Source organism: Podarcis pityusensis (assembly GCF_964106645.2).
Source record: "Podarcis pityusensis genome assembly, chromosome: 13".
Lineage (NCBI taxonomy): Eukaryota > Metazoa > Chordata > Lepidosauria > Squamata > Lacertidae > Podarcis > Podarcis pityusensis.
In genome coordinates, this window is record NC_138038.1 from 30,108,696 (window position 1) to 30,180,784 (window position 72,089).

The window sequence follows — 72,089 nt, forward strand, 5'->3', positions numbered from 1 at the left end:
TGTTTTGTGGTGATATGAGTGCTCTTTGTGTGGTGTTATATCTGTCACATATCTGTCACATATATCACATATGAAGCCTATCACTTACTTTCCACTCAAGTGAGAAACTTGCAAGTTTGAACCTGATCCTTGATCCAGCCTGCTGCTTAGCCTGGACACAGATTGGGTAGTCTCTTGGTTGCCAAGCAAGCAGTGTACAGAAGCTGAAGAAGGGACTTACAAGTGGGATTGGGTGCATTGTAATTTAGCAACTCTCATGAATTCATGTGTGTCAGAGACAGGCAAGGGTCCAATTCGAGAGGAGGTTGCTAGTGTTAAAGTAGTGTCCCTACCTAACTGATCGGTTTTGGACAAACGAATTTTGAGTTGCACATTGCAGTCGCAAAAGCTTATATCCTGACCGTCAAGCCCATGTGAGGTGATGACGGTGGACCCTCGATGCACTCCCCAATCTGGAGTGCACCAAAGAAGGCCAAAGAAAAGGCTGCCTGGACAAGTTTTACTTCAAAGCTGGACCAGCATATACTGGGGAGAATACCCCATATCAGCCTTAGTGTTTCTATGGTAATTGGCTTTCTCTTGTCAGGGGTAGGCAGTGTGTGCAACGCCAGCCCACAATTAACTTCCTCAAATGAAAAGTGTTACAAGGGTTGGGCCACTGGCTCCACCTCCTATTTATGCATCACAAGCGGACCAATGGGAAGCCTGCCCATTTGTGGTCTGCTCAGCTGGCCCCACCTCCAACAAGGCTCTGATAGATTAAATCAGTTCCTATTCTATTCAGTCCTGAACTGTTTGTTTGGGCCTCACTGGGGGAGAAGGGATTGCAGGTGGAAAGAGAAAAAGGAATATTAATGTATTTCCAACCATCCTAAAACTTTCTACTCTTGCACAAAAAGACTTGTGGTTTGGGACTGATTGTACACTTGTTATAAAGTGTATGTTGGGTTTTGAAGAGTGGGAAAGGAGGAAACTATATTTGTACCTTTCATCGCTCCTGGAATCACCTTGCACAGTGCAGGGATTGCACTGACGGTGTCCAGCTGCCCTAATCTACCATCCAGTAAATAGAAAAATAAAGATATTACTAAAAACTTAACATGGGTTGGAAACTAATGTACTCCAGAGACTGATGGATTCCAGTCCCCATACACTATTGCATGTTGTATAGCTGGGAATTTTGCTGAGTATACATAAATCATTGCCATGTTTCTTTTTTCCAACTATGAGGTCCACCCAAATTTTGTAACGGATGATCATCATGACAATAATATTCCACTTATTTACACTTAGTAAGCAGAAAAGGGTTGAAGAGAGATATGCAATATCCCTTCACAATCACAACACTTGAGATTGGTTTTGTGGTCGCATTGTAATTTCCTCAACGTGTTTTAAATATGTATTTTTCCTTATGTTGAAGAAGCATTGTTTTAAATGCCATATGCTGAGAAATCAGCATAATTGCTAAGTACTGAGGCTGTCTGGAAGTGACCTAAGTGTTGGAAGAACACATTCCATGGCATGTGACATGGCGTTGCCACCAAACAGGGCTTCCAACCTGTGTGTGTGCTTAGATACACATTTCTTTTCTTTGGAGTTGACTGCAGGAACACACTGTTGCATGTGCGATTGTCACAAATAGTGTGAGGTGGCCTTGAACAAGTCAGGAAGGATGTAGACATAAAAAGGTGTTTTATGTGGTTCTGGGAGTTTTTATTCTTATTCTTTTATTCTTAATTTTACTTCCCCGCCCCCACTGGATCCTAAGAAACATTGCATTGAAACACAAAGTTGCAGATGGGGAGAGTACTGTTGTACTCAGTTTCTGTTTGAAGGCCCCCCCACCAAGGACATCTGGCTGGCCACTATGGGAGCAGGACGCTGGCTAGGTGGGTCTTTGGTCTTATCCAGCAGCACTCTTACTTTGTTTTTTGTTTTTTTTTTGTTGTTGTTGTTGTTAAGAAACACTTCAAGGCATCACTTTGGAACACAACTCCCCACACATGTACACTTAATGTAACACCATAAGAAGAGTCCACTAATGGCTAATCTTGTCCAGCAACTTGTTCTTACAGTGACCAACAAAATGCCTTTGGAAAGCCCAAAAGTGGGCCTGACTACAATAGCACTCTCCCCACAACAACTGGTATTCAGGGACATACTGCCTCCATCAGTGGGGGTAAAACAAAACCCTTGCTACTAGTAGCCATTTGTGCTTCCTGAATTTGTATAAACCTCCATTAAATCCACTTTCAGCTTTTGGGAACAATCCTCCCGAAAGCCTCTGACACAAGCCCCATTGGAACGGTACAAGTGCTTTACTACTACTGGATTGTATTATGGATATGTTCATCCAATAAGAAATTCAAATCAGCAGCAGCAGCAGCAGCCACCCCACTGACTGGGGCTGGATCACATCAAAGATGCATTTCAGTTTAAAGTGTTGTAAATTTAAAGAGGGAAAACAGAGAAAAATGGGACTCCACATTATAGGTAAAGATAAAGAACCCCTGGATGGTTAAGTCCAGTCAAAGGTGACTGTGGGGTTGCAGCGTTGATCTCACTTTAAGCTGAGGGAGCCGGCATTTGTCCACAGACAGCTTTCCGAGTCATGTGGCCAGCCTGACTAAACCACTTCTGGTGCAACGGAACACTGTGACAGAAACCAGAGTGAACTGAAATGCTGTTTACCTTCCCACCACAGCAGTACCTATTTATCTACTTGCACTGACATGCTTTCGAACTGCTAGATTGGCAGAAGCTGGGACAGAGCAACGGGAGCTGACTATGTCACAGGGATTTGAACTGCGGCCTTTCTAATGGGCAAGCCCAAGAGGCTTAGTGGTTTAGACCTTTATACAATGTTATATCACATATACAACACATATGAATCGCTTTTTCTTTACCAGTATAGCTGAGTCCTGAATTGCCCCCCCAACAAATTACAAAGCCACAGTAAAACATCACACATATAAAACTTCATCATATAGAGCTGCCTGTATATAATGGTTAAAGTATCAGGAAAGACAGATTTGGGTACCACATAAAAATGCTACCTTTAAAGATCTATTTGTTGTTCCGACACCATGCACTACTTGGTCCCAACAGTTCCTGTAAGTATCTTCTGTGACATTTATTAGCAATGGATTCATGATGGTATCAATGAAGTGGCATTAGACACCAAATGTACACACACACAGCCCTTCCAAAGGTGAGATTCAGTTGACTTTCCCCATGACTTTAAGCAAAGCACATTTAACATCCTTGTTCCTCAGGCTGTAAATGACAGGGTTCAGCATTGGGGAGAAAAGAATATAGAAAATGGAAGCTTTCTTCTCCTGCTCCACAGCATGTTCAGACTGAGGCTGCAAGTAAGTGAAGCTGATGGTGGTGTAGAACAATGTGACAACAGTGAGGTGGGTAGCACAAGTGGAGAAAGCTCGTTGCCATCCCCTTGCTGACTTTATGCTGAACACCACCCTGGCAATGTGGATGTAGGAGATCACTATAAAAGTGAAAGGCAACATGAGCACAATGACACTCAGGGCAAAGATGAGGACTTTTACTGTATAGGTGTCCATGCAAGCCAGCTGCAACACAGCAGGCTCCTCACAAAAGAAATGGTTGATTTCGTTGAGTCCACAGAAGGGAAAATTTATGGTGACAACTGTCAGTGCTGCAGCATTGAAGAAGCCTCCTAGCCAACAGGCTCCTGCCATCTGGATGCATACTTGCATCCTCATGATGGTTGGGTACCGCAGTGGTTGACATATGGCCACATAGCGATCATATGCCATGAGAGCCAGGATGAAGCACTCAGTCATCCCACAGAACAGCATCAGGATGAGCTGAGCCATGCATCTGTTGAAAGAGATATTATTGGTTCTGGAAGCCATATGGAACAGCATCTGGGGGAAGATGATTTGTGTGCCGAATATGTCTAAGAAAGAAAGGTTAGCAATGAAAAAGTACATGTCTGTATGAAGGCGGGAGTCAACCCAGATCAAGAAGATGATGAGGCTGTTGCCAAATAAAGTGATGAGATATATGACTAGGCACAGCGTCAATAGGATACGTTGTAATGTTGGATGACTGGTGAAGCAAAGAAGAATGAATTCATTCACGGAGGTCTCATTCTGAATCCACATATCACCCAAAATACTCCACCTGCAATGATAAGTGTATCTATAACTGGTGTCCTGATTGAAATGCTATATCACTAAGCAATCACTCGAACATGTTGATGCCACCTAGCTTTAATATGATGCTGTATTGTTCACTGCACATACAATTTTTCTCTTTTTCTGCTCTATTTGGAGTCAGCTTGTGTGTTCTAATCATCTCTGCTATTTCTAATTGTTAAAACTGTTTTTTAAAAACAAAACACACACACAGTGTTCCTTCATCTCACCATTAATGAAACCTCTGCTGTTGTTTAAAATTGTGCCACTTTCCTCTCTGGGTCCCTCCAATGCTACTTTACTCAAACCTTTGTCATTGTTTAAAACAGCTCCTTTTGCCCCTTTCATTATTCCTTCACCCTTGCTTTATTCAAACATCTACCGTTTTCTTTACCTCGCCTCCCTCAAGTCAGAGAGATAAAATATCTGGAGTCCTCAAATATTGTGTGGTAGCTTTCCACAATTTACTTCTGATCCGGTAACATTCAAAATTATAGTGTTCAGTGCAGAAATTTAGCGGATTGATAAATTTGTGTATACTAATGAAGACTCTAGTACCAAGTACCAAGGATTTACATAATAACTGTGTTACAGTGTCGTATCGTACTGTCACAGCATTTTCTGAGACAATAGCAATGGCAACAAAATGTAAAAATATATATATGGCAGTACAATTATTATGTGATTCCTTTTTTCTACATTAAATGCATAGAATCAGAATTTTATGTTGCTAATTATTAGAAGCAGTTGCTCTTAAATGAATAGGTATTTTTTACTGACTTACTGATTCATGAATTTTCACATTCACCCCTTCATGGAAAAAAAATTCACATCTGTTTGCAATCTTATTTTTTAAATTTACAAATGTTTAAAGGAAAAATATATTATTTAACATTTTAAACATGTTTGTTAAATGGTTACATCATTGGTACATTTCTAAGCAATCTCATCCCTTGTGCAGATGACTATGCAAGGCAGGCAAGTGCTATCAAACCATTCCAAAGAAAAGATCTGGCAAGTGGCTGAAGTTTAAAAAAATAACAGCTTGCCAAAAGCTACCCTCTGAATTCTTACCCCAACAGAGATTTGAAATGAGGAATGCATATTGCATACAGTATTTTACATTGCCTCTTACAGTACAATTCCACACACACTCGCCTAACAGTAATCCTCATTCAACTCAATAGGAATATATTCAGAATTGAATCCCAGGCATGGGTTTGCCCTATTAAAAACTGTTGCTTCAAGAAAATGCATCCACAATTATATTTGGCTCTTATATCGACTAAAAGTACCACTTTGATGCATGCACTGACCTAGTAATTCCACAAAGCATCACCTTTTTAGATTGCCTGCAAATATTCTATTGCGTTTGAGTTGATTCAGAACTCACTCATTTGTTGATTTACAAGCTATAAGCAATAGTTTTGTGTTTTTAAAACTACCTTGCAATACATGTATATTCATTGTATCTAAAGATGCCTCCAATAACCTTTTAAATCCACAAATTGAACTTCAAGATATAAATCAAATTATGAGGGATAATGTGCAAGCACATTTGCAGATTATATAATTTTGTTTCACTACATCTTTCTCACTGTATGCAACAGGTAGCTCTTAGGGAGATTCTGCATGCTGAGCTATGTCTCTTCCTTATATGCACCAGTTATCATGGTCAGAGATGGTGGAAATTACTGTATTTTTCCATCTATAAGATGCCCGCATATATAAGACGCCCCCTATTTTGGGGGACTCAGATTTAAGAAAATGGGGGGAGACACTATCCATGTATAAGATTCCCCCTAATTTTGGACATTATTTTTAAGGAAAAAAACCTAGTCTTGTACACAGAAAAATATGGTATGTTAAAAAGTATCTGAAGGACATTGTTGAGGATTGCTTCTGTAAAGTATAAAGCCTACAGCATTTAATATATTTACTTCCTCTGGAACACCCTTCCTTCGGATGTCAGGGAGATAAAGAACTACGTAACTTTTAGAAGACTTCTGAAGGCAGTCCTGTATTGAGAAGTTTTTAATGTTTGATGTTTTACTATGTTTCATATATGCTGTAAGTTGCCCAGAGTGGCTGGAAAAACACAGTCAGATGGGTGGGGTATAAATAATAAAAATTATTATTATTATTACTTAAAAGTCTTCTCTTCAGCCCTGCATAAGATACACACAAGAAATATGATTATTGCTAAGCATACTCCATGACACACAAAGTAATACCACACCTATTGCTTCACACATGTACATAGTTATGGAAAAGAAACTGATGCTTTAACCTCATAAAACTATTATTAATCATTTACTTGCTGGTTACATGAAATCCATTCCAGTTGCTATCAGTTTCAGGTGAGGCAAATCTTTTCCAAAATGGTACAGAATAATTGGCAATGATCGTATAAATTGCAATGATTGTACATAGTCTAGGGATCTCTTTTTCTTAAAAGTTAGAGGTCTGAGTCAGTGGGTGTGAGAGAAAGAGAACTGAAGCTGAAAATAGGATGGTTATGGATGCCTTCAAAGGCATCAAAATGCTCTTTATAGGGGTACAGTTGATTAAAATATACATCCATATTGGAACTTGCAAAAACTAGTCCTTTCCCTGAAGCATTTGAGACAACACAAACCCCTTCAGTTCTGAACTTGTTAACTTTTTCATTCCCTAAAGACAATGGCACAGAGACACAGTTAACTTGAGCTATTTCCTGGGTTTATTCTCAGAGTTTGCCAAAGAGAATCTGTCCCCAAGAGCCAGAAACTGGGAAAGAGAACAGCAGCAGGCTGGTTAAGGAAGGCCTGCATTGTGGGGGCAGGGGGTTGGCTGAGGAGGGTAAGGCTGCAGTCCTGGGCACACTTACTATGGAGAAGATTCTATTAAAACCAGTGTGTCTTACTTCTGAGTAAACTTGCATTGGATTGTGGTTTTCATTGTTCAGCACTTGATTATTATTTTAACTGAGTCCTCTTAAAATAAATCAAATAAAAAAAATCAAAGGCTGGAATCTTGATTTCAATTAACATAAATAAATTGATTACTACCTGCAGTTTCCTGTAACACCCCCTTGTCCAAAAGAGTACACACCAAAGTTGCAAGAGAGGTGCTATTTTGCAATATGGAAAGGGGTGTGTGTGGCCTTGATGCTGCCTTCTCCTGGCTGCTCTACTTCCAGGTAAGCAGCAGTGACACAGTTGTTTGGAGGTCATGCAAGTGTCACCATTTCTCTAGGGCAGTAGATGTGAGTGGACCCTACCTGATATTTGTTAGTTTTATTGTATCAGCATTTTCCCCAACAATTTTTTAAAAAACATCTTTATTGAAAGTTCAAAAAGTACATAATTATATGTGCATTAAACATAGTGAGACGTAAATAAAAGAGAGAGAAAAGAAACAGAACCTGTGTAGAAGGGAAAATAAAGGAGGGAGGGGGGAACCCAAAACTGTATACTTTACATGGTTGTTGCATGTCGAGGTCCCCAAGCCACCGCCAAATAAATCACAATTCACACCGAATTTTTGTTTAAGGTTTTTGGCATAATTTTGGCCACAACTTTATTAAAATGCATAAATGTGAGTGGTTGCTTAGGCATTGGTTATGACTATCAGTCCCCACCCAGGGACAGAACTGACTTCCGGATTCCAGCAAAAGCCAGTAAGGGAAAACAATATTGGGAAGAAAATGGAGCCGGGCACCAGACCCTCACCTCTCCCTACATGCTCCCAGGGGCTTACATGGCCCAAGCCCCACACCAGGGATTTGGATGAAAGCATGGCAAGCCCCTGGATTCCTTTAACGGAATTCCCTTGCAGCAGCAGCATTGGAGGGGCAGGCACAGCCAATCCCTACCCCTCCATCAACCAATTTTTAACCAATGCCTAACTGCAACCTTACAAGTTGTGACGATTTTCTATGCAGTAGGCAAACACCAAATGGCACCAGCCAATCAGCCAAATGGACAAAATTCCTACCAGGCCCCTCCCCCAACAGCAGACGACCCCATGACAGGCATAGCAAGGTCAAACACAATAGACCTAAATTAGGGAGGGTGGGCGGGTGATCCGGTGCACGCAGCGAAAGAGAAAGCTCAATGCTGCGTGCCCTGTGTATAAAACCTTTGGTCCATCCCACAAATTGGCAACATCAAAATTTCCCCAGTAACCCAAACAGCCCAGTCACTGCCAATGGTCATCTAAATTATCCCACCCAGCAACAGAGGGGTGGCCAGTTAGACCCCACTGTAACACGTGCTCTCCATGAAGGAGAACACGCTTTATTGTACTTCACCAGATCTTAACCTATTACAGTATTTATAAGAATGGTTCCAAATATTGAATTTGTCCATGGCAAATCTGTGTTTGTATGCAAGTTGTTCATATGCGGCAAGTTTATAAGCCTTCAATCCAATTGTAGAAGAGAGCCGCATCCCCGCCCCCCTGCCCCAATTCATCAGGATCAGTCTTTTTGCTGTGGTAAGAGCACGGGGAGTCCACTCGTATTGTCCTTTTGTAAGGTTTCATGTGCTGTGTATATAATTCAAGGGGATATTTTGCTCTGTAAATATAAGTTGTTCCATACAGTTCTGTTGATAGTTTCAGTTACCTTCTGCCAAAAATATTTCAATATAGGACAATGAAAAAAACATATGTTTAATTTAAAGGAGAAGGATTTCGGATCCCAGACTTAGAATTGTATCACAAAGCATATTTAGCATCAGGTACACAATTCTGGAGACCCATAACTGACCCACAACTGTCTAAATTGGGCTGCTTTGGAATATTCCTATGTAGCATACTCAAGATGTTATTGAAACAATAACATCAGTTCGAACAATATGGCACCATATGTCCCAAAAATATAAATTTAACATTTTTCCACACGACAAAAGGACTTTGTGAGGAAACCCATCTTTAAAAATCAGGAAAGAAATGGTCATTTGGAAGAGGTGGATGAATTTGGGTATATTAACGTTAGACCAGCTGATAAATGGAGAGAATGAATTTTATACATATTCCAATTTAAGAGACAAATACAGATTACCTACAAATGCTCAATGGCAGTTATCTCCAGATAAAACACTTGCTAACCACCGTCTACGAACCAGCAGCTTTTACAGCCTCAGAGACCCCAGAGATATTGAAGCAGTTGACTAATTCTTACATGCAACCTCCCGCCAAAAAAACCCCAAAACATCCAACAACATATATAAATCTTTGTTATAAGAAAACCAATTTGATATGCAGGTACTGAGGGAGGGTTGGAAGAAAGAATTAGAGATCTCAATTTTGACTACACAATGGGAAACTGTTTTAACTGCTCTAACAGGGGTGTCTCTGCACCTTAAACTGAGGCTCATACAACCACAAAAAATACTTAGAATATACTAGACTTAATTACGTTTGTTTTAAAAGGGGCTATCTAAGGTATCCAACTGTTAGAGATGCAATAGGGATAATGCTTCTCCCCAACAAATTTTAAATACACACTTTTCCTTATGCTGGAGGAGGATTTGTTTAAATGTCATGTGCTGATCAAATGATTTTTTAAAAAATACATCATTCTGGATATCATTGAAACAGCTGATACAAGATGTATCCCCTTAGGACAGCAGGGTAGCCTCTCTAAACATCTCACTCTATGTGTGAATCAGATAAAAGTGTGAGAAGCAAAGATGGGCATGGGCTACATTCATTGTAAGTAAGTAAGTAAACATTTGTATCATATAAAATATATAAATAAATATACAATTGATATATCTGTAGCAACCCCATTAAGCAAATGATGTTCTTTGTCTTTTGTGATGTCACTCTCTTCACAACAAAATTTCTTGTGGATCATTTCATGGTTTGGGCTCAAGGTCAGGTGCAAAGACAAAAGTGAGAGAGTGAAAGGTTCCATTTGTCCCCCAGAGTTGGGCTTTTTCAAATAAGAAAAGTGATGGGAAAATGCCCTGGGAAGTGTAAGATAACATTTGCCCGATGCAACACCATCTATCTGCCTTGTAAAGTAATCAGAATGAACTATCAGTAGATAACAGACATAATCCAATCTCTCCACAAACAAATCAGGATGAATGCTGAACAAAGAGGTTTTCTGATAGTGATGTTTGGGTTTAAATCAACACCTTGAGAAGCCCATTGCAGCTGTTTTTGCCTTGGCTATACTGGTTTCTTCTGCTGTGCATATAAAGTATGTGGAACAGACTAACTTCCTTGGATATGTAAGAGGTAGATACTGCCAAACTGTGCTTTCCAGATCTCTAATTCTTTATTCAATTCCTACTGCAATACCTGTATATCAAATAGTTTGCTAATAACAAAGATTTATATACGTTACTGGCTGTTTTGTTGTTGTTGTTGTTGTTGTTGTTTAAGAATGAATCAGTTGCTTCAATATCAATGGGGTCTCTGAGGCTGTAAAAACTGCTGGTCCTTACATGGTGATTAGCAAGTGTTTTATCTGGAGATACCACCATTGAGCATTTGTAGGTAATCTGTCTTTGTCTCTTAAAATGGAATATGTATAAAATTCACCCTCTTCGTTTATCAGCTGGTCTAACATTAATATACCCAAATTCATCCACCTCTTCCATACAACCATTTCTTTCCTGATTTTTAAAGACAGGAACCCCTTTCTAAAGGTGAGACTCAGCTTACTTTCCCCATCACTTTGAGCAAGGCTCCTTTAACATCCTTGTTCCTCAGGCTGTAAATGACAGAGTTCAGCATTGGGGAGAAAAAAGCATAGAAAACAGAAGCTGTCTTCTCCTGGTCTGCAGCTCGTTCAGACCGGGGCTGCAAGTAAGTGAAGCCGATGGTGGTGTAGAACATTGTGACAACAGTGAGATGGGTAGCACAAGTGGAGAAAGCTCGTTGCCGTCCCCTTGCTGACTTTATGCTGAATACCACCCTGGCAATGTGGATGTAGGAGATCACTATAAAAGTGAAAGGTAACATGAGCACAAGGACACTCAGGGTAAATATGAGGACTTTTACTATGTAGGTGTCCATGCAAACAGCTGCAACACAGCAGGCTCCTCACAAAAGAAATGGTTGATTTCGTTGAGTCCACAGAAGGGGAAACTTAGGGTGATAACTGTCAGTGCTGCAGCATTGAAGAAGCCTACTAGCCAACAGGCTCCTGCCATCGGGATACACACTTGCATCCTCATGATGGTTGGGTACCGCAGTGGTTGACATATGGCCACATAGCGATCATATGCCATGACAGCCAAGATGAAGCACTCAGCCATTCCACAGAACAGAGTCAGGAGGAGCTGAGCCATGCATCTGTTGAAAGAGATATTATTGGTTCTGGAAGCCATATGGAATAGCATCTGGGGGTAAGTGACTTGTGTGCCAAATATATCTAAGAAAGAAAGGTTAGCAATGAAAAAGTACATTCCTGTATGGAGGCGGGAGTCAACCCAGATCAAGAAGATGATGAGACTGTTGCCACATAAAGTGATGAGATATATGACTAGGCACAGTGTCAATAGGATACGTTGCAATGTTGGGTGACTGGTGAAGCCAAGAAGAATGAATTCCTTCACAGAAGTTGCATTCTGAATCCACATATCACCCAAAAGACTCCACCTGTAATGATAAGTGTATGTATAACTGGTGTACTGCTTGAAATGCCATATCACAAACAATCACTTGAACATGTTGATGCCACCTAGCTTCAATATGACATGGTATTGTTCACTGCCCATACAAGTTTGCCCTTTTTCTGCTCTGTTTGGAGTCAGCTTGTGTGTTCTACCCATCTCTGTTATTTCTCCTTGTCAAAACTGCTTTTTAAAAACATAACACACATTTTGTATTCTGTATTTCACACATTGTGTTACACTTCTGGTAATATCTATTGTCTTTAACATATATTGTTTAATGTAGTAATTTAGAACATACAGTTTATTAATATGCAAACACCCATATGTGCTTAATATCAAACAACTGAACTTAACCTTTTCTAACTACATAATCAACAGATTTGCCTTTAAAATTCTATTCATCTTAACAGTAAGAGTCATAGCTTTAAAATGAGTAAGTATTCTTTTTACTGACATTGATTCATGAGTTTTCACATCTCTCTCTCCCCCCTCCCCATGTTGTGGATAATTTCTTCATTTCTGTTGGCAATATTACTTTCTTAATGTCCAGATGTTTAGAGGAAAATTGGCATAACTTGCTTTTTAGAAATCTATCCTAGACCTTAGTAATCACAGCATCCTTTTCTAAGTATCTTATATTCTGTCCTGCATAAGATAGGCACAGAAAATGTGGTTCTTGCTAACCCCTTTCCAATACTCACAAAGTGAGAACCAACCTACTCCTTCACACATTACATAGGTATAGTAGGGAAACTGATGTTTATGCATTATAATGAGCCTCATATAACTGAAATTCTTAAGTCTAGTTTTAATCTGCTTTTATTTGTTTTTAATTTGTTTTATGGTTCTCTATTGTAGGCTATCTTGAAAATCTAGATTAATAAAATTATGTTTTTTGAAAAGTCCAATTCATGCATAAAGAGGCTAAAATCATGGAGTAAGCTGTCATGTTGAGCTTAGCTCACCTTGGGTCAGACAAGTTAATCAAGACGATATCTGAGCTGGTTGCTGCAACACAAACCTCATAGCTCTTACAGACCACTATTAAGTTCCAAAACCAATAATATAGGAACTTTCACCACTGTAACTAAGCCAAGTTTTACTGTCTGTGCAATTCTTTCTGAATGCTGTATGGAAAAGCACATGAATATCTCCTTTGGAGAGTTTATGAGTAAATCATTTTATCTTACGAAAGGTGCAGTCTTTTTACTGTGGGGAAGAGGGGAACCTTGGAAGGAATTTAGAATGATATATTTTACAGATTTTATAGCCTATATATCTGTGCTTTCCTTTGCTGCATGTTTTGTGATTTTTCATCTAGCTGGGATTCTGTCACCAAAGAGTACTTGCCCCAGGAATGCTCTTTTATGCCTATCTTTTTCCTTGCCAACAATAGTTCTAACATCATAAACCTATTAGTAATAATTTACCTGCTTTTTACATGAAACACATTCCAGCTGCAATCTGTTTCAGATGAGATAGATTGTTTAAAATGTAGAGCAGAATTGGAAGAAACAACTGTATATTCCCCAGGAATCTCTGGCTTTTAAAAAGTTTGGTGAGTGTGTGTGTGAAAACTGGAGCAGAAAATAGGAAGTTGGTGGATGACTGGACCATCTAGCATCTTCACAGGCATCAAAATACTATTCACAAGGGTACATTTGATTGAAATATAAATCCATATCTGACTTAGCACAAACTCCTCATTTCCCTGAAGCATTTGAAACAACACAACTCCCTTCAGTTCCAACCCTGTTAACTTTTCCACTCCCTAAGGACAATGAGCACAGAGATTCAATTAAGTTGAGTTTATTTCAAGGGTTTGTTTTCAGGGTATGCAAAGTAGAATCTGCCCTCAAGAGCCAGAAAGTGGGAAAGAGAGCAGCACTAGGCTGGGTGAAGAAGCCCCATGCTGTGCAGGATTTTGTGATCTGGCTATCTTGACAATGATTTCTAGGTCAAGTGTTAGTTCTTCCATGCAACCAGTTTATTAAATAGTATTGTGATTTTTGCAAAGCTTTTTGGAGATGCTATCTATTGGAGGTGACTTCTGCTATCTGTTGAACATCCATTCTGATTTGTTTGCACAAATCACATCTCCTACACTCCCCAGGGCATTTTCCTATCACTTTCCTTAAGAACAACCACCAAAATCCTATAAGACATGCTATGGCCTATAGATTCAACAGGAGAGTGGTTCATAGATCGAGGAGGGAAGTCTAGACTCCTTTGCTTTCCAAATACTTAGTGTAACTATTGATTCTGTTGCTGTGACTCAGGAACTGTAGCAGACAGCACTGACAGTTTACATAGGAAATCTAATCCACTGAGGGGATGTAATATTTATGTTTTATTTTGTTGTAAATATAGTGAAATACACCATGATAACCTTGTATACAGGGTGTTCATCAGTCAGAGATTTCCCTCTAAACTAAATGCCAGCTTTAGAAAAGGAGTGCAGCAGGGAGAAAAGGGTTCAATTCCACCTCACCATCTATTTCAGTCCTGATAATTTCCAGTTCCTTCCCATAGCTGACGGTATTTGCACATCTAAAAACCTTGCATGCTAAATGCAAACATACATTTAATCCCATGTCTAGTTTGTCCTTAGATGGCTCCTAACAAGACACATTCATTGAAAGTAAGTCCAGCAGCAGCTACCAATCATCAGTGGTGCCTAGTCATGTTGACTCTGTGGATCCTCCAGTTTCAGAGACTGTGTAAAACACAGCTATTGGCTGTGTTTGAGCTTTCCACTCATCTTGTGGCCCAATGAGGGAAACAGGATGCTTGATTTCTTAGTCTGATCTAGCAGTGATCAGTAGACATCTATAGGATTGCACTGAAGCAGTGCTGGCCTGTGGTTAAGAGTCTTCAAGCAGGCACTGGTAGGATTAAAAAAAAAGTGGTATATCTCTTTTTTATTACCGAAGAGGTAGCCAACATATTTCTCTTCAGTTATTTTGCATTTTTGGTGCCATTTGCCCCAAACAACAATTTCACTTGTCTGAGATAATGGGAATTATCTTACACAATGTTTGAAAGCTGCCACATTGCCAACACCTTCCACAATTTGTTTTGAGTAAACTCTGTTCTGCCACACAACAGATTTATTTTAGCAATTCAATCTTATGTGTCTTTAGACATATAGAGCCTCATCCATAATGGTGCATAATCTGTTTTGAATACATACAACACACAAATACATGCGCGCGCGCGCACACACACACACACACACACACACACACTGAATAGGAGGACTGTACAAGAAATATGTGGAGTTTATATTCATAGCAAACATTTCATGTCAGGTTTTTGCACAGTAACATAGAATACACAATTGAATGTAACTGTCATTTCAAAACATTTCAGTCAATTTTGTCAACAAGGAATGGTGCATAAGACATAAGAAACAAGTCAGAAACCAGCTGGTACTTTTCAGAAGTTGTGATTACTTTAATCCACAACAGACTCAATGTGTGACTATGATATTCTAAAAGCAAGCATACATTTAAAAAAGGAGTGTAGGTCTATAATCTGGGAATGTGTGTTAGATCTATCTATCACCTATCTATATCTATCCATCTATCAACTATCATATATCTATCATCTATCTATCTATCTATCATCTATCTATCATCTATCTATCTATCTATCTATCTATCTATTCTCCTCATATTTATGTATGTCTAATCATGCTTCTCCAGGCACTCTTTACATCCTTGTTGCGTAAAGTGTATATGATAGGATTTAAGAGTGGTGTCAAGACACTGTATATCACTGGAATAAGCCTGGCATAATTTGAGGAGTGGCTGCTGTTTGAAGACAGGTAAGTGAAGATGGAGCTGCCATAGTACAAAAGGACTACAGTGAGGTGAGAGGAACAGGTGGAGAAAGCTTTTTGTCTCCCTTCAGAAGACCTTATTTTTAAGACAGTTGAAATGATGTAGGTATATGACAAAAGGATACAAAGTAATGGAGTCCAAGCTATGAAAAGGCCAATAGATAGCAAGAGGATTTGGTTAAGGGAAGTATCACCACATGATAGCTTCAGTAGTGGGGGAATATCACAGTAGAAAGCATCAAGGCAGTTCTTCCCACAAAACGGTAGTTGGAAAGCAAAGGTTGTATGCACAGCTGAGTTGAGGAAACCCCCAGTCCAGCAGGCCATGGCTAGTTGGAGACAAATTGTTTTGCCTATAATCAGTGTGTAGCGCAAAGGGTTGCATATGGCAACATAGCGGTCAAATGCCATCACTGCTAGAAGGAGGCACTCAGTGCCAACAAAGGAGAAGAAAAAATACACCTGGAGCACACAACCCATGTAGGAAATGTTGCTTCTCTCAGAGAGAAGGTGAGCCAACATCTGGGGTATCGTGGTGGTAGTGTAGCAAATGTCAAGAAAGGAGAGATTCCCAAGGAAGAAATACATGGGAGTTCTGAGCCTCTGATCCACCAATGTCATTACTACAATGAAGGTATTCCACAGCACAGTGAAAAGATAGATGATTAATAATGCACTGAAGGGAAAAATACGTTCCTCCTGCAGAAGTTTAAAACCTAGGATGATGAACTCAGACAGGCCAGTTTCATTTTGTGCCTCCATACCTTGGCAAATAAACAATTGATTTTCTGTAGAGAAGAGGGAAATGAATTGTGATCATGTTAATAAATAGTGTGACATTGGCATTATATTCAATATAAAGTGCAGAAGATGACAGAGGTATGATTCTGATGGACCTTTCTTTGAGAAAAGATAATCCTTCTGTCTGAGGATAACTCTGTGACATTTCCTGCAAAAGCACTGTGGATTTATCTCTGCCAGAAGAAATCCTAGCATACCATAATCAGCTCTTATCCCTAAAGTACTAATATGGAAGGTGATCGATGAAGAGTGCCGTGAATCCAACTGATATTGTCAAATCCATATGGGTCCTTATCACCAAATACTAGCAAGAAGGCTATCAATATGACGTGTGTGGTAAACATTTTTATGGTTAGAGGAGTAAGACAGACTATTGAGAAATAACTGGCTGTTGCAAATATGGAACTCGTGCATTCCCTACGCTTTATCCTTTGAACATAATGAGCAGAAGTTTGAAAGGACTTTTTCTTAAAGCATAACTTTAAGTATAGAAATCTATCTTACCTTGGGAACCCTGATCCAATATAATTTTCAGTATGATCTCCAGTTGTAATAGCCATGAAACATTCTCCATTAGATCATTCATCTTAGAAAACTGCATACACAGACCATTGTTGGCACATCTATGCTCTCTGGTTCCAAATCTCTTGCGCTGACACTAATTTTTGAAATGGGTTGTGAAGTTTCTGCTCTGCGAGACAGTGAAAGGAAGCAAATTATGTTTCAGCAAAATAGCAGAACGTTGTCTGGATTGTTCCTCATATCTCAGTGCAGGAACCACAAGAAACAATACAGGAGGTTGTTAGTACAGATTTGCGGCAGATGTCACCTGCCTTTCAACTTTCTTGGGCATCCAGTTAGAAGTCAAGCTGAAGAACCCTTCACCTTCACTGATAGGACCCTTGATAAGATCTTGAATTGTGTTGTCACCATAGTTCATACAACACAATGTTTTGAAGCAAATCTGAAGAAACATCTGAGGAATTTCAAGGAACGAAATAGAATTTGATGAAGGCAAATATCACAGTAGTGAGGGTGGTTGAAGCTCTTCACAGCTGAAGTTCTCTTCCAGTTCCCAAGTAACTTCCTGAAGACTAAATCCAAAATAATAACATCACTGTGGCTGCTGATTCATCTCTTCTCCCTCAGTATCACCTACTTGAAGATTCTGCCATTCTTGATGGTGCCATTTTCTATCTAATGTTCTATAAAAATAAAAATAAAATGACTGATATATTATCACTATGAATAAGCTACATATGGTCCAATGAAACCATTTCATCGGGTTGTACAGAAAAGTCTGCTTTTGTTGCCTGTGTGGTTTTTCAACCTAGAAGGATTTCAACCTAGAAGGTTTTATTAATTTGAGTGAAGCAACTGTTGCTTATATAGGCACAAATATGAAGGAGGCTTTTGAGGATTTCCTACCCAAGAGAAATCTACCCTATTTCCAAAGAAAAAGCAGCAACTATTCTGATCAATTGTGAAAATTAATTGGCATGCCTTGAAATAGCACAGAATAATCTTTTAATAAACATACGTGATGATTAACATGCATGATCTCATCCGGCTTTGGCTGTGACTGGGGATAGATGAGAAAAAGTAAAATAAAACAACCATATAAAATCAATAATCGGAAGTAAAACTGGGTTTTTATCAAATTATCCAGAAACAGCCTCATATTAGAATAAAAACACAATCCTAATTTTGTCTAGTCAGAAGAATATTTGGTTGGAATCAACAGGGTTTATTCCCAGGTAAGTGGGACTAGGTTTGCAGTCTTATCGAACTGACAACGTTTTTGTGACATTCCTGCTGCCACAGTGACCAAAACAGAGAGAAGAGAGGCCTTTGGTGGTGGTGGACACCTGGCTATTTATGATCGTCTCACCTTTCTCTCAGGGTTTTGTGACAGTCATCCTTTATTCATCAACATTATCCCTGGAGAACATTTATCAGCCAAAGACCTGGTTGAAGAGGAACAGTTTTGGCTGGCACCTAAAAATGTATAATGTATTATGAAGGTGCTAGGTGAACATCCCTGGGGCGAGCATTTCACAAACAGGGAGTCACTACAGAAAAGGCCTGTTCTTGTGTTGCCGCCCTCCAGGCTTCACGTGGAGGAGGCACGTGAAGAAGGGCCTCAGATGATAAACACAGAGTCTGGGATGGTTTATATGGGGAGAGGCGGTCCTCGAAGTATTGCGGTCCTGAGCCATTAAAGATTTTGTAAGTCAAAAGCAGCACATTAAATTGGACCCGGAAGCTAATTGGCAGTGTCAGGGACTCGACTGAGGAGGAATGATGGAGACGTGCTCTCCCCTGAACCTTCCAGAGAAGAGGAAGGCAGTATTGAATTACAGCAGTGATTTGAGGAAGGTCACAGCTCAGAGACAGGTGAACAGAAGAGTTGGGGGGTGTTGGGAGAAGAGAAGGGGGTGACACAACCAGAGCAGCCAGCTGACACATTATCACTGGAGAGCATTTCTGACCCCCCTTCTCCCAGAACTCAATGTGCATTGAAAGTAGAAGAATGAAGGGCTCAGAGACAATTAGCCCCTGACGGCCACCTTAAGGGGAAATGCTGTTGCTAGGAAGAGAGGGAGGAGCAGCTCAGTTGGAGCAACACCATTGTTGTAAAGACAGCATTGTTTGTCTCTCTCTATGAATAATGAATAAATTATATGCTAAATACTCTTTTGGTTATTTGCCTTTTGACTGCCATCGGGGGAGGTATCATAATTCCCTGAAGCTTTGATAGAGCCTTGGCAGGCAGCCAGTGCAGTGGAGCTAGGATTGGTGAAATATGCCCCAACTGTCTTGCCCTGGTGAGCACCCTGGCCTCCGAATTCTGCACCAGCTGAAACTTCCGAATTGTCTTCAAAGATGGCCATACGTATAACGTGGTGGAGTGATCCAACCTAGAGGATACCAGAGCATAGACAACAGAAGTCAGGCTATCCCTGTTCAGATAGGGACATAGCTGGGCCACCAGCCCAAGCTCATAGAAGACACTCCACGCCCAAGCTATGTACCTGCTCCTTCAGAAGGAGTGTACCACTTGCTTAGTATTGGCTAAGGTTTTCTTTTCTTTTTTTGTAGTGTTCTATCTGAAAGAATTGCTATAGGTAGTAGTATGTTTATCATTTGAGTACATTGACTTGACTAATGAATGCAAAATACTTGATAGCCAGGATTGTATTTATTTATGTATTTAGTACATTTATATAGCACTCTTAATTTAAATCAACCAACCAACACTTCTTCAGATACACTGAAACAAAAGTCACCAGACCCTTATATATAGTGGGAGGGTGGGGTGGGGCTTTTCTCAGGAGGGTAGAAGGAGATGGGTGATTGACTATATATAAGGGTCTGGTGACTTCTGAATCAGTGTGTCTGAAGATGTGTGCATGCACATGAAAGCTTATAACAAGAACAAACTTAGTTGGTCTCTAAGGTGCTACTGGATATTTTTAAAATTTTTTTTACATAACATCATCTTCATCCTTAAAACAGCAGGATAGGTAATTTCATGTCTGGTGCCTCAGGCACACACAGCCTAAGAATGACCAACAGCTAATAGTTTATTTCTTTATTGACAAAACATAGTAGCTCCTGAGGTGCACTAAACACACACACACACACACACACACACACACACACACACATTTCTGGTGGGTAGGCAGCTGGCACCCCCTCCAGACTTGCGCTCTGAGCTGGCCATGCCCAAAAGCAAACCTAAGTAAACGTATCTAACAGCGCAAATTCAAGCACCCTGTGACTTCTCCTACACAGAAGTTGTCACCATGCTTGCCTCTTCAAATCCTTCCTGTTACTGAAAGACGGGAGAACAGCCCTGCCCGGTGCTCCTCTCCATGAGCATTGGTTCATCTGATGCCGGGAGAGGAGTGCTGGGCTGGGCCGTGCTAGGGGCACCTGCCAGGGGCAACTGCTTTATGTCCCCTCAAAAATCTTAACCCAGGGCCATGGCCCCACTGGCACCCCCCACAACACCTCTGGTTCCTCATAAGTCTTGGTTTCCAGACCCTTGGTCATCTTGGTTGCACTCCTCTGCACATGTTCCATGTTTACATTCTATTTCAGAGGGCATGCTTGTCCCTAACTTGTTCTCCTTTAACGTTTGAGTTCCCTTTGAAATTCACTTAGAGAAATAACTGAGCCCACCAGGGCCTCATGCATTTTTCTCTGCACCAAAATAGGGTCTTTTGTCTTGGAGGAAAGAAGGCTGACTGGAAGGGTCAGGGGAGAAATAGCAGAGGCGGGGCAAATCCCGTTTTGTGTCAGGGACAGACTGAAGTGGGTTACAATTGACTCATAGTGGAACCAGATTATTTCAATATGCTTGAAAGGAATGCATAAATACTGAAGGATGGGGAAATGTAAACATAGTATAAATAAACATATAATGAAGACATCACAATAATATCATTGTCTTCCACACCGTTTCAGGAGAATGGGCCCACACAAGTGTCTTTCTAATATACATATACATACATACATACATGCAGAGAAACAACAAAATCATTGGAATGGAGGAGAACACAGGTAAACTTGGCAACTATTGATTTGATATTTGTCTTAAGAAATGTGCTATGATAAAAAAGTAAAGTACATTGAAAAGCTTGTGGCTGAAAAATAATATAAATGAGTATATTAGTATCATATGAATTAAATCTCATTTCTGATTCTGTTAAGGTACAGCTTGTAACATTATGTTGTGTACAATATTCACATCTTCCCCATTATGTTTAGCCAAGCTTTCTTCACATCTTTGTTGCGTAATGTATATATAATGGGATTCAACAAGGGCGTCAATATGCTATACATCAGTGGGATCAGCTTTGTATTCACCGATGACTCTGGGGGAACAGGCCTCAAATAGGTGAAGATGCAACTACCATAGAACAGAAGAACCACTGTAAGATGAGAAGAGCAGGTAGAGATAGCCTTTTGCCTCCCTTCTGTTGATCGTATTTTCAAAACATTTGAAATTATGTACACATATGAGAGAAGGATACAGAACATTGGTGTCCAGGCTATGAACAACCCAATGGTTAACAAGAGCTTTTGGTTGAGGGAAATGTCCCCACATGACAATTTCAGCAATGGTGGAATGTCACAATAGAAAGCATCTAGGCGGTTGTCTCCACAGAAGGGTAACTGAAAGGCAAAATAGGTGTGTACGGCAGAGTTGAGAAAACCACCCACCCAGGAGGCAGTAGCCAGCTGAAGGCAAACATTCCTTTTGATAATCAATGAATAGCGCAGTGGGTTGCAGATGGCTACATAGCGGTCAAAAGCCATTACTGCTAAAAGAAGGCATTCAATGCCGACAAAGGAAAAGAAGAAAAACAGCTGGAGCACACAGCCTGTGTAGGAGATGGTGCTACTTTCTGTCAGAAGGAGATGCAACATTTGGGGGATGGTGGTAGTGATGTAGCAGATGTCAAGACAGGAGAGGTTTCCAAGGAAGAAATACATGGGAGTTCTGAGCCTCTGGTCCACTATGGCCATGGTGATGATGAAGGTATTCCACAGCACAGTGAATAAATAGATGATCAAGAATCCACTGAACAGCAAGAAGTGTACCTCCTGCAGATTTTTAAAGCCAAGGATGATGAATTCTGAAAGCTCTGATTGGTTTTTTGCCTGAATATCTGATTCCAAGAGACTGGCATTCAGAGGCATACTGCTTTAAACAGTGGAAGGAGAACATAGCTGTTGAGGCTAGGAGAAACTGATAGTCTTTGTCTAAAACCCTTTTAAAATCATTCAAGGGTCCCTCACAACTACATAATGATATGATTCTGCATTTAAGTAGCTGACAATCACTGTCTCTTGTGACAATGGATTCCGTGGTTTGCCTTTGAAGGAGTACTAGCATTTGTCTGTTCTACACCTTGTAGCTTGCAGCTTCATTGTATGTCCCCACACATTTTTACTATTAGGTGACAGAGAGAGACAAACGTCAACCTATCCACTTTCTAACTTTCTCTGTCCCCCCCCCCCCCCCCGGCTTGAGTTCAGTTCACCACAATTTTGCAGCTGCTGGCATTAAAAAACAACAACACACATGAAAATTCAAAGTTGTTTACCTGCATATTCCTCCTAATTTCTGCAAGCAACATTCCCTAATATAATACATTCGCATATGCTGTTTTCATTAATATATGCATTTCTATACACATTTCCCCCTAATATACATTTCTTTATTCACATTTTCTTTTGATGGGGTGTGGTGTGGAAAGCCACATTACAGAATTGGAAGGAGCCACTGGGGATCATCTAGTTTAGTGGTTCTCAACCTGTGGGTCCCCAGATGTTGTTGGACTACAGCTCCCATCATCCCTGAACTCTGGCCTTGCTAGCTAGGGGTGATGGGAGTTGTAGTTCAACAACATCTGGGAACTGGGAGGCTGATCTAGTCCAACCCCCTCTTCTGCAATGCAGCACCAGACTCTAACCAATTGAGCTAACCAGTTGCTTTCTGTGTCAATTGTTCAAACATTGACAACATACCCAAATATTTAGACACTTGAGTGTTCACAGATGGGAAATCCTAATTAGGCTTGGGCTCCCTGACATATGTATATTGATGTTTAAATACACCTACATTTAACATGTCCTCTTTTGAAAACCCTAAACAAAACTATAGGCGTAATCTGGTAGCCAATTCACTAATCAATTAAATTAAATTCACTATCAATTAAATTACATTCACTATCAATTAAATTCACTATGTCATTTAGAAGCACTCTCTTATACACAATAGCTTTTAAAGGATGAAATTCAACAAGTGCACGGTTAGTTGGATTGTCAAGTATTACCGGTATATGTTAACTCTTCTTAGGGGATTTCTAATCTGATTTTTCATATTTCTATTCAATCTACTGTTACCTGCTTCAAACCTCTGGCTATCTTATAATTAAACAATCATGTAAGGACATATAGAATACATGGACAAATTCATTTGCAGCACACAAAAACTAATTCTAATCTATTGTGCAAATATTTGCTTTCCCATATGTGGAAATCCAAACACAAAGAAGATGATACACACATGCAACGTAAACAACAATAACAACAACAACAGATGTGGACAAAAGTTCAGAATGTGAAATTCCATGGATTACCACTAATGTGTGACATTTTATTAAATAATTGTTCCTCATTATCCTTTAAAATGCTTTGTGTCAGTGCCACACTATGGCTGCATACCTGTAGAAAGTTGTCTCTGAGTGAGCATTACTAAACTCATTGAGATAGACTTCTAAGTAGTTATCTGTAAGGTTGCACTTTCTATGTCAATTGAAACCACTGGGTCAAGTTATTCATGACTTAATATAAATATCAATAGGTATTAAGTGCAACTAACTTCAGTTGAGCTGTTGGCTCCGAATGAGTTCTCATTCACTTACATGCAAATGAAAATTCATAGTATGTTAGAGGTCAGTAGAGAGTCATTCTATATTTGACTATATCACAACTGGTGCCATACCTTTATTCATTTTGATTGCATTTCTTCAATACAAACTAATGATGTATCCCACTAAATTTTGTTCTCCCATCCATAACACATTCATTTCCTTACCTGTGAAATGAGCCTTCTCCCTGTTGGGAGCATTCAGTGTGGGTTGCTTGTGGATTTCACGGTTTCCTTTCATATATATGCAATAATGCCTTTGGGGATTTCTACCCCAAGTGCTTTTCCACCAAGGCAAGACTGCCAGAGGTTTTTCAAAGAGCTTTAGCTAGTTAATTGCATCTTAACTAAATCATACAGAAAGAACATGTATGTTTCAAAAAATAAATAAATCTTGAATTGTATAGCCACAATTGTACCTAATGTTGCATTACTTTGTAAGGAATACTTGATGTTTATGTTCATTGTATGTTCCTCTATAAGATTATAAACACACACGCACACAAAAATGCATTCACAAAGGGAAAAGAAACAGTACATTTCCTTGAGAGAACCTCCTTGAGAGCCAGTGTGGTGTAGTGGTTAAGAGCGGTAGTCTCGTAATCTGGGGAACCGGGTTCGCGTCTCCGCTCCTCCACATGCAGCTGCTGGGCGACCTTGGCCAGTCAAACTTTTTGAAGTCTCTCAGCCCCACTCACCTCACAGAGTGTTTGTTGTGGGGGAGGAAGGGAAAGGAGATTGTTAGCCGCTTTGAGACTCCTTAAAGGGAGTGAAAGGCGGGATATCAAATCCAAACTCTTCTTCTTCTTCTCTGTGTTAGCAAGAGTAGCTGTCTTTTCATAAATCAAGAATAATGCTGACCTTAATAAAAATATGAGAATACCTTGAAGGAGAAGCCTCTGGGGCAATTGACAAAGGATTGGGAGGCTCCACAAATGTAACACTCATGTCTAGGGAGGCAGGGATTCCTTGAGGTGGTCCTTCCACTCCAAGTTTGACCCTGCTCAAGTGTCAGCCCCTTGCCCCAAACATGGGGCTGAGAATGGATATACGCCCAATGCTTCAGCCAAAGCCTACCTACATCTGGAATGAACAAAGTTGTGGCCAATTTTTAAATCCCATAATGTTGTCCTGTGCAGTTTTTATACCCATCTTACACTAGGCCTTTCCCCCCTGCAGGTAGAGGTCACTGCAATAGGGTGCCAGAAGGATGAATTTGGATAGAGCAGTTTCATTACTGCTTTCATTTTATTAGCTTCACAAAATGTGTTTTTTTTAATCTACGGACAGAGGGAGGAAATGTATTGGCTGATGTATTCGTCTGTTGGAGAAACTTACATGAGAAAGGAAGAAGTATTTTAATTTTACTCTTGCATTGTAGTTTTGACCTGTTTCTTTAAAACACACACACACACAAAACTATATATTAATGTTGCAACCTGTCAGGAGTCTGGGTGGATGGCCTACAGGGTCCTTCCTAATTCTGGATTACAAATTATTAGTACAGTGGTACATTTCATTGGGAACGGGATCCGTTCCAGAGACCCGTTTGCAACATGAAAAGAGTGCAACCCTCAGTGGCGCATCTGCGCACGTGCGGGTTGCGATTTGCCGATTTTGCGCATGCGCGTGACGTCATTTTGCACTTCTGCGCATGCGCGAGCGGCAAAACCCAGAAGTAACCCTTTCCAGTACTTCCGGGTTGCCATAGGACATAACCTGAAAGAACGTAACATTAAGCAAACGTAACATGAGGTATGACTGTATTACTAAACAGTTTCCACTTACTATTTCATTTATCTGTAAATATATAATAAAGTAAGCTTTGGGGCGAAGGGAGTTGTACTACATGGCCTCTACGGTGCTTTTCAACACTTGATCCCATGAGCACACAGGCTAAGCATAGGTAGCAATATGACTTCAAGATTCTGACAGCCTAGCTCACGACTCCTACATGAGATCTCCAGGGAGACAGCAAGCACCCTGAGGTCTTGGTAGTCTTCAGACGCGAAAGCTCCAAGATGCTCTGACTCAAACTGCTGTCACCCCACAAATCATTCTTTTCACCTGAATTAATTTCATAAACCTTCGAGTGGCATTGGGTTGATATCTATGCATCTCTGGAGGTCCTTTGCCATGAAGGTTAGGGTTAGTTCTGTGCTGATCAAATGATTTTTTAAAAAATATATCATTCTGGATATCATTGAAAGAGCTGATACAAGATGTATCCCCTTAGGACAGCAGGGTAGCATCTCTAAACATCTCTCTCTACGTGTGAATCAGAGGAAAGTGTGAGAAGCAAAGATGGGCATGGGCTACATTCATTGTAAGTAAGTAAGTAAGTAAGTAAGTAAACATTTGCGTCATATAAAATATATAAATAAATTATATAAGTGATATATCTGTAGCAACCCCATTAAGCAAATGATGCTCTTTGTCTTTTGTGATGTTACTCTCTTCACAACAAAATTGCTTGTGGATCATTTCATGGTTTGGGTTCAAGGTCAGGTGCAAAGACAAAAGTGAGAGAGTGAAAGGTTCCATTTGTCCCCCAGAGTTGGGCTTTTTCAAATAAGAAAAGTGATGGGAAAATGCCCTGGAAAGTGTAAGATAACATTTGCCCGATGCAACATCATGTATCCGTCTTGTAAAGTAATCAGAATGAACTATCAGTAGATGACAGACATAATCCAATCTCCCCACAAACAAATCAGGATGAATGCTGAACAAAGAGGTTTTCTGACAGTGATGTTTGGGCTTAAATCAACACTGTGAGAAGCCCATTGCAGCTGTTTTTGCCTTGGCTATACTGGTGTCTTCTGCTGTGCGTATAAAGTATGTGGAATAGACTAACTTCCTTGGATATGTAAGAGGTAGATACTGCCAAACTGTGCTTTCCATATCTCTAATTCTTTATTCCATTCCTCCAGCAATACCTATATATCAAATAGTTTGCTAATAACAAAGATTTATATATGTTACTTGCTGTTTTGTTGTTGTTGTTGTTTAAGAATGAATCAACTGCTTCAACATCTCTGGGGTCTCTGAGGCTGTAAAAGTTCCTGGTCCATAGATGGTGGTTAGCAAGTGTTTTATCTGGAGATACTGCCATTGCTAATTTATAGGTAATCTATATTTGTCTCATAAGATGGAAGATATATAAAATTTATCCTCTTTGTTTATCAGCTGGTCTAACGTTAATATATCCAAATTCATCCACCTCTTCCATACAACCATTTCTTTACTGATTTTTAAAGATGGGAACCCCTTTCTAAAGGTGAGACTCAGCTTACTTTCCCCATCACTTTGAATAAGGCTCCTTTAACATCCTTGTTCCTCAGGCTGTAAATGACAGGGTTCAGCATTGGGGAGAAAAAAGCATAGAAAACAGAAACTTTCTTCTCCTGGTCTGCAGCTCGTTCAGACCGGGGCTGCAAGTAAGTGAAGCTGATGGTGGTGTAGAACAACGTGACAACAGTGAGATGGGTAGCACAAGTGGAAAAAGCTCGTTGCCGTCCCTCTGCTGAGTTTATGCTGAACACCACCCTGGCAATGTGGATGTAAGAGATTACTATAAAAGTGAAAGGCAACATGAGCACAATGACACTCAGGGCAAAGATGAGGACTCTTACTGTATAGGTGTCCATGCAAACCAGCTGCAACACAGCAGGCTCCTCACAAAAGAAATGGTTGATTTGGTTGGGCCCACAGAAGGGGAAACTTAGGGTGATAACTGTCAGTGCTGCAGCATTGAATAAGCCACCTAACCAACAGGCTCCTGCCATCTGGATGCATACTTGCATCCTCATGATGGTTGGGTACCGCAGTGGTTGACATATGGCCACGTAGCGATCATATGCCATGAGAGCCAGGATGAAGCACTCAGTCATCCCACAGAACAGCATCAGGATGAGCTGAGCCATACATCTGTTGAAAGAGATATTATTGGTTCTGGAAGCCATATGGAATAGCATCTGGGGGAAAGTGACCTGTGTGCCGAATATATCTAAGAAAGAAAGGTTAGCAATGAAAAAGTACATTCCTGTATGGAGGCGGGAGTCAACCCAGATCAAGAAGATGATGAGACTGTTGCCACATAAAGTGATGAGATATATGACTAGGCACAGTGTCAATAGGATACGTTGCAATGTTGGATGACTGGTGAAGCCAAGAAGAATGAATTCCTTCACAGAAGTTGCATTCTGAATCCACATATCACCCAAAAGACTCCACCTGTAATGATAAGTGTATGTATAACTGGTGTACTGCTTGAAATGCCATATCACAAACAATCACTTGAACATGTTGATGCCACCTAGCTTCAATATGACATGGTATTGTTCACTGCCCATACAAGTTTGCCCTTTTTCTGCTCTGTTTGGAGTCAGCTTGTGTGTTCTACCCATCTCTGTTATTTCTCCTTGTCAAAACTGCTTTTTAAAAACATAACACACATTTTGTATTCTGTATTTCACACATTGTATTACACTTCTGGTAATATCTATTGTCTTTAACATATATTGTTTAATGTAGTAATTTAGAACATACAGTTTATTAATATGCAAACACCCATATGTGCTTAATATCAAACAACTGAACTTAACCTTTTCTAACTACATAATCAACAGATTTGCCTTTAAAATTCTATTCATCTTAACAGTAAGAGTCATAGCTTTAAAATGAGTAAGTATTCTTTTTACTGACATTGATTCATGAGTTTTCACATCTCTCTCTCCCCCCTCCCCATGTTGTGGATAATTTCTTCATTTCTGTTGGCAATATTACTTTCTTAATGTCCAGATGTTTAAAGGAAAATTGGCATAACTTGCTTTTAAGAAATCTATCCTAGACCTTAGTAATCACAGCATCCTTTTCTAAGTATCTTATATTCTGTCCTGCATAAGATAGGCACTGAAAATGTGGTTCTTGCTAACCCCTTTCCATTACTCACAAAGTGATAACCAACCTACTCCTTCACACATTACATAGGTATAGTAGGGAAACTGATGTTTATTACTCACAAAGTGATAACCAACCTACTCCTTCACACATTACATAGGTATAGTAGGGAAACTGATGTTTATGCATTATAATGAGCCTCATATAACTGAAATTCTTAAGTCTAGTTTTAATCTGCTTTCATTTGTTTTTAATTTGTTTTATGGTTCTCTATTGTAGGCTATCTTGAAAATCTAGATTAATAAAATTATGTTTTTTGAAAAGTCCAATTCATGCATAAAGAGGCTAAAATCATGGAGTAAGCTGTCATATTGAGCTTAGCTCACCTTGGGTCAGACAAGTTAATCAAGACGCTATCTCAGCTGGTTGCTGCAACACAAACCTCATAGCTCTTACAGACCACTATTAAGTTCCAAAACCAATAATATAGGAACTTTCACCACTGTAACTAAGTCAAGTTTTACTGTCTGTGCAATTCTTTCTGAATGCTGTATGGAAAAGCACATGAATATCTCCTTTGGAGAGTTTATGAGTAAATCATTTTTAACTTACGAAAGGTGCAGTCTTTTTATTGCGGGGAAGAGGGGAACCTTGGAAGGAATTTAGAATGATATATTTTACAGATTTTATAGCCTATATATCTGTGCTTTCCTTTGCTGCATGTTTTGTGATTTTTCATCTAGCTGGGATTCTGTCACCAAAGAGTACTTGCCCCAGGAATGCTCTTTTATGCCTATCTTTTTCCTTGCCAACAATAGTTCTAACATCATAAACCTATTAGTAATAATTTACCTGCTTTTTACATGAAACACATTCCAGCTGCAATCTGTTTCAGATGAGATAGATTGTTTAAAATGTAGAGCAGAATTGGAAGAAACAACTGTATATTCCCCAGGAATCTCTGGCTTTTAAAAAGTTTGGTGAGTGTGTGTGTGAAAACTGGAGCAGAAAATAGGAAGTTGGTGGATGACTGGACCATCTAGCATCTTCACAGGCATCAAAATACTATTCACAAGGGTACATTTGATTGAAATATAAATCCATATCTGACTTAGCACAAACTCCTCATTTCCCTGAAGCATTTGAAACAACACAACTCCCTTCAGTTCCAACCCTGTTAACTTTTCCACTCCCTAAGGACAATGAGCACAGAGATTCAATTAAGTTGAGTTTATTTCAAGGGTTTGTTTTCAGGGTATGCAAAGTAGAATCTGCCCTCAAGAGCCAGAAAGTGGGAAAGAGAGCAGCACTAGGCTGGGTGAAGAAGCCCCATGCTGTGCAGGATTTTGTGATCTGGCTATCTTGACAATGATTTCTAGGTCAAGTGTTAGTTCTTCCATGCAACCAGTTTATTAAATAGTATTGTGATTTTTGCAAAGCTTTTTGGAGATGCTATCTATTGGAGGTGACTTCTGCTATCTGTTGAACATCCATTCTGATTTGTTTGCACAAATCACATCTCCTACACTCCCCAGGGCATTTTCCTTTCCTTTCCTTATCCTTTCCTTAAGAACAACCACCAAAATCCTATAAGACATGCTATGGCCTATAGATTCAACAGGAGAGTGGTTCATAGATCGAGGAGGGAAGTCTAGACTCCTTTGCTTTCCAAATACTTAGTGTAACTATTGATTCTGTTGCTGTGACTCAGGAACTGTAGCAGACAGCACTGACAGTTTACATAGGAAATCTAATCCACTGAGGGGATGTAATATTTATGTTTTATTTTGTTTTAAATATAGTGAAATACACCATGATAACCTTGTATACAGGGTGTTCATCAGTCAGAGATTTCCCTCTAAACTAAATGCCAGCTTTAGAAAAGGAGTGCAGCAGGGAGAAAAGGGTTCAATTCCACCTCACCATCTATTTCAGTCCTGATAATTTCCAGTTCCTTCCCATAGCTGACGGTATTTGCACATCTAAAAACCTTGCATGCTAAATGCAAACATACATTTAATCCCATGTCTAGTTTGTCCTTAGATGGCTCCTAACAAGGCACATTCATTGAAAGTAAGTCCAGCAGCAGCTACCAATCATCAGTGGTGCCTAGTCATGTTGACTCTGTGGATCCTCCAGTTTCAGAGACTGTGTAAAACACAGCTATTGGCTGTGTTTGAGCTTTCCACTCATCTTGTGGCCCAATGAGGGAAACAGGATGCTTGATTTCTTAGTCTGATCTAGCAGTGATCAGTAGACATCTATAGGATTGCACTGAAGCAGTGCTGGCCTGTGGTTAAGAGTCTTCAAGCAGGCACTGGTAGGATTAAAAAAAAAGTGGTATATCTCTTTTTTATTACCGAAGAGGTAGCCAACATATTTCTCTTCAGTTATTTTGCATTTTTGGTGCCATTTGCCCCAAACAACAATTTCACTTGTCTGAGATAATGGGAATTATCTTCCACAATGTTTGAAAGCTGCCACATTGCCAACACCTTCCACAATTTGTTTTGAGTAAACTCTGTTCTGCCACACAACAGATTTATTTTAGCAATTCAATCTTATGTGTCTTTAGACATATAGAGCCTCATCCATAATGGTGCATAATCTGTTTTGAATACATACAACACACAAATACATGCGCGCGCGCGCACACACACACACACACACACACACACTGAATAGGAGGACTGTACAAGAAATATGTGGAGTTTATATTCATAGCAAACATTTCATGTCAGGTTTTTGCACAGTAACATAGAATACACAATTGAATGTAACTGTCATTTCAAAACATTTCAGTCAATTTTGTCAACAAGGAATGGTGCATAAGACATAAGAAACAAGTCAGAAACCAGCTGGTACTTTTCAGAAGTTGTGATTACTTTAATCCACAACAGACTCAATGTGTGACTATGATATTCTAAAAGCAAGCATACATTTAAAAAAGGAGTGTAGGTCTATAATCTGGGAATGTGTGTTAGATCTATCTATCACCTATCTATATCTATCCATCTATCAACTATCATATATCTATCATCTATCTATCTATCATCTATCTATCATCTATCTATCTATCTATCTATCATCTATCTATCTATCTATCTATCTATTCTCCTCATATTTATGTATGTCTAATCATGCTTCTCCAGGCACTCTTTACATCCTTGTTGCGTAAAGTGTATATGATAGGATTTAAGAGTGGTGTCAAGACACTGTATATCACTGGAATAAGCCTGGCATAATTTGAGGAGTGGCTGCTGTTTGAAGACAGGTAAGTGAAGATGGAGCTGCCATAGTACAAAAGGACTACAGTGAGGTGAGAGGAACAGGTGGAGAAAGCCTTTTGTCTCCCTTCAGAAGACCTTATTTTTAAGACAGTTGAAATGATGTAGGTATATGACAAAAGGATACAAAGTAATGGAGTCCAAGCTATGAAAAGGCCAATAGATAGCAAGAGGATTTGGTTAAGGGAAGTATCACCACATGATAGCTTCAGTAGTGGGGGAATATCACAGTAGAAAGCATCAAGGCAGTTCTTCCCACAAAACGGTAGTTGGAAAGCAAAGGTTGTATGCACAGCTGAGTTGAGGAAACCCCCAGTCCAGCAGGCCATGGCTAGTTGGAGACAAATTGTTTTGCCTATAATCAGTGTGTAGCGCAAAGGGTTGCATATGGCAACATAGCGGTCAAATGCCATCACTGCTAGAAGGAGGCACTCAGTGCCAACAAAGGAGAAGAAAAAATACACCTGGAGCACACAACCCATGTAGGAAATGTTGCTTCTCTCAGAGAGAAGGTGAGCCAACATCTGGGGTATCGTGGTGGTAGTGTAGCAAATGTCAAGAAAGGAGAGATTCCCAAGGAAGAAATACATGGGAGTTCTGAGCCTCTGATCCACCAGTGTCATTACTACAATGAAGGTATTCCACAGCACAGTGAAAAGATAGATGATTAATAATGCACTGAAGGGAAAAATACGTTCCTCCTGCAAAAGTTTAAAACCTAGGATGATGAACTCAGACAGGCCAGTTTCATTTTGTGCCTCCATACCTTGGCAAATAAACAATTGATTTTCTGTAGAGAAGAGGGAAATGAATTGTGATCATGTTAATAAATAGTGTGACACTGGCATTATATTCAATATAAAGTGCAGAAGATGACAGAGGTATGATTCTGATGGACCTTTCTTTGAGAAAAGATAATCCTTCTGTCTGAGGATAACTGTGACATTTCCTGCAAAAGCACTGTGGATTTATCTCTGCCAGAAGAAATCCTAGCATACCATAATCAGCTCTTATCCCTAAAGTACTAATATGGAAGGTGATCTATGTAGAGTGCCGTGAATCCAACAGATATTTTCAAATCCATATGGGTCCTTATCACCAAATACTAGCAAGAAGGCTATCAATATGACGTGTGTGGTGAACATTTTTATGGTTAGAGGAGTAAGACAGACTATTGAGAAATAACTGGCTGTTGCAAATATGGAACTCGTGCAATCCCTACGCTTTATCCTTTGAACATAATGAGCAGAAGTTTGAAAGGACTTTTTCTTAAAGCATAACTTTAAGTATAGAAATCTATCTTACCTTGGGAACCCTGATCCAATATAATTTTCAGTATGATCTCCAGTTGTAATAGCCATGAAACATTCTCCATTAGATCATTCATCTTAGAAAACTGCATACACAGACCATTGTTAGCACATCTATGCTCTCTGGTTCCAAATCTCTTGCGCTGACACTAATTTTTGAAATGGGTTGTGAAGTTTCTGCTCTGCGAGACAGTGAAAGGAAGCAAATTATGTTCCAGCAAAATAGCAGAACGTTGTCTGGATTGTTCCTCATATCTCAGTGCAAGAACCACAAGAAACAATACAGGAGGTTGTTAGTACAGATTTGCGGCAGATGTCACCTGCCTTTCAACTTTCTTGGGCATCCAGTTAGAAGTCAAGCTGAAGAACCCTTCACCTTCACTGATAGGACCCTTGATAAGATCTTGAATTGTGTTGTCACCATAGTTCATACAACACAATGTTTTGAAGCAAATCTGAAGAAACATCTGAGGAATTTCAAGGAACGAAATAGAATTTGATGAAGGGAAATATCACAGTAGTGAGGGTGGTTGAAGCTCTTCACAGCTGAAGTTCTCTTCCAGTTCCCAAGTAACTTCCTGAAGACTAAATCCAAAATAATAACATCACTGTGGCTGCTGATTCATCTCTTCTCCCTCAGTATCACCTACTTGAAGATTCTGCCATTCTTGATGGTGCCATTTTCTATCTAATGTTCTATAAAAATAAAAATAAAATGACTGATATATTATCACTATGAATAAGCTACATATGGTCCAATGAAACCATTTCATCGGGTTGTACAGAAAAGTCTGCTTTTGTTGCCTGTGTGGTTTTTCAACCTAGAAGGATTTCAACCTAGAAGGTTTTATTAATTTGAGTGAAGCAACTGTTGCTTATATAGGCACAAATATGAAGGAGGCTTTTGAGGATTTCCTACCCAAGAGAAATCTACCCTATTTCCAAAGAAAAAGCAGCAACTATTCTGATCAATTGTGAAAATTAATTGGCATGCCTTGAAATAGCACAGAATAATCTTTTAATAAACATACGTGATGATTAACATGCATGATCTCATCCAGCTTTGGCTGTGACTGGGGATAGATGAGAAAAAGTAAAATAAAACAACCATATAAAATCAATAATCAGAAGTAAAACTGGGTTTTTATCAAATTATCCAGAAACAGCCTCATATTAGAATAAAAACACAATCCTAATTTTGTCTAGTCAGAAGAATATTTGGTTGGAATCAACAGGGTTTATTCCCAGGTAAGTGGGACTAGGTTTGCAGTCTTATCGAACTGACAACGTTTTTGTGACATTCCTGCTGCCACAGTGACCAAAACAGAGAGAAGAGAGGCCTTTGGTGGTGGTGGACACCTGGCTATTTATGATCGTCTCACCTTTCTCTCAGGGTTTTGTGACAGTCATCCTTTATTCATCAACATTATCCCTGGAGAATATTTATCAGCCAAAGACCTGGTTGAAGAGGAACAGTTTTGGCTGGCACCTAAAAATGTATAATGTATTATGAAGGTGCTAGGTGAACATCCCTGGGGCGAGCATTTCACAAACAGGGAGTCACTACAGAAAAAGCCTGTTCTTGTGTTGCCGCCCTCCAGGCTTCACGTGGAGGAGACACGTGAAGAAGGGCCTCAGATGATAAACACAGAGTCTGGGATGGTTTATATGGGGAGAGGCGGTCCTCGAAGTATTGCGGTCCTGAGCCATTAAAGATTTTGTAAGTCAAAAGCAGCACATTAAATTGGACCCGGAAGCTAATTGGCAGTGTCAGGGACTCGACTGAGGAGGAATGATGGAGACGTGCTCTCCCCTGAACCTTCCAGAGAAGAGGAAGGCAGTATTGAATTACAGCAGTGATTTGAGGAAGGTCACAGCTCAGAGACAGGTGAACAGAAGAGTTGGGGGGTGTTGGGAGAAGAGAAGGGGGTGACACAACCAGAGCAGCCAGCTGACACATTATCACTGGAGAGCAATTCTGACCCCCCTTCTCCCAGAACTCAATGTGCATTGAAAGTAGAAGAATGAAGGGCTCAGAGACAATTAGCCCCTGACGGCCACCTTAAGGGGAAATGCTGTTGCTAGGAAGAGAGGGAGGAGCAGCTCAGTTGGAGCAACACCATTGTTGTAAAGACAGCATTGTTTGTCTCTCTCTATGAATAATGAATAAATTATATGCTAAATACTCTTTTGGTTATTTGCCTTTTGACTGCCATCGGGGGAGGTATCATAATTCCCTGAAGCTTTGATAGAGCCTTGGCAGGCAGCCAGTGCAGTGGAGCTAGGATTGGTGAAATATGCCCCAACTGTCTTGCCCTGGTGAGCACCCTGGCCTCCGAATTCTGCACCAGCTGAAACTTCCGAATTGTCTTCAAAGATGGCCATACGTATAACGTGGTGGAGTGATCCAACCTAGAGGATACCAGAGCATAGACAACAGAAGTCAGGCTATCCCTGTTCAGATAGGGACATAGCTGGGCCACCAGCCCAAGCTCATAGAAGACACTCCACGCCCAAGCTATGTACCTGCTCCTTCAGAAGGAGTGTACCACTTGCTTAGTATTGGCTAAGGTTTTCTTTTCTTTTTTTGTAGTGTTCTAGCTGAAAGAATTGCTATAGGTAGTAGTATGTTTATCATTTGAGTACATTGAAATGACTAATGAATGCAAAATACTTGATAGCCAGGATTGTATTTATTTATGTATTTAGTACATTTATATAGCACTCTTAATTTAAATCAACCAACCAACACTTCTTCAGATACACTGAAACAAAAGTCACCAGACCCTTATATATAGTGGGAGGGTGGGGTGGGGCTTTTCTCAGGAGGGTAGAAGGAGATGGGTGATTGACTATATATAAGGGTCTGGTGACTTCTGAATCAGTGTGTCTGAAGATGTGTGCATGCACATGAAAGCTTATAACAAGAACAAACTTAGTTGGTCTCTAAGGTGCTACTGGATATTTTTTAAAAAATTTTTACATAACATCATCTTCATCCTTAAAACAGCAGGATAGGTAATTTCATGTCTGGTGCCTCAGGCACACACAGCCTAAGAATGACCAACAGCTAATAGTTTATTTCTTTATTGACAAAACATAGTAGCTCCTGAGGTGCACTAAACACACACACACACACACACACACACACATTTCTGGTGGGTAGGCAGCTGGCACCCCCTCCAGACTTGCGCTCTGAGCTGGCCATGCCCCAAAGCAAACCTAAGTAAACGTATCTAACAGCGCAAATTCAAGCACCCTGTGACTTCTCCTACACAGAAGTTGTCACCATGCTTGCCTCTTCAAATCCTTCCTGTTACTGAAAGACGGGAGAACAGCCCTGCCCGGTGCTCCTCTCCATGAGCATTGGTTCATCTGATGCCGGGAGAGGAGTGCTGGGCTGGGCCGTGCTAGGGGCACCTGCCAGGGGCAACTGCTTTATGTCCCCTCAAAAATCTTAACCCAGGGCCATGGCCCCACTGGCACCCCCCACAACACCCCTGGTTCCTCATAAGTCTTGGTTTCCAGACCCTTGGTCATCTTGGTTGCACTCCTCTGCACATGTTCCATGTTTACATTCTATTTCAGAGGGCATGCTTGTCTCTAACTTGTTCTCCTTTAACGTTTGAGTTCCCTTTGAACTTCACTTAGAGAAATAACTGAGCCCACCAGGGCCTCATGCATTTTTCTCTGCACCAAAATAGGGTCTTTTGTCTTGGAGGAAAGAAGGCTGACTGGAAGAGTCAGGGGAGAAATAGCAGAGGTGGGGCAAATCCCGTTTTGTGTCAGGGACAGACTGAAGTGGGTTACAATTGACTCATAGTGGAACCAGATTATTTCAATATGCTCGAGAGGAATGCATAAATACTGAAGGATGGGGAAATGTAAACATAGTATAAATAAACATATAATGAAGACATCACAATAATATCATTGTCTTCCACACCGTTTCAGGAGAATGGGCCCACACAAGTGTCTGTCTAATATACATATACATACATACATACATACATGCAGAGAAACAACAAAATCATTGGAATGGACAAGAACACAGGTAAACTTGACAACTATTGATTTGATATTTGTCTTAAGAAATGTGCTATGATAAAAAAGTAAAGTACATTGAAAAGCTTGTGGCTGAAAAATAATATAAATGAGTATATAAGTATCATATGAATTAAATCTCATTTCTGATTCTGTTAAGGTGCAGCTTGTAACATTATGTTGTGTACAATATTCACATCTTCCCCATTATGTTTAGCAAAGCTTTCTTCACATCTTTGTTGCGTAATGTATATATAATAGGATTCAACAAGGGCGTCAATATGCTATACATCAGTGGGATCAGCTTTGTATTCATCGATGACTCTGGGGGTACAGGCCTCAAATAGGTGAAGATGCAACTACCATAGAACAGAAGAACCACTGTAAGATGAGAAGAGCAGGTAGAGAAAGCCTTTTGCCTCCCTTCTGTTGATCGTATTTTCAAAACACTTGAAATTATGTACACATATGAGAGAAGGATACAGAACATTGGTGTCCAAGCTATGAACAACCCAATGGTTAACAAGAGCTTTTGGTTGAGGGAAATGTCCCCACATGACAATTTCAGCAATGGTGGAATGTCACAATAGAAAGCATCTAGGCGGTTGTCTCCACAGAAGGGTAACTGAAAGGCAAAATAGGTGTGTACAGCAGAGTTGAGAAAACCACCCACCCAGGAGGCAGTAGCCAGCTGCAGGCAAACATTCCTTTTGATAATCAATGAATAGCGCAGTGGGTTGCAGATGGCTACATAGCGGTCAAAAGCCATTACTGCTAAAAGAAGGCATTCAATGCCGACAAAGGAAAAGAAGAAAAACAGCTGGAGCACACAGCCTGTGTAGGAGATGGTGCTACTTTCTGTCAGAAGGAGATGCAACATTTGGGGGATGGTGGTAGTGATGTAGCAGATGTCAAGACAGGAGAGGTTTCCAAGGAAGAAATACATGGGAGTTCTGAGCCTCTGGTCCACTATGGCCATGGTGATGATGAAGGTATTCCACAGCACAGTGAATAAATAGATGATCAAGAATCCACTGAACAGCAAGAAGTGTACCTCCTGCAGATTTTTAAAGCCAAGGATGATGAATTCTGAAAGCTCTGATTGGTTTTTTGCCTGAATATCTGATTCCAAGAGACTGGCATTCAGAGGCATACTGCTTTAAACAGTGGAAGGAGAACATAGCTGTTGAGGCTAGGAGAAACTGATAGTCTTTGTCTAAAACGCTTTTAAAATCATTCAAGGGTCCCTCACAACTACATAATGCTATGATTCTGCATTTAAGTAGCTGACAATCACTGTCTCTTGTGACAATGGATTCCGTGGTTTGCCTTTGAAGGAGTACTAGCATTTGTCTGTTCTACACCTTGTAGCTTGCAGCTTCATTGCATGTCCCCACACATTTTTACTATTAGGTGACAGAGAGAGACAAACGTCAACCTATCCACTTTCTAACTTTCTCTGTCTGCCCCCCCCCCCCAGGCTTGAGTTCAGTTCACCACAATTTTGCAGCTGCTGGCATTAAAAAAAAACAACCACACACACATGAAAATTCAAAGTTGTTTACCTGCATATTCCTCCTAATTTCTGCAAGCAACATTCCCTAATATAATACATTCGCATATGCTGTTTTCATTAATATATGCATTTCTATACACATTTCCCCCTAATATACATTTCTTTATTCACATTTTCTTTTGATGGGGTGTGGTGTGGAAAGCCACATTACAGAATTGGAAGGAGCCACTGAGGATCATCTAGTTTAGCGGTTCTCAACCTGTGGGTCCCCAGATGTTGTTGGACTACAGCTCCCATCATCCCTGAACTCTGGCCTTGCTAGCTAGGGGTGATGGGAGTTGTAGTTCAACAACATCTGGGAACTGGGAGGCTGATCTAGTCCAACCCCCTCTTCTGCAATGCAGCACCAGACTCTAACCAATTGAGCTAACCAGTTGCTTTCTGTGTCAATTGTTCAAACATTGACAACATACCCAAATATTTAGACACTTGAGTGTTCACAGATGGGAAATCCTAATTAGGCTTGGGCTCCCTGACATATGTATATTGATGTTTAAATACACCTACATTTAACATGTCCTCTTTTGAAAACCCTAAACAAAACTATAGGCGTAATCTGGTAGCCAATTCACTAATCAATTAAATTAAATTCACTATCAATTAAATTACATTCACTATCAATTAAATTCACTATGTCATTTAGAAGCACTCTCTTATACACAATAGCTTTTAAAGGATGAAATTCAACAAGTGCACGGTTAGTTGGATTGTCAAGTATTACCGGTATATGTTAACTCTTCTTAGGGGATTTCTAATCTGATTTTTCATATTTCTATTCAATCTACTGTTACCTGCTTCAAACCTCTGGCTATCTTATAATTAAACAATCATGTAAGGACATATAGAATACATGGACAAATTCATTTGCAGCACACAAAAACTAATTCTAATCTATTGTGCAAATATTTGCTTTCCCATATGTGGAAATCCAAACACAAAGAAGATGATACACACATGCAACGTAAACAACAATAACAACAACAACAGATGTGGACAAAAGTTCAGAATGTGAAATTCCATGGATTACCACTAATGTGTGACATTTTATTAAATAATTGTTCCTCATTATCCTTTAAAATGCTTTGTGTCAGTGCCACACTATGGCTGCATACCTGTAGAAAGTTGTCTCTGAGTGAGCATTACTAAACTCATTGAGATAGACTTCTAAGTAGTTATCTGTAAGGTTGCACTTTCTATGTCAATTGAAACCACTGGGTCAAGTTATTCATGACTTAATATAAATATCAGTAGGTATTAAGTGCAACTAACTTCAGTTGAGCTGTTGGCTCCGAATGAGTTCTCATTCACTTACATGCAAATGAAAATTCATAGTATGTTAGAGGTCAGTAGAGAGTCATTCTATATTTGACTATATCACAACTGGTGCCATACCTTTATTCATTTTGATTGCATTTCTTCAATACAAACTAATGATGTATCCCACTAAATTTTGTTCTCCCATCCATAACACATTCATTTCCTTACCTGTGAAATGAGCCTTCTCCCTGTTGGGAGCATTCAGTGTGGGTTGCTTGTGGATTTCACGGTTTCCTTTCATATATATGCAATAATGCCTTTGGGGATTTCTACCCCAAGTGCTTTTCCACCAAGGCAAGACTGCCAGAGGTTTTTCAAAGAGCTTTAGCTAGTTAATTGCATCTTAACTAAATCATACAGAAAGAACATGTATGTTTCAAAAAATAAATAAATCTTGAATTGTATAGCCACAATTGTACCTAATGTTGCATTACTTTGTAAGGAATACTTGATGTTTATGTTCATTGTATGTTCCTCTATAAGATTATAAACACACACGCACACAAAAATGCATTCACAAAGGGAAAAGAAACAGTACATTTCCTTGAGAGAACCTCCTTGAGAGCCAGTGTGGTGTAGTGGTTAAGAGCGGTAGTCTCGTAATCTGGGGAACCGGGTTCGCGTCTCCGCTCCTCCACATGCAGCTGCTGGGCGACCTTGGCCAGTCAAACTTTTTGAAGTCTCTCAGCCCCACTCACCTCACAGAGTGTTTGTTGTGGGGGAGGAAGGGAAAGGAGATTGTTAGCCGCTTTGAGACTCCTTAAAGGGAGTGAAAGGCGGGATATCAAATCCAAACTCTTCTTCTTCTTCTCTGTGTTAGCAAGAGTAGCTGTCTTTTCATAAATCAAGAATAATGCTGACCTTAATAAAAATATGAGAATACCTTGAAGGAGAAGCCTCTGGGGCAATTGACAAAGGATTGGGAGGCTCCACAAATGTAACACTCATGTCTAGGGAGGCAGGGATTCCTTGAGGTGGTCCTTCCACTCCAAGTTTGACCCTGCTCAAGTGTCAGCCCCTTGCCCCAAACATGGGGCTGAGAATGGATATACGCCCAATGCTTCAGCCAAAGCCTACCTACATCTGGAATGAACAAAGTTGTGGCCAATTTTTAAATCCCATAATGTTGTCCTGTGCAGTTTTTATACCCATCTTACACTAGGCCTTTCCCCCCTGCAGGTAGAGGTCACTGCAATAGGGTGCCAGAAGGATGAATTTGGATAGAGCAGTTTCATTACTGCTTTCATTTTATTAGCTTCACAAAATGTGTTTTTTTTAATCTACGGACAGAGGGAGGAAATGTATTGGCTGATGTATTCGTCTGTTGGAGAAACTTACATGAGAAAGGAAGAAGTATTTTAATTTTACTCTTGCATTGTAGTTTTGACCTGTTTCTTTAAAACACACACACACACAAAACTATATATTAATGTTGCAACCTGTCAGGAGTCTGGGTGGATGGCCTACAGGGTCCTTCCTAATTCTGGATTACAAATTATTAGTACAGTGGTACATTTCATTGGGAACGGGATCCGTTCCAGAGACCCGTTTGCAACATGAAAAGAGTGCAACCCTCAGTGGCGCATCTGCGCACGTGCGGGTTGCGATTTGCCGATTTTGCGCATGCGCGTGACGTCATTTTGCACTTCTGCGCATGCGCGAGCGGCAAAACCCAGAAGTAACCCTTTCCAGTACTTCCGGGTTGCCATAGGACATAACCTGAAAGAACGTAACATTAAGCAAACGTAACATGAGGTATGACTGTATTACTAAACAGTTTCCACTTACTATTTCATTTATCTGTAAATATATAATAAAGTAAGCTTTGGGGCGAAGGGAGTTGTACTACATGGCCTCTACGGTGCTTTTCAACACTTGATCCCATGAGCACACAGGCTAAGCATAGGTAGCAATATGACTTCAAGATTCTGACAGCCTAGCTCACGACTCCTACATGAGATCTCCAGGGAGACAGCAAGCACCCTGAGGTCTTGGTAGTCTTCAGACGCGAAAGCTCCAAGATGCTCTGACTCAAACTGCTGTCACCCCACAAATCATTCTTTTCACCTGAATTAATTTCATAAACCTTCGAGTGGCATTGGGTTGATATCTATGCATCTCTGGAGGTCCTTTGCCATGAAGGTTAGGGTTAGTTCTGTGCTGATCAAATGATTTTTTAAAAAATATATCATTCTGGATATCATTGAAAGAGCTGATACAAGATGTATCCCCTTAGGACAGCAGGGTAGCATCTCTAAACATCTCTCTCTACGTGTGAATCAGAGGAAAGTGTGAGAAGCAAAGATGGGCATGGGCTACATTCATTGTAAGTAAGTAAGTAAGTAAGTAAGTAAACATTTGCGTCATATAAAATATATAAATAAATTATATAAGTGATATATCTGTAGCAACCCCATTAAGCAAATGATGCTCTTTGTCTTTTGTGATGTTACTCTCTTCACAACAAAATTGCTTGTGGATCATTTCATGGTTTGGGTTCAAGGTCAGGTGCAAAGACAAAAGTGAGAGAGTGAAAGGTTCCATTTGTCCCCCAGAGTTGGGCTTTTTCAAATAAGAAAAGTGATGGGAAAATGCCCTGGAAAGTGTAAGATAACATTTGCCCGATGCAACATCATGTATCCGTCTTGTAAAGTAATCAGAATGAACTATCAGTAGATGACAGACATAATCCAATCTCCCCACAAACAAATCAGGATGAATGCTGAACAAAGAGGTTTTCTGACAGTGATGTTTGGGCTTAAATCAACACTGTGAGAAGCCCATTGCAGCTGTTTTTGCCTTGGCTATACTGGTGTCTTCTGCTGTGCGTATAAAGTATGTGGAATAGACTAACTTCCTTGGATATGTAAGAGGTAGATACTGCCAAACTGTGCTTTCCATATCTCTAATTCTTTATTCCATTCCTCCAGCAATACCTATATATCAAATAGTTTGCTAATAACAAAGATTTATATATGTTACTTGCTGTTTTGTTGTTGTTGTTGTTTAAGAATGAATCAACTGCTTCAACATCTCTGGGGTCTCTGAGGCTGTAAAAGTTCCTGGTCCATAGATGGTGGTTAGCAAGTGTTTTATCTGGAGATACTGCCATTGCTAATTTATAGGTAATCTATATTTGTCTCATAAGATGGAAGATATATAAAATTTATCCTCTTTGTTTATCAGCTGGTCTAACGTTAATATATCCAAATTCATCCACCTCTTCCATACAACCATTTCTTTACTGATTTTTAAAGATGGGAACCCCTTTCTAAAGGTGAGACTCAGCTTACTTTCCCCATCACTTTGAATAAGGCTCCTTTAACATCCTTGTTCCTCAGGCTGTAAATGACAGGGTTCAGCATTGGGGAGAAAAAAGCATAGAAAACAGAAACTTTCTTCTCCTGGTCTGCAGCTCGTTCAGACCGGGGCTGCAAGTAAGTGAAGCTGATGGTGGTGTAGAACAACGTGACAACAGTGAGATGGGTAGCACAAGTGGAAAAAGCTCGTTGCCGTCCCTCTGCTGAGTTTATGCTGAACACCACCCTGGCAATGTGGATGTAAGAGATTACTATAAAAGTGAAAGGCAACATGAGCACAATGACACTCAGGGCAAAGATGAGGACTCTTACTGTATAGGTGTCCATGCAAACCAGCTGCAACACAGCAGGCTCCTCACAAAAGAAATGGTTGATTTGGTTGGGCCCACAGAAGGGGAAACTTAGGGTGATAACTGTCAGTGCTGCAGCATTGAATAAGCCACCTAGCCAACAGGCTCCTGCCATCTGGATGCATACTTGCATCCTCATGATGGTTGGGTACCGCAGTGGTTGACATATGGCCACGTAGCGATCATATGCCATGAGAGCCAGGATGAAGCACTCAGTCATCCCACAGAACAGCATCAGGATGAGCTGAGCCATACATCTGTTGAAAGAGATATTATTGGTTCTGGAAGCCATATGGAATAGCATCTGGGGGAAAGTGACCTGTGTGCCGAATATATCTAAGAAAGAAAGGTTAGCAATGAAAAAGTACATTCCTGTATGGAGGCGGGAGTCAACCCAGATCAAGAAGATGATGAGACTGTTGCCACATAAAGTGATGAGATATATGACTAGGCACAGTGTCAATAGGATACGTTGCAATGTTGGGTGACTGGTGAAGCCAAGAAGAATGAATTCCTTCACAGAAGTTGCATTCTGAATCCACATATCACCCAAAAGACTCCACCTGTAATGATAAGTGTATGTATAACTGGTGTACTGCTTGAAATGCCATATCACAAACAATCACTTGAACATGTTGATGCCACCTAGCTTCAATATGACATGGTATTGTTCACTGCCCATACAAGTTTGCCCTTTTTCTGCTCTGTTTGGAGTCAGCTTGTGTGTTCTACCCATCTCTGTTATTTCTCCTTGTCAAAACTGCTTTTTAAAAACATAACACACATTTTGTATTCTGTATTTCACACATTGTATTACACTTCTGGTAATATCTATTGTCTTTAACATATATTGTTTAATGTAGTAATTTAGAACATACAGTTTATTAATATGCAAACACCCATATGTGCTTAATATCAAACAACTGAACTTAACCTTTTCTAACTACATAATCAACAGATTTGCCTTTAAAATTCTATTCATCTTAACAGTAAGAGTCATAGCTTTAAAATGAGTAAGTATTCTTTTTACTGACATTGATTCATGAGTTTTCACATCTCTCTCTCCCCCCTCCCCATGTTGTGGATAATTTCTTCATTTCTGTTGGCAATATTACTTTCTTAATGTCCAGATGTTTAAAGGAAAATTGGCATAACTTGCTTTTAAGAAATCTATCCTAGACCTTAGTAATCACAGCATCCTTTTCTAAGTATCTTATATTCTGTCCTGCATAAGATAGGCACTGAAAATGTGGTTCTTGCTAACCCCTTTCCATTACTCACAAAGTGATAACCAACCTACTCCTTCACACATTACATAGGTATAGTAGGGAAACTGATGTTTATTACTCACAAAGTGATAACCAACCTACTCCTTCACACATTACATAGGTATAGTAGGGAAACTGATGTTTATGCATTATAATGAGCCTCATATAACTGAAATTCTTAAGTCTAGTTTTAATCTGCTTTCATTTGTTTTTAATTTGTTTTATGGTTCTCTATTGTAGGCTATCTTGAAAATCTAGATTAATAAAATTATGTTTTTTGAAAAGTCCAATTCATGCATAAAGAGGCTAAAATCATGGAGTAAGCTGTCATATTGAGCTTAGCTCACCTTGGGTCAGACAAGTTAATCAAGACGCTATCTGAGCTGGTTGCTGCAACACAAACCTCATAGCTCTTACAGACCACTATTAAGTTCCAAAACCAATAATATAGGAACTTTCACCACTGTAATTAAGCCAAGTTTTACTGTCTGTGCAATTCTTTCTGAATGCTGTATGGAAAAGCACATGAATATCTCCTTTGGAGAGTTTATGAGTAAATCATTTTTAACTTACGAAAGGTGCAGTCTTTTTATTGTGGGGAAGAGGGGAACCTTGGAAGGAATTTAGAATGATCTATTTTACAGATTTTATAGCCTATATATCTGTGCTTTACTTTGCTGCATGTTTTGTGATTTTTCATCTAGCTGGGATTCTGTCACCAAAGAGTACTTGCCCCAGGAATGCTCTTTTATGCCTATCTTTTTCCTTGCCAACAATAGTTCTAACATCATAAACCTATTAGTAATAATTTACCTGCTTTTTACATGAAACACATTCCAGCTGCAATCTGTTTCAGATGAGATAGATTGTTTAAAATGTAGAGCAGAATTGGAAGAAACAACTGTATATTCCCCAGGAATCTCTGGCTTTTAAAAAGTTTGGTGAGTGTGTGTGTGAAAACTGGAGCAGAAAATAGGAAGTTGGTGGATGACTGGACCATCTAGCATCTTCACAGGCATCAAAATACTATTCACAAGGGTACATTTGATTGAAATATAAATCCATATCTGACTTAGCACAAACTCCTCATTTCCCTGAAGCATTTGAAACAACACAACTCCCTTCAGTTCCAACCCTGTTAACTTTTCCACTCCCTAAGGACAATGAGCACAGAGATTCAATTAAGTTGAGTTTATTTCAAGGGTTTGTTTTCAGGGTATGCAAAGTAGAATCTGCCCTCAAGAGCCAGAAAGTGGGAAAGAGAGCAGCACTAGGCTGGGTGAAGAAGCCCCATGCTGTGCAGGATTTTGTGATCTGGCTATCTTGACAATGATTTCTAGGTCAAGAGTTAACTCTTCTATGCAACCAGTTTATTAAATAGTATTGTGATTTTCACAAAGCTTCTTGGAGATGCTATCTATTGGAGGTGACTTCTGCTATCTGTTGAACATCCATTCTGATTTGTTTGCACAAATCACATCTCCTACACTCCCCAGGGCATTTTCCTTTCCTTTCCTTAACAACAACCACCAAAATCCTATAAGACATGCTATGGCCTATAGATTCAACAGGAGAGTGGTTCATAGATCGAGGAGGGAAGTCTAGACTCCTTTGCTTTCCAAATACTTAGTGTAACTATTGATTCTGTTGCTGTGACTCAGGAACTGTAGCAGACAGCACTGACAGTTTACATAGGAAATCTAATCCACTGAGGGGATGTAATATTTATGTTTTATTTTGTTTTAAATATAGTGAAATACACCATGATAACCTTGTATACAGGGTGTTCATCAGTCAGAGATTTCCCTCTAAACTAAATGCCAGCTTTAGAAAAGGAGTGCAGCAGGGAGAAAAGGGTTCAATTCCACCTCGCCATCTATTTCAGTCCTGATAATTTCCAGTTCCTTCCCATAGCTGACGGTATTTGCACATCTAAAAACCTTGCATGCTAAATGCAAACATACATTTAATCCCATGTCTAGTTTGTCCTTTTTTAAAAAAAAAAAATATTTATTAGGGTTTAAAATAGAAATAGATATAATAAACAATATAGCATATGTCTTAACATAATTTCACATCTTCTTTGGACTTCCTCACATCTCCCGCTCCCACTTTCATCGTTATAACTTTTTGCCAGCAATTTATCATCTTGTTTACATTCTTATGTCCCATCTGTTTATTTATAATCTTGTAATTCTCAAAAAAGTTTATATTTTCTCAATCTCACTTATTATCTTAAATCATCTAATTTAGTGGTGCTCAATTGTTTATGATCTAGCATCCTGCTTAACATTCACTCAAATTACAGTATTTTTGTAAGTAAATCTTGAATTTCTTCCAGTCCTCCTCCATCCTCTCCTCTCCCAGGTCACGGATTCTGCCGGTCATCTCAGCCAGTTCCATATAGTCTATCAGTTGCATCTGCCATTCTTCCAGTGTGGGTAGATCTTGAGCTTTCCAGTGCTTTGCAAGAAGTATCCTTGCTGCTGTTGTTGCGTACATAAAAAATGTCCGATCCTTCTTTACCACCCCTTGGCCGACAATACCCAAAAGGAAGGCCTCTGGTTTCTTTATGAAGGTATACTTAAATACCTTTTTCAGTTCATTATAGATCATTTCCCAGAACGCCTTCACTTTAGGGCAGGTCCACCAGAGGTGGAAGAATGTTCCTTCATTCTCTTTACATTTCCAACACTTATTATCAGACAGGTGGTATATTTTTGCAAGTTTGACTGGGGTCATATACCATCTATATATCATTTTCATTACATTTTCTTTCAAAGCATTGCATGCAGTAAAGTTCAACCCAGTACTCCACAACCTTTCCCAGTCCTCAAACATGATATTATACCCAATGTCCTGCGCCCACCTTATCATAGCCGATTTAACCATTTCATCTTGTGTATTCCATTTTAACAGCAAGTTATACATCCTTGAAAGTACCTTAGTCTTTGGTTCTAACAGTTCTGTTTCTAGTTTCGATTTTTCCACCTGGAACCCTAGTTTCTTATCATTTTTAAAAACTTCTTTAATCTGAGCGTAATGTAACCAGTCTCGCACTTTATCCTTCATTTTCTCCAAACTCTGCAATTTCCAGTTGTCTCCATCTTTTTCTAGTATTTCCCAATATTTTGGCCATTTGGCGTCCATATTGGGTCTTTTTCGGGCCTTAGCTTCCAAAGGTGAAAGCCACCTTGGAGTTTTATTTTCCAACAAGTCTTTATATTTTGTCCAGACATTAAACAGTGATTTTCTGACAATATGGTTCTTAAAGGCCTTATTGATTTTAACCTTGTCGTACCATAAATATGCATGCCATCCAAAAGTATTGTTAAACCCTTCCAAATCCAACACATCAGTGTCTTCAAGAAGTAGCCAGTCTTTTAGCCAGCAAAAAGCTGCGGCCTCATAGTACAACTTTAAATCTGGCAGGGCAAAGCCCCCTCTTTCTTTCGCATCAGTTAATATCTTAAACTTAATTCTGGGCTTTTTGCCCTGCCAGACAAACTTAGAAATATCTCTCTGCCACTTCTGAAAACACTCCGTCTTATCCAGAACCCATGTCTAGTTTGTCCTTAGATGGCTCCTAACAAGGCACATTCATTGAAAGTAAGTCCAGCAGCAGCTACCAATCATCAGTGGTGCCTAGTCATGTTGACTCTGTGGATCCTCCAGTTTCAGAGACTGTGTAAAACACAGCTATTGGCTGTGTTTGAGCTTTCCACTCATCTTGTGGCCCAATGAGGGAAACAGGATGCTGGATTTCTTAGTCTGATCTAGCAGTGATCAGTAGACATCTATAGGATTGCACTGAAGCAGTGCTGGCCTGTGGTTAGGAGTCTCCAAGCAGGCACTGGTAGGATTAAAAAAAAAAGTGGTATATCTCTTTTTTATTACCGAAGAGGTAGCCAACATATTTCTCTTCAGTTATTTTGCATTTTTGGTGCCATTTGCCCCAAACAACAATTTCACTTGTCTGAGATAATGGGAATTATCTTCCACAATGTTTGAAAGCTGCCACATTGCCAACACCTTCCACAATTTGTTTTGAGTAAACTCTGTTCTGCCACACAACAGATTTATTTTAGCAATTCAATCTTATGTGTCTTTAGACATATAGAGCCTCATCCATAATGGTGCATAATCTGTTTTGAATACATACAACACACAAATACATGCGCGCGCGCACACACACACACACACACACACAATGAATAGGAGGACTGTACAAGAAATATGTGGAGTTTATATTCATAGCAAACATTTCATGTCAGGTTTTTGCACAGTAACATAGAATACACAATTGAATGTAACTGTCATTTCAAAACATTTCAGTCAATTTTGTCAACAAGGAATGGTGCATAAGACATAAGAAACAAGTCAGAAACCAGCTGGTACTTTTCAGAAGTTGTGATTACTTTAATCCACAACAGACTCAATGTGTGACTATGATATTCTAAAAGCAAGCATACATTTAAAAAATGAGTGTAGGTCTATAATCTGGGAATGTGTGTTAGATCTATCTATCACCTATCTATATCTATCCATCTATCAACGATCATATATCTATCATCTATCTATCTATCATCTATCTATCTATCATCTATCTATCTATCTATCTATCTATCTATCTATCTATCTATTCTCCTCATATTTATGTATGTCTAATCATGCTTCTCCAGGCACTCTTTACATCCTTGTTGCGTAAAGTGTATATGATAGGATTTAAGAGTGGTGTCAAGACACTGTATATCACTGGAATAAGCCTGGCATAATTTGAGGAGTGGCTGCTGTTTGAAGACAGGTAAGTGAAGATGGAGCTGCCATAGTACAAAAGGACTACAGTGAGGTGAGAGGAACAGGTGGAGAAAGCCTTTTGTCTCCCTTCAGAAGACCTTATTTTTAAGACAGTTGAAATGATGTAGGTATATGACAAAAGGATACAAAGTAATGGAGTCCAAGCTATGAAAAGGCCAATAGATAGCAAGAGGATTTGGTTAAGGGAAGTATCACCACATGATAGCTTCAGTAGTGGGGGAATATCACAGTAGAAAGCATCAAGGCAGTTCTTCCCACAAAACGGTAGTTGGAAAGCAAAGGTTGTATGCACAGCTGAGTTGAGGAAACCCCCAGTCCAGCAGGCCATGGCTAGTTGGAGACAAATTGTTTTGCCTATAATCAGTGTGTAGCGCAAAGGGTTGCATATGGCAACATAGCGGTCAAATGCCATCACTGCTAGAAGGAGGCACTCAGTGCCAACAAAGGAGAAGAAAAAATACACCTGGAGCACACAACCCCTGTAGGAAATGTTGCTTCTCTCAGAGAGAAGGTGAGCCAACATCTGGGGTATCGTGGTGGTAGTGTAGCAAATGTCAAGAAAGGAGAGATTCCCAAGGAAGAAATACATGGGAGTTCTGAGCCTCTGATCCACCAATGTCATTACTACAATGAAGGTATTCCACAGCACAGTGAAAAGATAGATGATTAATAATGCACTGAAGGGAAAAATACGTTCCTCCTGCAAAAGTTTAAAACCTAGGATGATGAACTCAGACAGGCCAGTTTCATTTTGTGCCTCCATACCTTGGCAAATAAACAATTGATTTTCTGTAGAGAAGAGGGAAATGAATTGTGATCATGTTAATAAATAGTGTGACACTGGCATTATATTCAATATAAAGTGCAGAAGATGACAGAAGTATGATTCTGATGGACCTTTCTTTGAGAAGAGATAATCCTTCTGTCTGAGGATAACTCTGTGACATTTCCTGCAAAAGCACTGCGGATTTATCTCTGCCAGAAGAAATCCTAGCATACCATAATCAGCTCTTATCCCTAAAGTACTAATATGGAAGGTGATCTATGTAGAGTGCCGTGAATCCAACAGATATTTTCAAATCCATATGGGTCCTTATCACCAAATACTAGCAAGAAGGCTATCAATATGACGTGTGTGGCGAACATTTTTATGGTTAGAGGAGTAAGACAGACTATTGAGAAATAACTGGCTGTTGCAAATATGGAACTCGTGCAATCCCTACGCTTTATCCTTTGAACATAATGAGCAGAAGTTTGAAAGGACTTTTTTTTAAAGCATAACTTTAAGTATAGAAACCTATCTTACCTTGGGAACCCTGATCCAATATAATTTTCAGTATGATCTCCAGTTGTAATAGCCATGAAACATTCTCCATTAGATCATTCATCTTAGAAAACTGCATACACAGACCATTGCTAGCACATCTATGATCTCTGGTTCCAAATCTCTAGCACTGACACTAATTTTTGAAATGGGTTGTGAAGTTTCTGCTCTGCGAGACAGTGAAAGGAAGCAAATTATGTTCCAGCAAAATAGCAGAGGTTTGTCTGGATTGTTCCTCATATCTCAGTGCAAGAACCACAAGAAACAATACAGGAGGTTGTTAGTACAGATTTGCTGCAGATGTCACGTGCCTTTCAACTTTCTTGGGCATCCAGTTAGAAGTCAAGCTGAAGAACCCTTCACCTTCACTGATAGGACCCTTGATAAGATCTTGAATTGTGTTGTCACCATAGCTCATACAACACAATGTTTTGAAGCAAATCTGAAGAAACATCTGAGGAATTTCAAGGAACGAAATAGAATTTGATGAAGGCAAATATCACAGTAGTGAGGGTGGTTGAAGCTCTTCACAGCTGAAGTTCTCTTCCAGTTCCCAAGTCACTTCTTGAAGACTAAACCGAAAATAATAACATCACTGTGGCTGCTGACTCATCTCTTCTCTATCAACATCACCTACTTGAAGATTCTGCCATTCTTGATGGTGCCATTTTCTTTCTAATGTTCTATAAAACAAGAAAATGACAGATATATTATAAATATGGATAAGCGACATATGGTCCAATGAAATATTTCATCAGGTTGTATAGAAAATTATGCTTTTGTTGCCTGTGTGGTTTTTCAACCTAGAAGGATTTCAACCTAGAGCAATTTATTAATTTCAGTGAAGCACTGTTGCTTATATAGGCACAAATACGAAGGAGGCCTTTGAGGATTTTCTGCCCAAGAGAAATCCACCCTGTTTTCCAAAGAAAAAGCAGCAAATATAGGACTTCCGGGGTGGCGCCATCGGCAATGGCAGACTCCCTCTGAACAGGAGGGACTAGCTCCGCGGGAAACGGATCTTTTCCGCTACGGCGAAGCGGGGACCCTTTTAAAAATCACAGGCGGATGAAGCCTGTGACCATGGGACTCGGTGGGCACCTTTAGCGCCCCCCCAACTCGCTAAGGAACCCACTAACGGGCTCTGAGTGAAGAGGGGGAAGTGGCGCAGTGCTGTGAGTCAACTGCTATTTCCGTGGAGCGAAGCCGCACAGCCGTTGCCGGAGAGCGCTGCCTTTTTCCTGGGACAATTCGGATTTTAAAATAAGCACCCGTGAGTACTTAGACTTTGAACAACTGGACATTAGAAAAGGACTTGCGAGCAGAAAGGAATTGGATTTTAAAAACCTATTTAAATTTGGTACGGAACGGGAAGGTTTAAACAGGAAGTCAGCCTTCCGTTCTTCTGTAGACAGAATAAAGCAAAGACAACGTAAACTAGAGCTTAGAAAATCGCCTTTAAAGGATTGGATTTCATCATTTAAAATTGTGGACCCCCCTTCGACAGCAGGAGAAGGAGGGGGATCTTTTCCGGACTGTTTAAAGTGAGTTTAAAGTAAAGTAACTTTCCTACGTCCTGATCCTGGAGCGGGGTGTCAGGACTGACGTTTGAAGTTCATTGACCAGAGACAAGCGTTTTTGACAGATAGCTAAAGGAAGAGAAACATAGCGATTCCACTGCTTCCCTTCGCATCTTTAAGCAACAAATATTGACAAAGTATCTCAAAAAGGGAAACTTTGTTGTAAGAACAAATAGAAGTTTTCCCCCTAGAGGGAGACTGTGTAACTGTAACCAACTCCAGGGAGCCAGCAGCTGTTACAGATAACAATCCTGGGAACAGGCATTTGACCTTGCAGGACAATGTATTCAGAAGCTTTGTTGTGTGCTTTCTATAAAACAAATGCCCTACTGGAACAATTACATGAAAAGGTGAATTGGATGGCGACTTCGACTAGAAATTTTGAACAGGCAGTGGGAAATTTTGAACAGACAGTGGGAAAATATGTGCAGCCCACTCAGGAATTAAATCAGGAGTGTGTCCTGACAGAACAGGCCCAACAGGAATATGAGTTTTCGAATTTGACAAATGAACTTGGAAAAAGCCAGATTTGGAAAGAAAAAGTTTGGTTTGGCTTGGAAATGGGGGGCTGGATTGACCCCCCCTATGCTGGGATGTTTGGATTTTTCAAATCTGGCAATGGGCCGTGAGATGTTTGGGATTGTGGGGGCTCTTAATTTTGGAGGGTCTTTGAAACATGCTTTTAAATAGCATATGGAATTCAGTGTTGAATATGGAAAAGGGGCTGACCGGTCGAGAAGGGTTAAAAATATTGCCAAGCTGGAGTTACCACGAGCAAGAGATAAGGGAAAATACAGTTACAAATATGAAGAAGAGCTGCGGAAGGGACATGGAAGAGACTTGAGGGCCTCGGATATAAGGCTGCCAGGTTAATGGGCTAGATCGGCGGGATAATAAGGACTGACCAATCCCGGAACCAGGAGGAAGGGACGTTGGATGAAGATTGGATTTGTTTGTATTTCTTTTTTCTACCATTAGAACTGTTTTATAAAATTGATGAATGTTAGGAAAATGTTGGAATGAAATTACTTGGCTTTAGTAAAGATGTTTAAAGAATTATGAAAGAATATTATGGTTATGAGAAGTTGGTAAGGATAAGATTTAAGTTTCAAGCTTTAAGGTTTATTTTATTATAGAAAGATAAGATTAAAACAGTTTAGGGTAATGTAATGACAGAATATTATGAAATATGGAAAGGATTTGCTGGGATAATTAATAACTAGGATACAAAGAAAGGGAGGAGGAGGAGGTCAAAGAAAGAAGGTAACGACAGTTGAGGATTTGAGAATAATGAATTTGTTTTTAAATGTTTTTTAATTGTGTGTGATGTATTTCTGTATTTTCTTCTTTCTTTTTTTGTCACTTTTTCTTATCTTTGAATTTGTATTCATATGGTTGGAAGGGTTTTTTTTTTCTTTTTCTACTTTGTTAATTATTTTTATTTTGTATTTTCTACTGCTTTTATTTTATTTGGTAACACTTTGAAAATTTCAATAAATATCTTATTAAAAAAAGAAAGAAAAATGCAGCAAATATTCTGATTGATTGTGAAAATTAATTGGCATGCCTTGAAATAGAACAGAATAATCTTTTAATAAATGTACCTGATGATTAAGATAAACTCAGCCTTCTTTGGCTGTGCCTGAGGATAGATGAAGAAGAGTTTGGATTTGATATCCCGCTTTATCACTACCCGAAGGAGTCTCAAAGCAGCTAACATTCTCCTTTCCCTTCCTCCCCCACAACAAATACTGTGAAGTGAGTGGGGCTGAAAGACTTCAAAGAAGTGTGACTAGCCCAAGGCCACCCAGCAGCTGCATGTGGAGGAGCGGAGACGCGAACCTGGTTCACCAGACTACAAGTCTACCGCTCTTAACCACTACACCACACTGGCTCTCCAAATAGGAAAATAAAACAACCATATAAAATCAAGGAATTGGAAATAAAACTGGGTTTTTTTTATCAAATTATCCAGAAACAGCTTCATACTAGAATAAGAACACAATCCTAATTTTGTCTAGTCAGAAGAATGTCTGGTTGAAATCAATAGGGCTTATTCCCAGGTAAGTGGGACTAGGTTTGCAGTCTTATTGAATTGACAACGTTTTTGTTATATTCCTGCTGCCACAGTGACCAAAACAGAGAGAAGAGAGGCCTTTGGTGGTGGTGGACCCCTGGCTATTTATGATCCTCTCACCTTTCTCTCATGGTATTGTGACAGTCATCCTTTATTCATCATCATTATCCCCCCACTTCCCACAGACACATTTAAATGGCTGGAGAATATTTATCAGCCAAAAACCTGGTTGAAGAGGAACATTTTTGACTGGCATCTAAAAATGTACAATGAAGGTGCCAGGTGAACATTCCTGGGACGAGCATTTCACAAACAGGGAGTCACTACAGAAAAGGCCTGTTCTTGTGTTGCCGCCCTCCAGGCTTCATGTGGAGGAGGCATGTGAAGAAGGGCCTCAGATGATAAATGCAGAGTCCAGGACGGTTTATATGGGGAGAGGCGGTTCTTGACGTATTGCGGTCCTGAGCCGTTAAAGGCTTTATAGTCAAAAGCAGCACATTAAATTGGACCCAGAAGCTATTTGGCAGCCATTGCAGTCGAGCCAGGTGTCAGGCTTGAGGGAATTGGCTTCCTCCCCCATGGTGGTAAATAAGATCAAACGAAAGGAACGTCTTACCAGTTAGATTTTTTAATAATCACAGTGAGAGAGAAAAAGAACACAACTCCCTAGAAATGGTGGCGCTCCCAATTAAGGCTCACTCCCCCACCCTCCATCCCTATTAATTTACGTTACTCCTATGTCTTGTAATCTGATTTTGTACCCTCTGCACTTTCTATTTTAACACTTTCTGGGCTCTCTGTGTCTTTGGGGAAGGGAGGGCTGAATGCTGTCCAGAGACTAAATCTGTTAACCATCTATCTTCCACTGCTTCTTCTGCTGGCAGTCCCCCACCCAGGATTTCCCAGCTTCTGCCTTCTGAACTATTCCCCTCTGCAAACCACTGTTCCAAATCTGTACTATCCACCTGCTCCTGCAAAGATTCAGGATCAGGGAGAGGGGGTGTCTCCCACCATTCTTCCGCAGTGCACCCCTCCTCAGCACGGTCCCTGACACCAGGATTGGTGTAATATGCCCCAACTGTCTTGTCCTGGTGAGCAACCTGGCCTCTGAATTCTGCACCAGCTGAAGCTTCTGAATTGTCTTCAAAGACAGCCATACATATAATGTGTTGCAGTAATCCAACCTAGAGGATACCAGAGTATGGACAACAGAAGTCAGGCTACCCCTGTTCAGATAGGGACATAGCTGGGCCACCAGCCGAAGCTGATGGAAGATGCTCCATGCCACTAAGGACACCTGAGCCTCAAGTGATAGCACAACATTTATGAGTACCCCCAAACTACATACCTGCTCCTTCAGAGGGCATGTACAACTTGCTTAGAATTGGTTAAGCTTAAAAAAAAAAAAGAATTGGCTAAGCTTTTCTTCTTTTTTAGTGTTCTATCTGAAATAATTGCTATAAGTAGTAGTATATTTATCATTTGAGTTCATTGAAATGATGAATAAATGCAAAACACTTGATCCTTGAAAGAGCAGCAAGTTAAAGCAATACTATAGACCAGGGATAGGAAATTTCATATCTGGTGACTCAAGCACACACAACCTAATGATGACAAACAGCTGGTAGTTTATTTCTTTATTGACAAAGCATAGCTCCTGAGGTGCACTAAACACACACACACACACACACATTCCTGGTGGGTAGGCAGCTGGCACCCCTCCCCAGGCTTGTGCTCTGAGCTGGACTGCTGGAGCAATGTGTGGCCACGCACAAAAGCAAACCTTAGTACACGTATCTAACAGTGCAAGTGCAAGCACCCTGTGACTTCTTCTACATAGAAGCTGTCGCTGTGCTTGCCTGTTCAAATCCTTCCTGTTCCTGGAAGACAGAAGGACTGCCCTGCCTGGAGCTCCTCTCCATTAGCATTGCTTCATCTGATGCTGGGAGAGGAGCGCTGGACCGGGCCACACTAGACGTGCCTGTCAGGGGCAACTGCTTCATGCCCCTTCAAAAATCTGCACCCAGGGTCTATCAGGACATTCCTCGGGGTGTAGGTCCATACAACACTTCGACCCACATCCGTAGATGTGAGCATGCGTTAGCAGAAGGTAAACGGCATTTCCATGCACTCCTCTGGTTTCGCCAGAAGCAGCTTAGTCATGCTGGCCACATGACCCGAAAAAACTCTGCAGACAAACGTCGGCTCTCTTGGCCAGTAAAGCGAGACGAGCGCCGCAACCCCAGAGCCACAACCCCAGAGTCGTCCATGACTGGACTCAATTGTCAGGGGTCCTTTAGCTTTTACCTTTACTTGTCCCTAGCTACTTATGTTCTCCTTTAATGTTTAAATATTTAGAGAAATAACTGAGCCCTCCAAGACCTTGTGCATTTTTCTCTGCACCAAAATAGGGACTTTTGTCTTGGAGGAAAGAGGGCTGACTGGAAGGGTCAGGGGAGAAATAGCAGAGGCGGGGCAAATCCTATTTTGTGTCAGGGACAGATTGAAGTGGGTTGCAATTGACTCATAGTGGAACCAGACTATTTCAATACACTTGAGAGGAATGCATAAATACTGAAGGATGGGAAAAGGTAAACATAGTATAAATAAATATATAATGAAGACATCACAATAATTTCACTGTATTCCACACTGTTTCAGGAGAATGGGTCCACACAAGTGTCTGTCTAATATACGTATACATATATAATAATAATAATAATAATAATAATAATAATAATAATAATAAATGTCCAGTAGCTTATCTGAAGAAGTGTGCATGCACACAAAAGCTCATACCAAGAATAAACTTATTTGGTCTCTAAGGTGCTACGGGACATTTTATTTATATATATATATATTTCTACTGCATCGGACCAACACGGCTACCTAGATACATATACATTACAGAGAAACATCAAAATCATTGGAATGGAGGAGAATACAGGTAAATTTGACAACTATTGATTTGATATTTGTCTTAAGAAATGTGCTATGATAAAAAATTGTATAGTACATTGAAAAGCTTGCAGCTGTAAAATAATACAAATGAATATATCAGTATCATATGAATTTAATCTTATTTCTGACTCTGTTAAGACACAACTTGTAACGCTATGTTGTGTAGAATATCACATCTTCCCCATTATGTTTAGCCAAGCTTTCTTCACATCCTTGTTGCGCAATGTATATATAATGGGATTCAGCAAGGGAGTCAATATGCTATACATAAGTGGGATCAGCTTTGTATTCACCGATGACTCTGTGGGAACAGGTCTCAAATAGGTGAAGATAGCACTACCATAGTACAGAAGAACCACTGTTAGATGAGAAGAGCATGTGGAGAAAGCCTTTTGCCTCCCTTCTGTTGATCGTATTTTCAAAACATTTGAAATTATGTACACATATGAGAGAAGGATACAGAACATTGGTGTCCAGGCTATGAACAACCCAATGGTTAACAAAAGCTTTTGGTTGAGGGAAATGTCCCCACATGACAATTTCAGCAATGGTGGAATGTCACAATAGAAAGCATCTAGGCGGTTGTCTCCACAGAAGGGTAACTGAAAGGCAAAATAGGTGTGTACGGCAGAGTTGAGAAAACCACCTACCCAGGAGGCAGTAGCCAGCTGCAGGCAAACGTTCCTTTTGATAATCAATGAATAGCGCAGTGGGTTGCAGATGGCTACATAGCGGTCAAAAGCCATTACTGCTAAAAGAAGGCATTCAATGCCGACAAAGGAAAAGAAGAAAAACAGCTGGAGCACACAGCCTGTGTAGGAGATGGTGCTACTTTCTGTCAGAAGGAGATGCAACATTTGGGGGATGGTGGTAGTGATGTAGCAGATGTCAAGACAGGAGAGGTTTCCAAGAAAGAAATACATGGGAGTTCTGAGCCTCTGGTCCACTATGGCCATGGTGATGATGAAGGTATTCCTCAGCACAGTGAATAAATAGATGATCAAGAATCCACTGAACAGCAAGAAGTGTATCTCCTGCAGATTTTTAAAGCCAAGGATGATGAATTCTGAAAGCTCTGATTGGTTTTTTGCCTCCATATCTGATTCCAAGAGACTGGCATTCGGAGGCATACTGCTTCAAACGGTGGAAGGAGAACATAGCTGTTGAGGCTAGAAGAAACTGATAGTCTTTGTCTAAAACCCTTTTAAAATCATTCAAGGGTCCCTTCCCACTCTATAATGATAAGATTCTACATTTAAGTAGCTGACAATCACTGTCTCTTGTGACAATGGATTCCGTGGTTTGCCTTTGAAGGAGTACTAGCATATATCTGTTCTACACCTTGTAGCTTTCAGCTTCATTGCATGTCTCCACACAGTTCTTCTATTAGGTGACAGAGAGAGAGAAACTTCTCCCTATCCACTTTCTCACTTCCTCTTTTTTTCCAAGCTTGAGTTCAGTTCACCACAACTTTGCATCTGCTTGCATTAAGGGGAAAAAAAATCCACATGAAAATTCGGAATTGTTTACCTGCATATTTCTCCTATATGCATTTCTGAAGCAACATTCCCTAATACAATGTCTCTGCAAAAGCTGTTTTCATTAATATACACATTTCTATGCACATTTTCTCCAATATTGTTGTTGGTTCCGAATGAGTTCTCATTCACTTACATGCAGATGAAAATTCATAGTATGTTAGAGGTCAGTAGAGTCATTCTATATTTGACTATATCACAACTGGTGCCATACCTTTATTCATTTTGATTGCATTTCTTCAATACAAACTAATGATGTGTCCCACTAAATTTTGTTCTCCCATCCATAAAACATTCATTTCCTTACCTGTGAAATGAGCCTTCTCCCTGTTGGTAGCATTCCATGTGGGTTGCTCGTGGATTTCACAGTTTCCTTTCATATATAGGCAATAATGCCTCTGGGGAGTTCTACCCCAAGTGCATTTCCACCAAGGCAAGACTTCCAGAAGTTTTTCAAAGACCTTAAGCTAATCAATTGCATCTTAACTAAATCATACAGAAACGTCATGTATATTTCAAATAAAACATTCTTGAATTGTATAGCCACAATTGTACCTAATGTTGCATTACTTTGTAAGGAATACTTGATGTTTGTGTTCATTGTATGTTCCTCTATAAGATTATACACACACATAAACATGCATTTACAAAGAGAAAAGAAGCAGGGCATTTCCTTGAGAGAACTCTCTGTATTAGCAAGAGTAGCTGTCTTTTAATAAATCAAGAACAATGCTGACCTCAGTCAAAATATGGGAATACCTTGAAGGACAAACCTCTGGGGCAATTGACAAAGGATTGGGAGGCTCCACAAATGTAACACTCATGTCTAGGGAGACAGGGATTCCTTGAGGTGGTCCTTCCACTCCAAGTTTGACCCTGCTCAAGTCTCAGCCCCTTGCCCCAAACATGGGACTGAGAATGAATATATGCCCAATGCTTCAGCCAAAGCCTACCTACATCTGGAATGAACAAAGTTGTGGCCAATTTTTAAATCCCATAATGTTGTCCTGTGCAGTTTTTTTACCCATCTTACACTAGGCCTTTTTTCCCCTGCAGGTAGAGTTCACTGCAATAGGGTGCCAGAAGGATGAATTTGGATAGAGCAGTTTCATTACTGCTTTCATTTTATTAGCTTCACAAAATGTTTTTTTATCTATGGACAGAGAGGGAAAATATATTTGTTGAGGTGTTTGTGTTTTGGAGAAACTTACATGAAGGAAGAAGTATTTTAGTTTTACTCTTGCATTGTAGTTTCGACTTATTTCTTTTTTAAAAAACTATATATTAATGTTGCAACCTGTCAGGAGTCTGGGTGGATGGCCTACAGGGTCCTTTCTAATTCTTAATTACAAATTATTAGTATTACTAAACAGATTCCACTTACTCTTTCATTTATCTGTACATATATAATAATGTAAGCTTTGGGGTGAGGGGAGTTGGACTGCATGGCCTCTAGCGTGCTTTTCAACACCTGATCCCATGAGCACACAGATTCTGGCAGCCAAGCTCACGACTCCTGCATCAGATCTCCAGGGAGACAGCAAGCACCCTGAGATCTTGTTAGTCTTCAGATGCGAAAGCTCCAAGATGCTCTGACTCAAACTGCTGTTACCCCACCAATCATTCTTTTCACATGAATTAATTTCATAAACCTTAGAGTGGCATGGGGTTAATATCTATGCATCTCTGGAGGTCCTGTGCCATGAAGGTTAGGGTTAGTTCCTATAGCAGGTTAACACCTTCTTTTAAAAAGTGATATTTGCCTGACCATTTCAAAGATAAACAGTTCATTTCTTGTCCAAACTCTAAGTAGTAATGGGTGAATCTGTCAGTGTTGGTTTCTCTCAGTTTCTCCCATGCCCCCTATCTCAATTCAATTATTCAGATTTCCACATTATATTAAAGTCTTCTTCTTTTAATCCTCATGAATATTCCTCAGTATTTTATTGTAAATGTTCCCAAATATACACTTTTTTATGAATTTTAGGCACGAACACCACAACCCAGTAAATGCATGCATTATTTGGCAGAGAAGCTATGTTACAAAATTTTTAGAAGTATGCATTATCGAGGTTAACTGTGTTTCAGTTCTCACATTTTCCCCCCATAGTAGCACAAAAAAAACCCAAATGCTCGTGTGAAAATATGAGGTATTTGATGTCAATTTGGGTCTCCATGCTACCCAGCTTCATCTCTTCCTCATACTCTGGTTGATCTCAGCCTGTAGTAACACAAGTTGCAACAAATTGCTGTGAATCTTGTTTCCTGAAGCAAAACACCAACTACTTTACTTTTTAAAGAAATGTGCAGGCCTCCCATCCAGATCAAGACTAGGGGTCTGATGTGCAGGCTTTATGCTTTTCACAAGTGGACCACAGACAACACTAGTTTCTGAAAGATATCAAGTGATGTTAAAAATGGAATTTAAAAATTGTAGATAAGATCTTATATAGTTGAAGCATAACACAAGGGCAGGAAACTATGGCCCTCAGATGTAATGTGGACTCCAACTCCCTCCAGCCCCAGGCAACATGGCTAATGGTTAGGTGCAATGGGATCTATACTCAAGCAGCATCTGAAAGACCAGAGGTTTCTCAAAAAGAACATATTTTTAATGAAATCAGTGTCTATTTATGTAACCACTTAATAACTGCTTTTTTAAAAGACAATATCAATACCATACCAATAATGTAAGCTCATGATTGTATCTGACAAATTAAAACTCCGAGTACAGGCAGCTCCCTGTTTCCATATGCACAATATTAACAACCTAAATAGTCGCTTTGGTGCTACTAATGCTCCACTTCACTGTGGAGGTACACTCTATTGTTTCTTGAAACAGATGCCAACAAGTGTCATGATGGAAATGCATTATTTTATTGGTTATGATAACAGAAAAGAAAAAGACAATATGTAAGAATAATTACATTACAGATTAAGCAGAGCAAAACAAAAGCAACCAACATGGTGTGGGTGTGAATGTGTGTGGGTGTGTGTAGCAGATGGGGCTCATCAACCTGGGAAGGTAGTCCTTTCAAACCTGGAATTTTTATTCTTTGCCTACATTTTTATTCGTACTTGACTACCCTAACTGATTTCAATAGGCTTTCCCCAAGCATGACCAAATTTGGATCCAGCTCTCTAATTTTAAATTGATGTTCAAGTGGTATATTTGGAAACAGTTGTATTTCATTAAAAATGACACATACTGGAGGTATAGAAATAGAATTGTTGATGGCTTATATTTCATGTATTTTCACCAAAGATTTAATCCTTTCAGGAAAAATAAAAGGTTAATACAGATAGCATCTTCCAACTAAGCAGATTTTCCATTACAATATCTTGGAATGATATGAAATAGTGCTGGGGTGTGTGTGTGTTCAATAAATTGGAGGAAAGATTCTGGCATACTACTAAACTGAATATTTGGAACACCCCACAGGCTTTGAAACAAAAACTGAAATCTTAAGCCCTAGCTATAGTGTTCCAAGCCCCCACATTCAATTTCCCAGCACTACTACAAGATAAATCCAAGGATTTATTGACATCAGTCTATTTCAGGACAACATTTTCTTCATCATTCTCTTCTGTAATGCCCCCTTCACATCTTTGTTCCTAAGGGTGTAAATCAGTGGGTTCAGCAAAGGGGAGAGAATGTTATTAAAGAGGGCAATCATTCTATCCTTCTTCAATGAGTAGCTGGAGAAGGGCCTGACATATGTAAAAAGACAGCTGCCATAAAAAAGCAAGACAACAGTGAGATGAGAAGCACAAGTTGAAAAGGCTTTCCTCAGCCCATCTGAAGAATGCATTTTCAGAACCCTCAAGATGATGTGACTATAGGAAAGGAGGACACACATGCCTGGTCCAAAGCCCATTACGGGACTAGTAGCCAGCATGGCAATAATACTGCTTGAGATGTCCCCACAGGAGATAGCTACAAGAGGAGGGATGTCACAGTAGAAGTAGTTGATCTTATTCATACCACAAAGGGGCAGGCGGAATGTGATAAGGGTGTGAATGGTGGTGTTGAGTGAACTTGTGAACCAAGAAGCTGACACTAGTTGGGCACAGAGTTTGTAATTCATGACCACATTATAGCGGAGAGGATTGCAGATGGCAACGTAACGATCATAAGCCATGGCAGCCAACAGAAGGGTCTCAGTACCAATGAATAAGATGAAGAAAAAGAGTTGAACCTTGCATCTTTCATATGAGATGGCATTTCTTCCTGAAATCAGGTGCACAATTATCTGTGGAATAGTGGTTGTAGTCTGGCAGATGTCTAGGAGGGATAGGTTACAGAGGAAGAAGTACATGGGAGTTTGAAGGCTTGGTTCTATGGAGACAAGAGTGATGATGAGAATATTCCCCATCAGTGTGAAGAGATATGTGATGAGGAGAAATCCAGAAAGGAGGAAACACCATTCAGAACTGTTTGAAAATGTCAGAAGGATGAATTCAGATGGAGCAGTTTCATTACTGACATCCATTTTATTAGCTTCGTAAAATGATTTTTATCTAGAGACAGAGAAAAAATAATTTATTAGGTTTTTGGGGAGCTGGGGTAATTCAATGAACAAAGGAAGAAACATTTAAAACTCATGCTTGTTCCAATGTATTTACATCAGCCATACATAACTTAAGGCTCCTCTCTGAGTATTTCCAAATTGGGCACAACATTAAATCCTCTATAACATATCACTCTCTTAGATAGAGATAATGATGATTAACATGTCACCCATCTGACTGGGTTGCTGCACACACTCTGGGTGGCTGCCAACAAAATATTGAAAGCACAATAAACAATCAAACATTGAAAAAATCCGTATGTGTCTTCTAAAAGTCATATAGTTGTTTATTTTCTTGACTTCTGATGGGAAGGTGTTCTCTAGGACAGGCAACACTACTGAACAGGCTTGATGGTGCAAGCTTAGTTCTGATCATGTCAGACTTGTTTTTCCTTTCCTTTTTAAATGCTCAGCAAGCTAGGAGATACTATCAGATTTATAGACCACTTAACAGAGAATATCACAGCAGTGTACAATATACTATAAAACACAGTAAAGGGAGGGGGGTTGTTATGTAATTCAAAATGGTCAGATAGATAGATAGATAGATGATGATGATGATAGCTAGATAGATAGATAGATGATAGATAGATGATAGATAGTCACACTTCAGTGAATGATGAAGCAAACTTGAATATTTTAAACAATCTCTGAACATTGCTTGTTACTGATTGCCATGGCATCCCACAAAGCAGGTGCTCCAAAACTAAATGCCTTCCTGCAAACAAATAGGAGATTAAGATACCACCACGAATGCTTCCCCCAATGACTACAGTGACAGCACAGAGAAATAAAGAGTGAAAATGCACCAGCTCTCATTTTTTATGAACAGTAAATCTGAGTGGGGGGGATATATCCATGCCAGTTCTGTACAACTGAACAATTCATGAAGGTTAAAGCTATCCATGACTATTATGACTATCTTTCTGCCTCTGCTGTCTGAGGCAATGTGTGCCATTGAATGCCAGTTGATGGGGGTCACAAGTTGGGAGAATGCTGTGGCACTCAGCTTCTGTTTGGGGGGTGCCCTTAGGTATCTGGCTGGTCACTGTGAGAACTGGATACTAGACTACAATGGTGCTGTACTCTGATTTGACATGGCTCTTCTTAGGTTCAATTTATTTTTAGAAAAGACGGACTGAAATATGTTTAGTATCACCTTGGCATTAAACATCAAATTTGCATTGAGAGGCATTTATATAAGACTGAGTTACCTGCAAGACTTACCAATTATAATCCTTTAAACTGTGTCTAAATCATGGATACCCAAATGGGGAGGTGACGTTCTTAATGAATATTTTCTCTGTGTTGCAGTTCATGGTAGTAAGTCAAAGATTGCAAACTGTCCTATTATCTTTCATTGTGTGCTTTTATATATTTACAAGCATGCTAGTTGGGCCTCCCCAGTGTGGCGGCATGTGTATAGGTGTCTGGTGGTGGAGAACCAAGGGGAGTGTAGAAAAAACAAAATAAGAAACTATTCCCACTGGTATAAGTTTAATGATTCACATTATTTGGACATTTTTCATTGAAAACAAAGTTGATAAAGGTACTGTGAGAACACTTAGAAATTTTGAAGAGTTTGGGGCCATTTTGCCCTGTGTGATTCCCAGGTTAAGATTCTTACAGAGCTACATGGGTCACTGGATGACAGGACCAGTCATCCCTCGGCCCCACCGTTCTCTTGAAAAAATAAGGTTTACGTATGTTAAACGTTCTGCACAACCTTATTGAAATCCTGAGTAAAAAGGCACTGGGAATGGTCAGCACAATAAAGAGGGCCTCACCCTTATACCCATACAATAGGGCTTGTGCAAATGAACAGCTATGACACACCCTATACATTGTTGGAATCTCTCAACTAGGTCACCCAGTTAGACCCTGCATACTTAGCTTGCACCACGACAGAATTCAATGCTAGGCAACTCCTGGGCGTTTCCAACCTTAACAAAGTGCCATTTCAACTGCCCCACTTCTATGACAACTCCGATTAGCTGCAGTAGTCTCAGTCCTTCATCCTTCCTAAGTGCCTGCATTTCCATCCAAGCTCAGAAGTACACATCATAAGGTAAACTCTCAAGAGTCTTTTTCCAATCAGGAATCAAAGGGAGAAAGGGAGGCTGAGAAATCCTAAAGGAGCGTTGACTGGAAAAAAAATATTGGGCATCTTAGCAACAATCAAGTAACCACAGAAACCTGCACCAACTGACATTCTAAACAAATCTTCAAGTGTACCAAATATGAAGCAGAAATATGTAACCTTTGGTGGTGTCCAGCCAAAAAACTTGATGGCAGGATTTTTATTTATTTTAATATTATTTTTTACAGCACTGTTTGGTATACAACCCTGATACCTTTTTGTATCATCACAATAAAATGAGATTCTGGGCCCTAGTTATGCTGCTCCAAACCCCAACTTCTACTCCCCGGCACAATTAAAAAGTAAAGCCAAGAATTTCATGGTATTTTCTTCATCATTCTCTTTTGCAGTGCCCCCTTCACATCTTTGTTTCTGAGGGTGTAGATCAGTGGGTTCAACAAAGGGGAGAGTATGTTGTTAAAAAGGGCAATCTTGCTATCCTTGCTGAGTGAGTAGCTGGAGAAGGGCCTGATATATTGAAAAATAGAACTGACATAAAAGAGCAGGACAACTGTGAGATGAGAAGCACAAGTTGAAAAGGCTTTCCTCATCCCAGAGGAAGAATGCATTTTCAGAACCCTCAAGATGATGTGAATATAGGAAAGGAGGACACAAATGCCTGGTCCGATGCCCATTACAGGGCTAGCAGCCAGCATGGCAATAATATTACCAGAGATATCTCCGCAGGAGATAGCTAGGAGAGGAGAGATATCACAGAAGAAGTAGTTGATCTTATTCATACCACAAAGGGGCAGGCGCAATGTGAGAAGGGTGTGGATGGTGGCATTGAGTGAACTTGTGAGCCAAGAAGCTGACACCAGCTGGGCACAAAAATTGTAATTCATAACCACATTGTAGTGCAGAGGATTGCAGATGGCAACATAACGATCATAAGCCATGGCAGCCAACAGGAGTGCCTCAGCACCAATGAATAAAACAAGGAAAAATAGTTGCATAATGCATCTTTCATACAATATGGCATTTGTCCCTGAGATCAGATGAACGATTATCTGTGGAATAGTGGTGGTAGTCTGGCAGACATCTAGGAAGGATAGGTTGCTCAGAAAGAAGTACATGGGAGTTTGAAGGCTTGGTTCTATGGAGACAAATGTGATGATGAGAATATTCCCCATGAATGTGAAGAGATAAGTGATGAGCAGAAATCCAGAAAGGAGGAAATTCCATTCATTACTGTTTGAAAATGCAAGAAGGATGAATTCGAAAGGTGTGGTTTCATTACTGACATCCATTTTATTACATTAATAGATTGATTTTTTTCTGTGGACAGAAGCAAAAATGTGTTATTTGTTGTGGTGATGCAGAAAATTTAATGAACAATGGAAGAAGTGTTAGACTTTTACTCTTTCTATGTAGCTTCAACTTGTTTCATTTTTAGCTGTCTATATATTAATGTTGCAACCTGTGAGAAGATTAAGTTGATTTCCTGCAATTTCTTTCCCAACATTTGATCACAAATTCTTAGGATTACTAAGGAGCTTTGACTAATTCTTACTTTTTTCAGAATATATTAATGTAAGCTTTGACAGGGCAGAGGAGTTTTTTACTGGGTAGCCTACAGATTCCTTTCCTTCTTTTGATCCAAGAATTTACTTTATCATTTCTGAACTGGCCTAGGAAGATCTCCTTTTAAGTAAATTAAAACTGTTATGTTGCCATGGGAACTAGATAACTTGTCAGTTGCTGCATGGATGGAACAGACTCTTAAGAGATGTATACATATTAAAACCACTGCAAATAAATATTATAGAATCTGGCTAGATCTCTTTGAGAAGAAAAAATATGTGGTCTGAGTCCAACAGAATCTCAATCTCTACATGAGTAGCCTGCGTGTTCACCTAAGGATGGGCAAATCTTTCAATTTCAGTTCACCTGCCACCATACTTCTCCACACTTCCACATCTAACTGGCATTTCATTAAAAGAAAACCCCTTTTGAAAATTCAGCAGCATTTTACTGCATATTTCTCATAATATACAGTTTATTAACCCATTTCCCCTAATATAATGTATTTGTGAATGTTATTTCCTGGAATACATGCATGTTATGCACATCTTACTCTACTAAATACAATTTTTTTATACAATAATTTGTTCACTTTTGTATAGTATGGACATCTATTTGGAAATAAGTTAAATTATGTCCAATGGTGAAAATTCACAACAAAGTGCATTTACAATTGCAGTATCAATGGAGAAACATGTTGAAGAATGGCTGAGATCTCTTAGCTGAAGATGACTAAGGCTATTAATGAACTACAATCTAAGTTCCACAACAGCACAAAAATGCAAATGCCAACATGTCAGTTCAGCTCACTGTGGTACCCAACAGAACAAATATCATCTCCTCACCACACCCTTTTTCATCTGGACACGTAGTAAGGAAAGTTGGAACACAACACCTTGAAACTTGCTTCCGGAAGCAAAGCACCAACTACTTTATTTCTTTTTCAGGAAAAGCAGTTTGCAGGGCCCCAATCCAGATCAGGACCATAGGAGTGGTAGGAAGGTTTTACCCTTTTCACAAATGGACTACAGAGAACCCACTTTTAAATAACAACAACAATATGCCGCCCATCTGACTATGTTGCCCCAGCCATTCTGAGCAGCTCCCACCAAAATATCAAAAACACAATGAAACATCAAACATTTAAAATCTTCTGCTTGAGGGTTGCCTTTAGGTATCTGGCTTGTCAGTGTAATAAATGTATACTGAACTGCAATGATGCTGTAGTCTGATTTGACATGGCTCTTCTTACATTCAAATTGTCCTTAAAAAGACAGTTTGAAACACATTCAGTATCAGCTTAGCATTAAATATCAGATTTGCATTCAGTGGAATTTACAGAAGACTGAGATATCTGCAAGTCTTATCAATTAGAATCCTTTAAACGTAATTTAAACCTTGAACACCCAAATGGGGAGGGGGTGTTCTTTCTGAATACCTTCTCTGTGTTGCAGTTCATTGCAGAAATCCAAAGTGTGCAAGTTATCCTATATTTTTTCAATGTATTAAAGGCTTTGTAGTGCTTTTGAATATATTTGTGAACATGCTAGTTGGGCCTCCCCCATGTGGTGGCATGTGTGTGGTTGCCTGGAGGTGGAGTACCAAAGGAAGTATGGAAAGTCCCTTGGAAATTAGTCCCACTGGTATAAATTCAATGAGTCACATTATTTGGTCATTTTTCATGGAAAACAAAGTCGTTAAAAAATACTGTGAGGACACTTAGAAACTTTGAAGAGTTTATATGTTATGGGGAAAGTAAGTTTTGTAAGATCTGTTAGAGGATTGTGCACAATGGCCAGAGAATGTACAAACTCCAGTCAATGTATGCCTATTTCTCAAGTTCTGTTGGAGACTGTGTGTACTGACTAGGGAGTGTGAAGAATTTCCTCTTCCACGAAGAATTATGTGCATAGTCTCCACAATGACTGTTGGACAGTGGTGGGTGGTTATGTACATTAACTGCTCTACTTACCTTGCTGAGGTCCTGGACTGCAGGTTGGACGTAGAGGAATGGTGGAAGGAACCAGCTGGAGAACCACCAAAGAAAGAAGGCTCAGAGCCTAGAGAGTGGCAGTGGGGTAATGATGTGTGTTCAGAGGGGGAAGAGGGAGAAGACTGGGAAGAGGAGGTATCCAAAGATGAAAAGGTAACAAGATTTAGTGAACAGGAAGAGGCTGTAGCAGAGGCAGAAGTGGAGACAAGAGAAGAAGGAGGCCAAGATCGAGTTTCCCCAGGGGAAAGCTCATAGGTTTAAAATCCAAGGCATATGAAAAGGTTGAATGAAATAAAATGCAGCACAACACTGAGTCAGGCACTGGGGAACCCCTTTGATTTGTGAGTTTCACGATGAGAGGCAGTATATATTTTTATTGGTTTTATCAGTTACAATTGTAAAAAGTGATTTTAAAAATGCAATACAGATCTCAACTTAAACAGCTTGTTGAAAGAGAAAGACAACAGAGAGGGCAGTTGTCTAAAGCAGAGACTTTTATAAGTACTTTCTTTTAGAAAATAATGTGAAGTCCCTGATAATAAAAGTCCCTAAATATCAGTCCAAATACACTACAGTGATAAAGCTTATATTAACAGTATCATAAGTCTGAAAAAACATAAATTTTACTTTGTTACCTTCACAAATTAGTGTGGTATAAGCAATAAATAAATTTCCCCTTTAAAAAACCCTCCATCAATTATAGAGAAAATTGTGACTGAAAATTATCAAAAAGGAGTGGCTGAACAGTGCTTGTGAATTTCAAGTCTCTTTTTATTTTGTTCTACAGATCTTACCAGTGGTCTGAACCCTTCATCCAGTGCTATTTTTATAAGGGGGGGGGAGTTGCAGAAGCTCACAATGAACACCTCCCTTGTTCTCTTACAATGGCAAAGGGGTCCACCTGAGAGCTGCAGGAACTGTGTTCCAGTGAGTTCCACCTGAAAAAAAGCCTTGCCTTCATCCTTCCTGAGTGCCTGCATTTCCATCCAAGCTCAAGAGTACACATCATGAGGTCTCCCAAGGGTCTTTTTCTGATCAGGAATCATAGGCAGGAAGGGAGGTTGAAAAATGAGGCAGAAGCATTTACAGGAAAGAAGACCTTGGGCATCTTAGCAACAATGAAGTAATCTCAGAACCCTGCTCCTATTGACATTCTAAAAACCTTCTCAAGTGCATTGAACATGAAATAGAAATACGTAACCTTTGGGATTGTGCCCCCCTCAGACACGATGACAGATTTCTTTATTTTTACAGCAGTTTGGAACACACCCCTGAGACCTTTTGATTCCAAGAGAACAAAATGACATTCTGGGCCCTAGTTACACTGTTCCAAACCCCAACTTCCACTACCCTGCACAATTCAAAAGTAAAGCTAAGGATTTCATGCTACCTGTGTATTTCACCTCTTTTAGGAAATAATTTTTTTCATCATTCTCCTTTGCAGTGCCCCCTTCACATCATTGTTTCTGAGGGTGTAGATCAGTGGGTTCAACAAAGGGGAGAGTATGTTGTTAAAAAGGGCAATCTTGCTATCTTTGCTAAGTGAGTAGCTGGAGAAGGGCCTGACATATTGAAACATAGAGCTGCCATAAAAGAGCAGGACAACTGTGAGATGAGAAGCACAAGTTGAAAAGGCTTTCCTCATCCCAGAGGAAGAATGCATTTTCAGAACCCTCAAGATGATGTGAATATAGGAAAGGAGGACACAAATGCCTGGTCCGATGCCCATTATAGGGCTAGCAGCCAGCATGGCAATAATATTTCCAGAGATATCACCACAGGAAATAGCTAGGAGGGGAGGGATGTCACAGAAGAAGTAGTTGATCTTATTGATACCACAAAGGGGCAGGCGCAATGTGAAAAGGGTGTGGATGGTGGCATTGAGTGAACTTGTGAACCAAGAAGCTGACACTAGTTGGGCACAGAGTTTGTAATTCATGACCACATTATAGCGGAGAGGATTGCAGATGGCAACGTAACGATCATAAGCCATGGCAGCCAACAGGAGTGGCTCAGTACCAATGAATAAGATGAAGAAAAAGAGTTGCATCTTGCATCTTTCATGTGAGATGGCATTTGTTCCTGAGATCAGATGCACTATTATCTGTGGAATAGTGGTTGTAGTCTGGCAGATGTCCAGGAGGGATAGATTGCTCAGAAAGAAATACATGGGAGTTTGAAGATTTGGTTGTAAGCAGACAAGAATGATGATCAGAACATTCCCCATCAGTGTGAAGGTATAAGTGATTAGAAGAAATCCAGTGAAGAGAAAACGCCATTCATTAAGCTTTGAAAATGCC

At 39.9% G+C, this 72,089-nt stretch overlaps 11 protein-coding genes across 11 annotated transcripts in view; all 11 read right to left on the reverse strand.

Annotated features, from left to right (window-relative positions):
* Nucleotides 1-3,218: 3,218 nt before the first annotated feature.
* LOC308460807 (olfactory receptor 10A2-like) lies at nt 3,219-3,857 on the reverse strand (the record flags this gene model as incomplete). The annotated part of the gene is made up of 1 exon (XM_080977342.1): nt 3,219-3,857. The coding sequence occupies one exon, from the start codon at nt 3,855-3,857 to the stop codon at nt 3,219-3,221; it is 639 nt and encodes a 212-aa protein (XP_080833468.1).
* Nucleotides 3,858-15,479: 11,622 nt separating this feature from the next.
* On the reverse strand, nt 15,480-16,406 carry LOC308460808 (olfactory receptor 5V1-like; the record flags this gene model as incomplete). Its single annotated transcript, XM_080977343.1, has 1 exon — nt 15,480-16,406. One exon carries the CDS (start codon nt 16,404-16,406, stop codon nt 15,480-15,482), a length of 927 nt encoding a protein of 308 aa, XP_080833469.1.
* A 4,791-nt stretch (nt 16,407-21,197) lies between these two features.
* Nucleotides 21,198-22,157, reverse strand: LOC308460809 (olfactory receptor 5V1-like; the record flags this gene model as incomplete). The annotated part of the gene is made up of 1 exon (XM_080977344.1): nt 21,198-22,157. The coding sequence occupies one exon, from the start codon at nt 22,155-22,157 to the stop codon at nt 21,198-21,200; it is 960 nt and encodes a 319-aa protein (XP_080833470.1).
* A 5,019-nt stretch (nt 22,158-27,176) lies between these two features.
* On the reverse strand, nt 27,177-27,815 carry LOC308460810 (olfactory receptor 2T35-like; the record flags this gene model as incomplete). Its single annotated transcript, XM_080977345.1, has 1 exon — nt 27,177-27,815. The coding sequence occupies one exon, from the start codon at nt 27,813-27,815 to the stop codon at nt 27,177-27,179; it is 639 nt and encodes a 212-aa protein (XP_080833471.1).
* Nucleotides 27,816-31,915: 4,100 nt separating this feature from the next.
* On the reverse strand, nt 31,916-32,842 carry LOC308460811 (olfactory receptor 5V1-like; the record flags this gene model as incomplete). Its single annotated transcript, XM_080977346.1, has 1 exon — nt 31,916-32,842. One exon carries the CDS (start codon nt 32,840-32,842, stop codon nt 31,916-31,918), a length of 927 nt encoding a protein of 308 aa, XP_080833472.1.
* Nucleotides 32,843-37,625: 4,783 nt separating this feature from the next.
* Nucleotides 37,626-38,585, reverse strand: LOC308460812 (olfactory receptor 5V1-like; the record flags this gene model as incomplete). Its single annotated transcript, XM_080977347.1, has 1 exon — nt 37,626-38,585. The coding sequence occupies one exon, from the start codon at nt 38,583-38,585 to the stop codon at nt 37,626-37,628; it is 960 nt and encodes a 319-aa protein (XP_080833473.1).
* Nucleotides 38,586-43,609: 5,024 nt separating this feature from the next.
* On the reverse strand, nt 43,610-44,248 carry LOC308460813 (olfactory receptor 2T35-like; the record flags this gene model as incomplete). Its single annotated transcript, XM_080977348.1, has 1 exon — nt 43,610-44,248. One exon carries the CDS (start codon nt 44,246-44,248, stop codon nt 43,610-43,612), a length of 639 nt encoding a protein of 212 aa, XP_080833474.1.
* Nucleotides 44,249-49,917: 5,669 nt separating this feature from the next.
* On the reverse strand, nt 49,918-50,844 carry LOC308460814 (olfactory receptor 5V1-like; the record flags this gene model as incomplete). The annotated part of the gene is made up of 1 exon (XM_080977349.1): nt 49,918-50,844. One exon carries the CDS (start codon nt 50,842-50,844, stop codon nt 49,918-49,920), a length of 927 nt encoding a protein of 308 aa, XP_080833475.1.
* A 7,349-nt stretch (nt 50,845-58,193) lies between these two features.
* LOC308461550 (olfactory receptor 5V1-like) lies at nt 58,194-59,120 on the reverse strand (the record flags this gene model as incomplete). Its single annotated transcript, XM_080978552.1, has 1 exon — nt 58,194-59,120. One exon carries the CDS (start codon nt 59,118-59,120, stop codon nt 58,194-58,196), a length of 927 nt encoding a protein of 308 aa, XP_080834678.1.
* Nucleotides 59,121-63,118: 3,998 nt separating this feature from the next.
* On the reverse strand, nt 63,119-64,054 carry LOC308460815 (olfactory receptor 5V1-like; the record flags this gene model as incomplete). The annotated part of the gene is made up of 1 exon (XM_080977350.1): nt 63,119-64,054. One exon carries the CDS (start codon nt 64,052-64,054, stop codon nt 63,119-63,121), a length of 936 nt encoding a protein of 311 aa, XP_080833476.1.
* A 7,143-nt stretch (nt 64,055-71,197) lies between these two features.
* Nucleotides 71,198-72,089, reverse strand: part of LOC308460816 (olfactory receptor 5V1-like) — a gene marked incomplete at both ends in the record, with an annotated part of 939 nt that continues 47 nt past the window's right edge. The window contains one exon of the mRNA XM_080977351.1: nt 71,198-72,089. This exon is cut by the window's right edge and continues 47 nt beyond it. Coding sequence (XP_080833477.1) covers nt 71,198-72,089 — 892 coding nt within the window.